At 41.7% G+C, this 72,089-nt stretch overlaps 3 protein-coding genes across 3 annotated transcripts; 1 reads left to right on the plus strand and 2 right to left on the minus strand.

Moving 5' to 3' along the window:
• Nucleotides 1-1,560: 1,560 nt before the first annotated feature.
• LOC139474267 (sialate O-acetylesterase-like) lies at nucleotides 1,561-18,785 on the plus strand. Its single transcript, XM_071257205.1, has 9 exons — nucleotides 1,561-1,883; nucleotides 5,631-6,004; nucleotides 6,694-6,832; nucleotides 8,857-9,040; nucleotides 9,937-10,076; nucleotides 11,581-11,714; nucleotides 12,046-12,200; nucleotides 13,256-13,439; nucleotides 15,508-18,785. The coding sequence occupies exons 1-9, from the start codon at nucleotides 1,775-1,777 to the stop codon at nucleotides 15,796-15,798; spliced, it is 1,710 nt and encodes a 569-aa protein (XP_071113306.1). The 5' UTR covers nucleotides 1,561-1,774; the 3' UTR covers nucleotides 15,799-18,785.
• A 2,719-nt stretch (nucleotides 18,786-21,504) lies between these two features.
• Nucleotides 21,505-42,883, minus strand: LOC139474852 (uncharacterized). Its single transcript, XM_071258003.1, has 6 exons — nucleotides 42,501-42,883; nucleotides 32,893-32,938; nucleotides 31,304-32,544; nucleotides 30,464-30,752; nucleotides 23,434-27,441; nucleotides 21,505-22,142 (listed from the first exon to the last, which is right to left on the minus strand). The coding sequence occupies exons 1-6, from the start codon at nucleotides 42,531-42,533 to the stop codon at nucleotides 22,009-22,011; spliced, it is 5,751 nt and encodes a 1,916-aa protein (XP_071114104.1). The 5' UTR covers nucleotides 42,534-42,883; the 3' UTR covers nucleotides 21,505-22,008.
• Nucleotides 42,884-58,021: 15,138 nt separating this feature from the next.
• Nucleotides 58,022-71,650, minus strand: LOC139474128 (quinone oxidoreductase PIG3-like). The gene is made up of 8 exons (XM_071257004.1): nucleotides 71,479-71,650; nucleotides 65,810-65,947; nucleotides 64,019-64,154; nucleotides 63,364-63,495; nucleotides 63,006-63,218; nucleotides 61,892-61,996; nucleotides 60,711-60,802; nucleotides 58,022-58,575 (listed from the first exon to the last, which is right to left on the minus strand). Exons 1-8 carry the CDS (start codon nucleotides 71,560-71,562, stop codon nucleotides 58,378-58,380), a joined length of 1,098 nt encoding a protein of 365 aa, XP_071113105.1. The 5' UTR covers nucleotides 71,563-71,650; the 3' UTR covers nucleotides 58,022-58,377.
• Nucleotides 71,651-72,089: the final 439 nt, after the last annotated feature.

The raw sequence follows: 72,089 nt of genomic DNA on the forward strand, positions 1-72,089 counted from the left end.
TGAAAATCCCCGGGACTCTCAAATACATGTGCCTAATTAAACCCTTCAGTTTTGTGTGGATCCATTATATTCCAAACTTTTCAGCCATATTCTTTACATTGCATTGGGCCATGTTTTTCAAGGGGACATTTTCTCTATTACCCGATTTGACTACCCGGAAACTGTTCAATCCAAAGTGGTTTATTTAGCCTCACCATTTGTACATAGAGACGATACGTGTCAGAAGAACATGATACATTAATACACATGTGCAAACGCCAAATGAGACACAGTAATACGCCACAGTAAAATCAAGAAAAAATCCTGGTAAAAACAATTAAATAAACATAATCACTCTGAGAAGCAAGTATACGGCACTTACACATGTATATAACTTGCTGACACTACTTAGTAAACATATACATTTATCCCGACACACACGCACGCACTCACGCACTCACGCACACATATATGTATAACGTAGCGTAAAACATGTATTCACCATAGGGTAGGAACAAGTATAACCATATAAATAAAATATATAAAATAAGTAAATGCAATGTACCTCGTTACACAACTACCCTGAAACTACAAAGGGGTAACTTGGTGCAGTTATTCAAATTGATAATTTGACAGGGCATGAGAGCTTGACCAAAGCTTTTAAAAGTAATCTCTATTACAATTAACAACGGAAGTATACTCTGATAACTCTGATAACATAAAATTCAGTGAGCTCCTTCTGTTTAAATTGGAATGATGGTGGATAGTTATTATTTCTAAGTTGAAAATGATTCGTTTTGACAAACTAATGATGAGGTTTAAAAGATTGTTATTTTCGATAAATAACCGGGTTTAACGTTTTGTGCGATATCAAAATGTCCATGTTTCGCCAGATGGAGCTGACTTTGTTACATTCCCAAAATATATGTGTAATAACATCATCAGAACATTACAACTTGTACAGTATACGTATCCCATTTTATTAAGAAGACATGTCATATAAAATTTGATATAGGAACCACTGTAGTTTAGTGAGTAGGCGAGTGAGTATGTTTTACGCCGCTTTTAGCAATATTCCAGCAATATCACGGCGGGGGACACCAGAAATGGGCTTCACACATTGTACCCATGTCGGGAATCGAACCCGGGTCTTAGGCGCCACGAGCGAACGCTTTAACCACTAGGCTACCAGGCCGCCCCCTGTAGTTTAGTCACGTTCGTGCAACTGAAAGGCCCTGGGTGGAAATCAAGGGCGGCTCCAGCATTTTAGAAAGTTTTTAAGTGAGCGAATTAAAATATTTAACGTCGCATTTTATTAAGGGGTTTCGGGAGCGTCAATCATGCTTTATTAGCCAATATTATTTGCTTCATTCCAATTTGTTGCTATTGCGTGTGCGTCTTCGACAAAACACTATGATGTGGGTATCACTACCCCAAGAGACATCTTAATTCCTGTCTGGCTTCTGAGAACAGGCTCATAACAGAAGAACATGTGTTTTCAAACACGATATATCGACGAAATACACCCGATGAAAAAGGGAGGTTACTCAAATTACATTCATCGTCTATTGGCGTGACGAGATGTAAATAATGTGAACATGTGACACTGTCATTGTACCAGGCACAGTGAAATTGATCTGGTTAGACAGCCTACTTAACAGGGTTGCAGCCTGCATATGTTCTGAAAAGTAAACCCGTGTGTACTGTGAGGTGGTTCCAGAAAGACTGACTGACAGCTGCACGAGCGCCGACTATCCTTGCGTCTCGACTAAAGTAAATCAGTTCAAACCTCACAATGTCGTTCCTTAAAACCTTTTTTCTGGTTGCGTTTTTTATTTTGACATCTTGGCCAGCCTCAGGACAGTATATAGAGCGGATGTCAAAACATATGGGAGAAATCACGTGTAAGTTGTTTTTGTTATGTTTTATTGCATATATTGACAATGACATTCTCTCTATTTTTATTATAGGGGCCTAATATTATTAATAAGTGCATGTACACACAGAATTTTGTTTGGCCCAAGTAGATCTACTTGTTCTTTAAAATTTTCTCAGATTGTGTAATGGTTAGTAATTAGATTTTGCCTGGCTGCTTCATACAGGCCTAAATCTTATTCAGTTGCCACATTATTAAAGATAGAAATCAGAAAAATCTGTGTATCTGATCTTGTATTCTTAAAATAAAAAGCGTATAGTTGTCAAAGTCATCTATATCCCCCGCCCATTTTAACACGTAATGGTCCCAAACCAGGTAACTGACCCAACATTTCTCTTAGCCCATGTCAAAATAGCTACAATGGAAATTCTAAAATAAACATTTCTAAAACTCCTTAATATCAAATGGCACTAGTTCAGTATGCGCTTTATATATAGACATGCAATGTTTGGCAAGGAAATATTTAACAGTTTATTTGTTATACTACTTAAGCATGTTAAGTAAACCAATCCTATATTAAAACTTAAATCTAACTTGTTGTCATGGAAACATAAACAATAAAAATTTATAAATTTATAAAATTTATATATCAAAAGGCACCAGTTCAGTATGTGCCTGGTAGACATGCAAAGTTTTGTAAGAAAGTATTTAACGGTTTTTGAGTTACACTCTGGAAACGAACACCACCACTGTAGAACCTAAGTCCAACTTATTCCCATGGAAACGTGAAAAATAAAAATTTATAAAATTCCTAAATAGCAAGAGGCACCAGTCCAGTATGTGTCTGGTAAACATGCACAGTTTTTGTTGGAAAGTACTGAATGGGTTTTGAGTTATGCTCCGGAAACAAACTCTACCCTATAGAACCTAAGTCCAACTTGTTGCAATGGAAACGTAAAAAATAAAAATTTATAAAATTCCTTAATAGCAAAAGGCACCTGTTCAGTTTGTGCCTAGTAGAAATGCAAAGTTTTGTAAGAAATTGGTTTTTGAGTTACGCTCCGGAAATGAACACCACACTTCTAGAACCTAAGTCCAACTTGTTGCCATTGAAACGTAAAAAATTTTTAAAATAAAATTCCTAAATAGCAAAAGGCACCAGTTCAGCATGAGTCTGATAGACATGCAAAGTTTCGTAGAGAAATATTTAATGGTTTCTGAGTTATGCTCTGGAAACGATTTCGGGACGCACGCACACACACATGCACGCACACACATGCACGCACACACGCACACACACACACACACACACACACGAATGCACACATGAATGCACACACACACGGACGGAACCCATTTCTATATCCCCCGCCAACTTCGTTGGGGTGGGGGATAACAATAGTTGCACAGGCAGGGAAACGGGGAGGTGTGTCACTAGAGCGATTGTTGCTTCGCTTGGGTCCAAAATCAACGGAAAAAATGGTCGTTCTGATGAGACTGGAAGTTGTTTTGACGAATGTTTTCTTAGAGGGAACGATATGCCGGGAGAATTTGAACAATAAAACAGAGTCAAGCTTTGGGCGAATGGTATAAATTTGAAGACATAAAAGTTTTATTCTGAATGGATTGGATACAGCAAAGTCTCATCAGCAATCTCTGTTGTTTTAGAGGTCACGCTGGTGAGATGCCCCCAGGGAAACCCATTTCTTTCATCTGTTTTGATTCACAATTAAAAATTAGGCCACACTTTTTTAATTTTATGTTTCATGGATTTATTCCAGCTTTTCCATACATGAATAAAAATAAATAAAGTATTTTTTAATTCATATGACAGTCATTCTGCTGTTTAGTTACAACTGCAGGTAGCCTCTTGATAGTGATGCTAACTTTGAATTTATACTTAATATTCTATATGGTATAAGAGAGTTTACATTACTAGCAGGAGAGATCATAAAAATATTCATTTTTATGTTTAATTTATTTCTTACAACGGCTGCTTTTCAGTAGAGGTGATGGGCCTGTGAAATGAAAAATACTAAATGTGTGGCCTTAACAAAGCAGACCACTTAGAGTTCAGCTTTAATAAACGACCCCATATTGCAGCTGTCAGCAATCTCTTGTCTGTGTGAGTCTGAAATCTGTTAGCCATGCTTGAGAACAAAGTTTAAGATCATGTAATTCTTTTTACAGACATTCTTTACTTCAAGACATACGCTTTTATTTTCAAAGGAGAAGCCAAAATGTATTTGTGAGTGAACATTATCATGCCAAATTACTTAATTCTTTCAAAGGAGCAGCCAAATGATTGTTTTTTTCACAACATTTTTTTCCAGGTTAGTCTGAGTCATTTGTGGATTAATGAGCACCCATTATATAATAAGTTGATCCTTTTTCCTGCCATTTAAGTCAAGAATAAAGAGTATGGAATGACTGGAATCTCTAGCATTTGTCTAGTTGAGACTGATTCGAAGACCCAAATGAGCTGACTGCATTGGTTATATCTGTCTTTCATCCAGTGATATCTTCTTTTAACAAACTATTATAAGGGATAAATGTGAAAGTTTAGGACAATGTCACCATGCCAGGACTCAGAGTATTATGGGAATCTATTATCACAGTGATGAAGCTGAATCTTTATGTAGTCAAGTCAAGTTTATTTGCTTTTAAGGCCATACAACCCATAAAGTATTTACTGGGAATGTACATATATGTGACGTGTAAGGTATTGTAGATATCTTACAGCATAACAATATCATTATTTAAGAAATATTTGACGAGTGGTATGTCGATTACCTTTTCTCCTAATACCGATTGTCATGTCGCCACCGCGTTTTTCTGCATTGCCCAGCTGCATCTATGGGGAACAACTCACTAGACACTCCCCTCTCAAATAACATCGTCCAATAAACAACATCATAAAGTTGCGAACGCATGTTTGATTCTCCAGAAATGTCATAATAGAACTATGATTTATCGTGAAATAAACCATGCTTCATTCATTATTGTCCTTTGCGATTTATCGCATAGCTATCTTATACATGTATTAAAAATTGATACAGCTTTCATATGTCTCCCCTAGAATGGAATATAGTATGCAAACATTTTAATATTTCAAACATGATTTCCTTATTATCAGATTCAGATAAACACTGATAGTTATGCAAGTAACTTACTCTGTTCTATTTCACACACAGAGCAGTTAACATGGTATTCCACTTCAGATACATGCCATACTGGACTCATGACTTCAACATCATTATAGCACAAAGGCCTCCACAACATTTCTGGGTTTGGAGCGAAATAAAGCAAAAGCGAAAGTAACGATTAAAAAGAAGAATTTGACTCAAATGTTTTTGATGTAACAAGTGTACCATAGCAATCTTGTAAAAAATCAATGATTCAGCATTTGTTTGAGTACATCTGAGAATAATCATTCATCTCCCATCTCTTGTGACAACCCTACTATTCCAAATCCCTGTACATCAAAGAGCAAACCTTCAACATGTTGCCCATTTGCATGTGTCCTTTAATGTTAAACAACACTGATGAGGATATCTTATTTTCAAATGTTCAGAGGATGTTCAAAGATCTTTCTTTGTAGTAAAGTTAAATTTCCATTTTCAAATGTTATTTTAGTGATAGTTACTTCCCAATTGATCTCTATATGACGTCAGTCTGTCAGAAGTATGTAGAGGGTTTAAAGGACTTTTTTGCAAGGATAGAGAAGGAAATATCAAGTTGAATTTTAGAACATGTATCAGTAATTAATTTTCAGCATCCCAAGCACAGCAGAGAGCAGCATCCACACTTCCTGGCCTTACCAAGCCCTTTGCCTTCGCCTCCTACTACTCCAGTCACATGGTTCTCCAGAAGGCACCGAAGAGAGCCACAATCTGGGGCTACGCTGCCAACATCGGTGAGAGGATCATCATCAAGGTGAGCGAGAGAGGGACGTACACAACCAAGGTGTACCTTGACCCGCTCTACAACTATGGGGTGTGGAAGCTGAAGCTGCCCGCAGAGTCGAGTGCCGGGCCCTTCACCATCACTGCCATATCAAGCGAGAAGACAATCACACTGACGGACGTGATGTTTGGAGATGTGTGGGTGTGCTCAGGGCAGTCCAACATGCAGTTTACCATCACACAGGTATGTTTGGGAGAAGATCACAATCTCATTAAAATCTAATCTTTTACACTGATTTGTTATCTCAATGACAATCTGACAAACCTCAATAGCCAGTCATGTGAGGTGAATGCTAAGTGAACGTGACTGTCGAATCTGAATGAAATATATGTGGAGTTTTGTGCCAATCAGATGTCAGCTTTCTATAATGATCCGTCTTCATCATATTTGTATTTCTTCACCATCATCAATCGGCAATCGTCAGTTGGCAATTTCTGTGACTTTCTGTCCCTGATTCAGGTTTCAACAAAAGAACACCCAACACACATATACAATATTTGCAAAAACTTTTTAGAAAATCATGCTTTTTAGACGTGTGTGTTATTTAGAGACCACTTCGTCAGATGACCAGAGTGATGGGTTACATAGGAATATGATCCAGTGAACATGTTAGTCACTGGCAGTGTGTATGCAGATGATTAAAAATAGTTTATAAACAGATACTTAGTGATACAGAATGAAGTGTATCGTATATGGAATTGTTGAGTTTACATAGTGATGCACTGGAACGTTTCCCATTTGTTTCTGCCCATAATGTTGTCACTGAAATATTGTTGGCTTAACACATAGCCCAGTATTTTTAATAGTATTTTCCTGTCATCAATTTGAACACACTATATACAGTATATATACATACTACTGTCTTGATTCAGGGGTTCAATGCAAGTGAGGAACTGGCCGATGCCAACAACTACCCTAACGTCCGTTTGTTCACCGTTGGCGATGTCCCTGCATCCTTCCCCATCCCCGACCTCCATGGCATCTGGGAGCAGTGGGCTGTCGCTGACAAATGTTTGTATAGATATTTATCCATCCTCATTCACCAAGGGTAATGTGTGCGCAACATTCCTTTTTTAAGCCCTGAATGTCATGAATCATGTAAACTTGATGTACGTCTTCAAGTATATGGCTCCTTGCAGGTACAGTGAATCATTACCTAGCATTGGAACGATGCGTAGAGCTTGAGGAAAGATGGCAGTTGGCAACTACAGAAGAAAACTGTGTTTGTCACTGTACATAAACTAAAGAAATTACAAATCACAAGCGGCAATTGCATGAAAAAATTGTTTCCATTGATGTATTTCAGTCAGAGTTTAATTGATTCTTACTGACTTGCCTGTACTTCTAATAACAGAGGCTGTCAACCATATTATGCTATGAATTGCCACATCCGAATGTTGTATAATATGATAATAAAGTTATAATGTCGTTCCCCACCGACACTCAGCCTCATACAGACATAATTTCATTGAATGGTTATCATTAGATGTGAATCAAAATTAACATATATTGAAGGTTTGTGTTTGTTAATATAAAAGCTATTTTGGAACAATGTTTATGGAGACATCTCTTTTGACACTTTTGCAAGTTTTCATGGCAGCTAGCAGCATTAATAATATCTATCTTGGTTCCCATGCCCTGAGTAACCTAAGAATAGCCTGAGTAATGTCGCTGATTGTACCACAGTGCTAGGCTCCTGAATATGAAACGTTTATGATACTTGGAACGTAGATATGTATGGTATACATTACCTGTTGGATGAGAACATTTAGCAAATGCTTGCTTTACAATAAAGTCATGGTTTTATATATCTGGATTTAATTAGTCCTTACCTATTAATTATGTGTTTTTCAGTCTTTGTCCCCAAGAGGCAAGTAATGAAAATAACAAACTCTAAAGTCAATGTTCATGTCTACCTTTTGTGGTTCATACATTTTTAGGGAGAGTGCTACCCTTCTGTATTCAGTGAAGTTTGTGCTTGAGTGGTCTGAAGAGAACAAACAATCAAATTGTCAATGTAACTAAAATATTTGACATAAGGTTACCGTAGGTTTCGGATTTCTTTTCTCTGGAGACCTAAACAGTGGCAGATGAATCTGTACAAGTTATTGTTACTACTCATGCTGAATGTGTAACATGTGGTGATCAGCGGTGAATTAATTGGAACTTTATACAAGTATTTCTATACCCTGACAACTGTAGTAGATTGTACATTGTTTGATTTGTTAATGCATCATCAAGTATCACTCAGTCTATCAGGAATAATCTGCTCAATACCGAGGCAAGAGCATCCACTAGAATTTTTATCAAAGTCTTGTTTCCACCCTTGCCACATCAAGCCCACTTTCCTGTGCTAAATATGATTAGACTATCACACATATCCACAGTCCAATCCGAGAACGTTTCACAAAATCAACATACACGACTGGTACACCATATGAAGGTGATTTACCACTGCCAGTCTTTGTTGACATGAATACGACATTTTCATCTTTTAAACCACCCGCCGATTGCCCAATTTTTTATGTCAGAGATGAAATCATGAATGTTTTCGTTATCTGATTGACTAGGTCATCATACACCTATGGTAGTCGCCATGTTTGTGAAGCTATACGAGATAAAAACAGCGATTTGATTTGATTATAGCACACTATTAATCTTGTCCTACTTTTTGAACAGCATGAGTTGGTGGAAAGCCATGGCGGTACTTCTCTGCTTTGCTGTGATATCTATAGCACACTATAAATCTTGTCCTACTTTTTGAACAGCATGAGCTGGTGGAAAGCCATGGCGGTACTTCTCTGCTTTGCTGTGATATCTATAGCACACTATAAATCTTGTCCTACTTTTTGAACAGCATGAGCTGGTGGAAAGCCATGGCGGTACTTCTCTGCTTTGCTGTGATATCTATAGCACACTATAAATCTTGTCCTGCTATTTGAACAGCATCAGTTGGTGGAAAGCCGTGGCAGTACTTCTCTGCTTTGCTGTGATATCTATACCACACTATAAATCTTGTCCTGCTATTTGAACAGCATCAGTTGGTGGAAAGCCGTGGCAGTACTTCTCTGCTGTGTGCTGGCTGTTTGGTAAGACCCTGAACAAGAAGCTTGGCTACCCCATCGGCCTGATCGACACAACCTGGGGAGGGACACCAGTTGAGGCGTGGTCATCTACAGATGCTCTGGCCAAGTGCGGACTGGACAAACAAACTTCTGAGTAAGTAACTTTAGCCTTTGGTAGGCTTTATATTTGCTGGTCACAGCAACTGTCAGTACAGAATAAAACCTAATATTACATAATATTGCCATCAGTTTTGAGTATTTCTATCTTTATCAAATAGAGTAATGTTTTTTCTGAAAAGAAATTTTGTCAGCATCGGTCGGTTGCCCCCTACTCATTTGTCTGACTATGTTTATTTATTAGATGGAAAACCCTGTCTGTTTTGTAGTTGTTGGTGCCTGAGAACTATCTCTATATTTTACACTAACATTTTTGAATCTCTAATATCACAACATCAACTTATTAAGCATGGCCAGTTATCTGGACATTGTTGTTATAACAACAATGTTTGAGAGCTGCAGATGTGAGAACTAGGTACCATTCCAGGTACAATTCCAGGGTTTTAAGCGACGCTAAGGGTACAGGGGACCTCATCACACCATATGCCCCAAGGGATCAGTTAACAACAAATTTATCTCACTGAAGTTCATTCATACAGGCCAGGAATATATGTCGGAAGTTTCACAGAGAAAAATGCTTTGATTCAGCCATTTTGACGACTAGTAGACGATGTAAACGAACCGAAATACTTCCCTTTGCCCAATGCATTTGGACAAATGAAACTTATGCAATGTAAGCAAGATACTAAGAAATGTTACGATTAATTTCTCAGCAGGCTACATGGAAAATAATTGGCTGCTCCTTAACCAATCAGAAGCTAGTATTTTAATGTAGGGTGAGGTAAAATTTGTTATCAAGATCATGTGTTGTGAAGCTTTTCAAATTTATTAGATTATGACAACACGATTTAACTAAAATATTGTTCAGAGCTAGGTTAAGCCAGATTCCTTGCCATTTCAGTGATGTTTTCATTTCAATATATATTTTCACAGTGTGAAGGCGTTCAATGAGCATCAACTAGGATTTGATCCAATAACAGGCATTGGAGGACCTAGTGCTTCCTCTATTCTGTGGAATGGAATGGTCTTCCCTCTCCTCAATATGACCATATATGGAGCTATCTGGTATCAAGGTAGATCATTCAATGTAAAGATTTAGGTTTAAGAAAGTTTCTGCGAAAGATATTTAAAATGCCACCTACATTTATCTGCTTTCAGAATAATGATATGGTAGTCACTTGTATTTCTATATTCAGCACTGATGTAGGCCACAGGCCCTTGTACATTATAGTATAGTACAGCTTGGAACATAAAGAAATGCTTTCTCAAGGTTTTTGATTTTCGTTTAACATGACATCTTAGGCTGAGCTACGTTTCTTAAGACCGTTACATTCGAAGAAGACATAAATATATAAAAAAAATATGATTGATGGATGGACATGGCATTTCTATGATAAGTATATTTTGCGAAGCTCTTCCTAGACTTTACATACAAACAGAAAATGATAGTCTTTAAATAGCTCAAAATTACAGACTTTGACTAATCTCTATTCGTGGGGTTCATGGGCATATCTACCTGTCTGTACCCAGATCTATACTGAACAGAAGAAGTTTGGGATCAAGAATGATGTTTGGGATATATTTTTGTTGTGTATAACTAAACATTTAAGGGCTGTTAATCAATTCAGGATGCCACTCCTATTCATTATTAAATTTTAATTTAAAACAAATTCAAAAGCTTCTTGACTGTCAACTGATTTTCTCAAATGAATCCAAAAAACACTTTCATGAAAAAGACATTTAATCAACTCTACCATTATGACATGCCTGAAATACACTCGAGGGGATTCCAGGCTAGACTTGTTCCCTAGCAACCTATGCTGGTTGTAAGATGCCACCGAGTGGAACTTAGACTTGGTTGATGGCACATAAATGTATGCCGACGATGTGGATAGTTGCTCATAATATCAATCACTGGATTGATTTACAAGCCACCATCATACAATGGATATACTGCTGAGTTTGACATTAAACAGCACTCACTCGCTCACTTTTATCCTTACTCACACACTCACATCGTAAATCACTCGCTCACTTTGAGGGAAAATTTGATATAATATCATGGCATGGCATTACATTACATTACATAACATTTAGTATTAATTTTCTTTTTGTGTACTTCAAGTTCTTTCAATATATGCGATGGCTGCTTTGTTCATCAAACAGGCCCTGTTTTTCTAGCAGTTTTATGTTTTGTATGCACATTTTGGGGGCAAGTTTGCATTTGAAAGAATGAAAATAATAGTGCTTTCCCAGAATATTTCTTTTCCACTTTTCATGTTTACCGGGGTCCAGTATTTATGTTTCCTAATTATGGATTGACTCTGGGAAAATAAATGTCAGGATCAACTGACTTACGGTCAACAAAAATACTTTTTCGCCTTTGGGTAGTCAGTGTTTGATGTTGGATGAATGACTGAGGACATACATGTTGACCCTAATGACACAAAACTACTGACAAACAATGATTATGATTAAAATCAGCAGCCAGGCCTAAGGCCACAGTGTCACAAAGTCCCACTTCCATGCATGCCTGCCCATAACATATTAGAAATTATCCTTCTAATCCTTCTCTAGGAGAATCAAACGAGGTAAAAAACGTCCACAAATACAACTGTACGTTCCCAGCCATGATAGATGACTGGAGACAGAAGTTCCACAACGCATCCGACGGAGAAACTGATTCTGTATTTCCGTTTGGCTTTGTGCAGGTACACTTGCACTCTCACACTTGAACTCACAACCATTTGTTTGATAAATGCTACCATTATGCTATAGTGTCCTTATCAAAAGAAGTAATTTGTTGAAAAAAGAATTTTCTGATTTAACTCCGGTTTACACAGTAATATTTTCTTGAAGACTCTTGATGTTCACATGCATGATCTGTCCCGACAACCTCTGCCCAGCATCCCACTGGACCAGGTACAGAACTCGGAGGATATGAAAGCTGTGTCCAAATCCTGATGTGTTTTGCCTTTTTCATCAAAACTTGCTTCAATTTATTTTCTATACTGCTGTGTACCAACCAGTGCTTGGTTCCAGTTGGCTGCCTACCGTCCTGACAGTGCTGACCCTGGGTTCCCAGAGATCCGGTGGCACCAGACAGCTGACTACGGCTATGTGCCCAACCCCAGGATGAAGAATGTCTTCATGTCTGTTGCCATGGATCTCCCAGACTTTACCTCTCCCTATGGAAGGTCAGGAGAATAAGGCATTGGAATTTCTTGTTACAGTCAAACCTCGTTATCTCGACCGTGTTATCTGTATTTCGAACCTATACTCCTGTCCCAAAAGCATCACTATAAAAATACATATAAATTTACCTGTTTATCTAGAATCGAGATAAAGTACATAGCACTATCTAGAAGCTTGGACTCGGTCCCAACCAACTTTACTATAGAATTTGGTATCTTTATCTCGAAGTTGGCATTGCCACATTAACAGTTTTTAGAAGCGCAAGTATATCTAGTACCTTTCCTCACAGTGCAATGTAGACCAATTGTTCAACCAATTATGCAATTATCAATTACTACAATTGTAATGGAAAATCTCTGACAAATAAAACATCGCGACTAGACATGAGTAAAAACAGGCTGGAATTTAGTTGGAATTTCCTAATTTAGTGCTAATCAAAGTCGGATTATAGGAATCAAAGCCACATAACCTGACTCACAATATCCATGCTGTGAATTAACAAGTTTGAGGCGAGAGTGGCATGTTTTGTCAGGTGGACAGACTAGTGATTGTTACCTAATAAGGTACGTGCACAATGTACATAATTTGTTGCAATTGTTATTAATCATTGCTGGTAAAATACATTTAAATTTGTCATTGCATATACGTGTTATGCTCTTATTTTCTTGGTCATGCAATCATATTGCTATGTATTTATGATACTGTGTCACTTGATCTGTATGGATGTTCATGCCTCATTTTCTCGAATTTCTGGACATCTTGGGAGTTACAAGACGGTCACGCTAGGTTCCAGATAACGGAGTTCAACTGGAGTTGGTTTACAACGATTTACTCTAAGATTCAATGAAGATGGTCCAAAAATATATAAGGCTTAATCTGACAGTATTGTTCCCGAGGCTTATGTCAACAAAGCTTCACTTTAATGGTTGGATGTTTTACAAGAACAGCACTCTAAACCTGTGCATGAAATGTGGATGCTATGCCATCTTTTAATGATACTGTTTTCGCTTGAAGAGCTGTGAGTATTTAATGCTGATGTGTTTTGTGTTTGTTCCAGCATCCACCCCAGAGACAAGCAGGATGTTATAGCCAGGCTGGCTGTCAGTGGGATGAGTGTTGCCTACAACCAACAAGGGGAGGTAACTCAGGGGCCTCTACCAGCACACGTACAGGAAGGGACAACAAACCTCACCCTGGTGTACACAGAGAAGATCAAGTACAACAACCTGGTCGGATTTGAAGTAAGTGTCATGATCATATTCTAATTTTCATTTTAAGAGTTGAGGTGAAATGGGGTTTAACGTCGCATCCAAGATTATTGCACTTATATAGTGAAGTGCATGCAAGTGTGTGTGTGGCTGCTTGTACTAGTCCGGACTGATGCCGATTTATAGTGCTAGCTCACTGAGATACCAGGCAGCAGTTTAACATGAATACCCCACTCAGACACAGTGTACTGACTCCGAGCCAACCAGTCCTTGATTCAGTTAGACCCTTAATGCCATGCGCCAGACAGGGTACAACAAGTACCATTTTTTAACGACTTTTGGTATGACGCAGCCGGAGATCGAACTCCGGCCTTCCGCTCTCCGGGCAGACTCTCTACCACTAGATCACAGAGGCGGTCAAACATTCTAAGAGAACTTAATAGTTCTTAAGTATGGACAAATTCAACAAAAAACCAAAGGTTATTCTCGATTTTGAGACTTGTCTTAAGCCATATTCCTAACATTTATTAGGACTTATTGTAGCAGGGCGTGGAGTCATCCCACAGATGACATCCTTACATTGTCAGCTTGCTGACGGGGTTAACCTCTTTAGTCATGTGGACAAGGCGTCCGGCCTCGGATCAGAAGGTCCGTGGTTCGAATCCCATCACGGGACTCGGAAGTTTTATGGCCGCTACATTATTTTTATTCTTTTTTTACCTTTAAACCTTAAAATATAAAACAGCATGTTACATCCAATCATTGTACAATAGATATATACAAAGGAACCGAATTATGACATTAAAATACTCTCAAAATGTCACGGCTACACACTATTAGGTTACACTTAGAACTGGCAAATCGTTATTTCTCTGGAAGACTTTAAACCACCATTCGCTGGTGGAATATGCCTGGTGGGAACTTGTGGGAACTATATGATGGTGTTCAAAGTAAATAAAGTGATTGCAAAATAATTATTCATTTCCATACATTCACTATACTGTGCCCTGATGGCACAGGTTGTTGTCCATGCATGGTTTCAGTCACTGATTTGGCTGGTCCGGACTGAATTGTTTACAGCCTGCCATGCTGGAATAGTGCTGACTGAAGCGTTATCGCTCAGCTGATGAAACTCACATAAATTAGGCTGCTCTATTCTTAGTATGACTGACAAGTATTCAGACAAGCATATCTGACTTTTGTATCTCGTAAACGAACTCAACTGACCATTTCCGAATATAGAAGATTTAGGCTACACCTTTGTATTGCTGTGGATATTGATACACTCCCATGGCATCTACTCCCAAAAGAGGGTGGGTGGGTGAGTGAGTGAGTGAGTATGGTTTTATGTCACTGTCAGCAATATTCCATCAATATCATGGTGGAGTGCACCAGAAATGGGCATCACACATTATACCCATCTGAGGATTCAAACCTGGGTGTGAAAAGGAAATACCTTATTCGACGTAATAAGCGCCCACTGCGATATTTGCTAATATATTGGCTAGTGAACAATCCCAATTGGCACCCTTCCCATTAATCAATGTACACTAGACTTATTTTTTCGCGTAATACATACTCATGTGTTACATGCATCCTTAATTATGGGCAATCAAATTCTGGAAAAATATATCTGTCGTACATAAACATTTCAGGCTGTCAGCATAAACAACGAAAATTATCTTTCAAATAATATTCTAATAAGAGCCCCCTGTTTCTAATTTTGAGAGCGCCCTGGGCGCTTATTACGTCAAATACGGTACTTTAACCACTAGGCTATTCAAACGCCCCTTATCCAAAGGGGAGTACAATCAATGGAAGGGTGTACGTACCATCAAGGGAATATTTTTAGTTGTGTGTGGGGTCTCTTTTGTACAGATCCGATAGGCTAAAAAATCCTTGCTTCCTTCATTTAGACTGGGTTGTCAAAGCTCACTGATGGTTTACCTGACATGGTTTTCTGTGGAAGTGTCCTCACATCTTGATGTGATGTTTGGGAGTAAAATACCTGATTTTAATGGGATTGTCAACTATTGTTTGTAATAGTTTTCTACAAAAGGTGAAAACACATGCTAAAGCTTGTTTCACATGACTATTTCAGGCTCTGTGCACTGTAGAAAACTCCAGCAAGACATTCTGGACCCCCACCCCCATCCTGTCTGCCCTCCCCACCAGCATCACATTGTACTCCCTGGTGTGTGGGGAGGGGCAGACTGTCCTGGGGCTCAGATACAGCTGGAGGGAGTCCCCCTGTGCCTTCAAGACCTGCACGGTGTACTCGGCGGACAACCCTCTCCTCCCTGGACCTCCCTTCCTGGTGTACTGGAAGATGACCGGGGTAGCCGGGACCGTTCACACTATAGACTGGAACACACCGACTACCATTCATTAAAATGACCTCCCTTCCTGGTGTACCGGAAGATGACCGGGGAGCAGGAACCGTTCACACTGTAGACTGGAACACACCGACTACCATTCACAATTAATACATTACAGAGGCAGACACACATATAGACTTTATACAGTATTTCATAGACTGGACCACACCGACTGCCATTCATTAAAATGACCTCCCTTCCTGGTGTATGGGAAGATGACCGGAATGGATGGAACAGTTCACACCATAGACTAGAACACACCTAATGTCATTCAAAATTAATACATTATAGAGAAAGACACAGAAATAGACTTTATACAGTATTTCATAGACTGGAACACACCGACTGCCATTCATTAAAATGACCTCAGTTTTGCTACAAACAATATGGCAGCGTCCAGTCAAGACAACAGCCATGAGCTGTATTGTAATAAAACAGGTCTAACTTTGTATGAAGTGCATCAAATCTTGTAAGCAGCTTGATTACAACCATGAACAATTTGGAAAATATATGTTGACGCTAAGTTGACAGTACACTTTCTTTGCAAATCCTGCAATCGTCTGAAATCTACACGGCAGTTTACGAACCTCATTTTGATTTGTTATGAGATTTTGATTTTACTATGCATAGACTCGTTTGTCCAGCCAAAATATAACTCCATAATTCCAGCCTTGTTCGGCAAGAGTGGAAACTGGACTGTAAAAGTCAGTTAACTCCCTTGCCTCGGGAAGATGACTTTAAACAGACAGACACACAGATACACTTTATAAAGTATTTCATACACTGGAACACACCAACTGCCATTCGAAATTAATACATTATACAGACACACAGACTGTATCTATACATTTCATAGGTGTAAGGATATCTTGTATAAAGTGTGACTGTGTCAAGTTCTCATGTCGATGAGGCTATTGTTTCCTCCAGGATATCTTCAGATACCTGTACTTACTTAATATTGTGGCTGTATGCAGCTTTTACCTGGAGCACTCCATTACATCACATTCCAGTCATAGTCGTGTTGTAGATGTTCGGTCATATGGATTGTGATTGACCATTATGCCACTTCTTGTCATTATTCTGTTTGGCACATTATATCATTATTAAATGCACATTATGTTATGTTCGTTCTGGTAACATTTACTTCGGGCAGCACACTATTTACTCAGTAGCACATTCTACTCAATATTTCAGTGGCCCTCCATGTGCCATGTCATGTTATCAGTCTGACAGCTTCACACTGTTCCAAGTGCAGACACAAAAGAGACGTGTCCTACAATCTAATGATGTTTAACAGAAGTCCTCTTACTAAGCCTCATCAGAATGCGAAGCGGACATTTAATAGTCCATGTTATGGCAACATTTGACCGAGAGGTTAGTGAGTAAGTACAGGTTTTAAAACCTTCCAACCGCATTCTTTACATATGTAACCAATGTATCACCTTACTTCAATATTGTACAAGTTCATAGTTCCAGGAACATACCAGTACTGTTGGGGAAATAGGTTTGTTGGACAGTAGACCCATCTTGTGACTGCAAGGAGGTAACTCAAAGTTAATTGTGATGTGACATCCTATCAAACTCAATGCCAGTCAGCCAACTGTTGTGGGTTTTCACAAGTTAGTGACTAGCAAATTAATGTTTGGATTGTATGATGAATGAAGACAAGTTGTGTTACTGTATGCCATTGCTTGTGATGTCAAAAATAGATGTGATACATTGCTGATGGAAGCATTCAGGAAAAATAGCGAATGAGTTTTACATTATGCATCGACAAGCTTGCCTAATATTTTCTATGTGGTACAATCAGCACCTGTGATATTTGATACATTTAGAATCTGCTTGATATACTCAACATGTTCGGGTTAGATATTTAACAGTCCCATATCCCATATCAACAGGATGAAGTCATTGGATTCCACTGACACATAGGTTGGTGGGATTCAGTTCTTTACTCAGTATAGAGCAATATATTAAATCATTTTTTCAAACTTTTACTGATGATTCTTTTATCTATGATATTGATCACTATGTTTTCAGTACCTAAACTGACTATAGATGCATATATATTGTGACTTTTTAAAACCATAATATTTCACTAAGTATTTAGGTATCTGTGTGCTTGCATCCACAAAGCCTGTAACACTGTTACTCCAGCACGTGGTGATTGGTTTCAGAACAAATTTAATGTTTCAATATTTAGTCACACAACTCTGCATACATATGCTATTGAGGGAGCAGTGCCTTTATAGCTGTCTGGGGATTTTTTCATATGAAATTTGTTGTTAGTCATTTTTTCCCATTTACTCATTGTATCTGTTGTGAAATTTGATTTGCAGCAAATATATGGTATGAGAATAACATAAGTTTTTTTACAAAGTGTAATGTTTGACTCTGTTATGGCCTTAAATCTTCAAATGACCAAGTTAATCTACATTTAGTGTATTTTCAACACCTTTAATTGATGCATTTGCAACACCTGGCACTGTTGCTTCGATTTTTTGAAAAGCTGAAATGTTTTTAATGTGATCCAAGCCATGGTGGCTCCACAGTATTGTGTTGGTTGTTGTTTTACACCGCACTGAGCAATATTCCAGCTATATGACGGCGGTCCACAGTATTGTGATCTGATTTGGAACATGTGCATCAGGGCAGCCATATTGAAATCTTCTTTTGTGCACATTACCAAGTTATTTTTTTATGGATGTATAGTACTGAAATATTCCTACTTTTTTGCACATTCTTTATCTTTTTACCCTTTTCTTTTGACCTCTATTTTTAATGAAAAATCTTTTACAACATATTTTGGAAAACAGTGCTTTGTTCCCCATGAACTTTCGGAATATTCGTATGCAATATCCTTACCTGGATTATAGGATATGTGTGAAGTTAGCATTGTTACCATGACAACTGGAAAGAGCAATGACAATGTTGCTGTCAAACTGGGGGATTTTGCTATATATGTACATCCTTGGTGGGATGTGTATAATATTATAAAGTATTTTGGTAAATAAAATGTCAGTGTTTGTTATGTTTCTGTATCTTCAGTATGTTGAGTGACCGTTTGAATTTGTAAATTCACATATTTGTTGTCATGGTTGTTTGTTGTTTAAAGTCCAGCTACATAACGGTTGTCTACAAATAATCAAGTCCGGACCAGACAATCCAGTGATTAACATGAGGTGAGGTGAAATGGGGTTTAATGTCGTGTCAAAGATTAATGCACTTATATAGCGATGTGCATGCACGTGTGTGCGAGTGTGTGGCTGCTTGTACTAGTCCTGACTGATGCCGATAAATAGTGTTAGCACACTGAGATACCATGCCGCAGTTAAACATGAATTCCCCATTCAGACACTGTATACTGACTCCCGAGCCGACCAGTCTTTGTTTTAGCCCCTAAATGTCGAGGGTCAGACAGGGTAACAACAAGTACCATCTTTGATCATCTTTTGGTATGAGGCGGTCAGGGATCGAACCCTGGACCTTCCTCTTTCTGGGGTGGATGCTCTACCACTAGACCACGGAGGCAGTCCTGATTAACATGAGCATTGATCCATGTAATATGGATATGACATGCAGCAACCAAGTCAGCAAGTCTGACCACCCAATGATGTTAGTCACTTCTTATGACAAGCATAGTTACCTTTAATGCAAGCTTGGGTTTTTGAAGATCACTCGGGGTGGTGGAGTAGTCCAGTGGTTAAAGTTTTTGCCACCGTGATATTGCCCCCCATGCCCCGTGGCATGGTATCTCAATGGGCTAGCACCATAGAATCGGCATTAGTCCACACTGGTACAAGCAGCCATACACATATGCATGCATGCCTGCCTCTATACAAGGGCAATAATCCTGGATGTGTTTAAAATCCATTTCACCTCACCTCAGCTCAGCTGTGAGCTGGAATGACAAATGTGGACCACTGCTCACCTCCATATTCCAACTTTGGCTTAGTGTTTATTGCTTAGAGTTTATTGCTTTATTTGGCAAAATTCCAGCTGTATGACAATGGCCTGTACACAATCGAGTCTGGACCTGACAATCCAGTGATTAGTACGAACAATTACCAGGGTGTTGGGCTATCAACTAAGTCACCAAAAGTTGCCTTGTGGGACAAGCATAGATTGCCTTGGATCAATTCTAACCCGGAATCCCCACAGGCCTTCATAAATCACCGTTTCCTCAGGATGATCTATAGCTCTGATAGTGCTGATTACAGCGACAGCACACACTCACACATATTTCACTGACAGCGCATTGCCTGTGGTAAGCCATGGCTGGACCATTGATCATTGATTTGTTATAGATTTACCTACATGTGATGTAGCTGTGATATTACTGAATCAGCCCAAACAAGAATATTTCACTGTTTGTAAAAAAGATTAAAAGGCACACATCTGAAGAAATGGTTGGTAATTTATCATAAAAAATCAACAATATCAAAGACATTACAAACATTAAAACTCGGTGATATGACAAGTGTAGGGCATACAGAAGCGTAAATATCAAACTTTTTTCATTGAAACTCATCCATCACTGTTTTCTCACTTCCGTGTTTTCTGTATCTGTGTTTTGAAGCACAGCTAAAGGATCTTGTCCAACACGAAAACGTAATTTGATCACATGCAGTGCAGCGATACAAATGCATGTATCCTGAGAAGTGCCCTGCAGACGATACACGTCACAGGTTCGTGGTGCACGTGTGATCAATGCTATACGTGATCATTGCCTTGGCTTCAGTAACACCAGAGCCGATACGGGGTATGTGTTCTCTGAGTGCACTGTCGACGCAACGACATTGACCCACTTTCAGGAGCAGTTCAACAGTTTGATGTTCGATCAGAAATCCTTAAGTTTACCTCCGCACACTTAAATTTAAGAGTAAATATGTTACTATCATCAGAAATAAATAAATAATATTATCACGACATGCAAGGAAGGTTGTGAACTTGCTCTACCTTCCTTGTATGCCTGTTGCCATCTCATTGGTCTTCGGTTGTAAGAGTAGAAATGTGACGTTTACAGTTGATATTTATTGCCTTGAACTTTAATAAACCTTAAAAGTTGTTTTCGTCAAATGGAACGCATACAGGCCAGTTTACTTCCATTTCCTCCAAAGAGGTATCCGACATTGAACTTTGAACTGCTTCTTAATGCCCGGTAATAGCTTCGAACCGTACACGTTTAGAACACACGTTACAGTCACAAATGACAAAGGTTTGTCCTGGACGTATAGATCCAAGGACAGCAATAGAATACTGTCTCTTCTATCCCACCAAATATATTCCTTTAAAATAAATTGATATATTGTTACTAAGTTTGTCCAGTATATTAATTTACATACAAATGTACACCAATAAACACAAATGTTTGTAAATTATCTCTCTGAAATTATTTTGCTCTAGACCTTTCGATAAATTTGTTTCCGCTGCGTTTGTCAAACCTTTGAATTAAATGTTTTCTACGGTAATAGATGAAGACTGACTTTCGAGGCGTGTCTAGAACTTCGTTAGAGACCAAGACATACCGGCATGACTCTTTGGAATAACCCCCACACGGAAGAAATATACTTTTCTTTGTGTCTATACTCACATGAACCATACATCTATATAACATAAAATAAGTAAAAAATAAAAATATGTTTTTTTTTTTTTTAGAATACAACATGTTTAAAAAAAAGAGTATCAGATATGCAAAGCCGGGGGAAGAATAGCAAAACTACACAGAACTTTTTATTTAGAAGGTCAAACACATAGAAAAAAGAACAGTTCATTGCGGAAGATGTGTAGCGAATTTAAGTACCCTTCATAAAATGGTTGAGGACACATGTATGGCAATACAGTCAGACAGATAACCTCGATGAGTCTAGGGAAAGTATACATGTTATATGTAGTAATTGTACGTCCAATTCATGCGTTCGAGGGTATACATAAACATATTTTCACCGCCTGCCAAACATATAAATCTATTAGGAAGTAATATGTAATTCCGAGTATACAACGGTAACCTTCCATCAGGTGAATTTTAATGACATACGTAAAAGTGACGTGATCAGGGCGGAATTATCTACAACGGGAAAATGATATTTGAACAATAATTGAACCCAAAATGCAGCTTTTACAATTCCGCTGTAGAAATAATACTGCGATTTCAAGGAGAAAATGTCTCTTGTTCTTGACCGGATGCGGCGTAATGATGACGTTTATTGCAAAATCTCTGACGATCAGCACACTCTCTTGCTCTTCTGTGCGGGGCACTTCCAGGCACCCCCGTCGTAGCAGATACACATGTAGCGGATACACTTCTCTGTATACGCGAACAATCGGCTGAAGAACGTCCGGTTTCCAACAGTGCAACCTAAAAATGAAATAGAGTGAGTGAGTGAGTTTGTTTTAACGCCGCTATGAACAGTATTCCAGTTGTATTACGGCGTGTCAGCGTGATGTCAAAATCCCATAGTGATGCAGGTCTTTGACGTTTACCACTTCGGTAAAACCAACGAACGAACGAACGTGCTGACAAACCTAGAATCAGGACAAAACGACCATAGTGTTCTGGTACCCCTAAGGGACGCAACTCTGCACAGCGAACTGCGGCGCTTTGACGACCAGGCCACAGTTGGCCCATGAGTATATAACACACGTTCATGTAACGTAACTAGAATACCTGTGACACACTCGTAGACAGTGCAAACTCGTTAATCTTGAGTCTGGTACCAATATCGGAGACGAATAGGTTTTCGCATCTACGAAATTTGAGTGTTTGTCTTACAAACGTCAAAGATATTGGGAACACACGACATAATCAAAGGGCACGCGTCACTCAAAACTGGAAGGCGGTACTTACACGCATATAAAACCTCAGTAGAAAAAAAACATGCAAAATATATTCAAAGGTCAATTAATAAAGACAACTTTTGTAATAGGAAATTGTAACAGCGTTATGTGTTGCAATATCACATCAGTTTCATCAGTACATGTTGTCCAGTGGTGACATCCATCACATCACCTTTGGTTGTTTTTTTGTTGTTTAACGCCGCACTCAGCAATATGCTTACAACATGGAAGCGGTCTTGTAAATAACCAAGACCGGCTATGATGACAAACAAACACACAACCAAGTCATTGAGCCTAACCACCCCATCCATTTGGTCGCATCTTACGACCAGAATTGGTTGCTGGGGACGTATTCTTACCCCGAATCCTGAAGCGAGTGAGTGAGTATGGTTTTACGCCGCTTTTAGCAATATTCCAGCAAAATCACGGCGGGGGACACCAGAAATGTGCTTCACACATTGTACCCATGTCGGGAATCGAACATGGGTCTTAGGCGTGACGAGCGAACGTTTAACCACAAGGCTACCCGAGCGCCCCCCGAATCCTCAAGGGGAATATTATATATGTTGTACATTCCTGCTCTTCCATCCCTGCAACACCCTATATATATCACTACACTAGGAAAAAGTGATGTGATTTCAAATGCGAATTCGTGAAATTAAGAAAAGCCTGTACATTGATTATGATCTAATTAGAATCGACACGCCCCTTTCCTCTACAAATTTCTTGTTTTCAGTGGTACTATATTTAGCTGCTTCATCTGTCCATCTTGCCAAAACTGGCATGCAAACGTTAACGAATCTATGTCTTACCTTTCAATTTGTAATGTGGGCTAGGTGTTTTCCCTTCTCCTTCACAGATGTTGAGAGACCGGTCTTTGGGGCAGGTCCAGCTCCCGTCACAGTTACACTCACAGAGGAACTCGAAGCAGCCTCGCCTCATGTTGAAGTTGCTCTTTGACCCGACCACCTTGCCGTCTATCATGCAAGGTTTACACCTGGAGGAGATAGCAGACCCCGAGTGCTTGCACGTGTCAGTAGTACGGTTAGCTGGGCAACTCCATTCCCCATTACAGCCACAGAAGCAGCTGAACTCCCAGCACCCCTCCCTATAGCGGAATGGACTGCCCCCAGGGTAAGTTTCATTCTTTACTTCACATTGTTTGCATCCGTCGACTCTGTAATCAGGGGAGCGACATAGGTTGATGGTGTCCTGTGGTGGGCATTCCCATGTACCATTGCAGAAGCATTGACATTTGTATTGGGTGCATCCTTCGCGGAATTTGAACTCGTTCTCAGGTATGTAAGTCTTGCTCTTGACAACACAGCTCTGGCAGGAGGTCTGTTTGTAAGCGATTCCGTTCCTAGTGTTGGAGTATCTGGTCTTGGGTGCCTGGCCTACCGGAACCTTAGTGGTGAAAACGGTTCCCCAACTCTGAGGAAGCCTGGTGGTGTATTTCTGGTTTTGGGTTGCCTGTTCACGTTCTCTTCTTTCCTTCTCCCTGTCCTCTTGACACACATCCACAGCATTTGCAGGTGGACAAACCCAGGTACCGTCACAGTTGCATGTGCATTTGTACTGCAAACAGCCTTCCTTTAACAAGAACTCTGAGTGAGGCGGATAATCCGTTCCCCTGACATCGCAAAGCTGACAAGAAGCTGTCCTCTGTCTCAGTTCGCCTCGGGGCCTGCCACAAATCTGTCTTGGGCTCTGTACTGGACAGTACCACTTCCCCGAGCACGTGCACGTACATGTGTATTCTGAGCAGTCTTGAACCAGTTGGAAAGTAGAGTCACCGGGATATGTACTGCCCTTAAGAGAACACTTCTTGCAAGTCCCGGCATCATCTCCTTGTGGTTTTCTGCTAGGCTCCGTTGTATTGCAACCGGTGGAGAATTCCCCTGAACAGGTCCAGGACCCACTGCACTCGCAGCTACAATTGAACTGAACACAGTCCTTGGTGATTTGAAACGTGGAGCCCCCACGGTGTTTTCGTCCTTCGACAGAACATTCGTTGCAACCGGGTTTGGGGTTCACAGCTACCTGTCCTACATGTCTGGTACGTTTACCAGGAGCGTATGGAGCCTTGACTTGGAACACTGCCGATCCATAAGCCATTCTACCAGGAGCGCCACCTTGGTTGCCATTAGTTCTAGCAGTGTGTACAGTCCTGGAACCCCCTGTGGCACCAGATGTTCTTACATTGTATGTTGGTACACCGCCATGAAGACTACCAGCAACGTCAGGACTCGACCTTGTTTGGCTGTATTGGGCGTATGAATACTGACTATTGACACCCCTTTGCGGAGTACCCATTCCTGGTTTTCCTTGTCCCTCTAATGCAGGATTTATAATCTGTTGATAAAAGTTCCTTTGCGCAGGATATGGTATAGCTCCTCCGGGTCTAAACTGACCTCCACCTGGTACCAAAAACTGTCTCATACCTCTAAGGACGTATTGCTGACCTCCACGCGTGACGATCTGACCAGGAGAAATGGGTCCCCCTAATGGTATGCTTCCTCTTAAGACATAGGGCCTTCCTCCTTGTGGGAACATGGGTCCGCCTGGAATCTGGAACTGGGTTCCATGAGACCGGATATGTTGTCCAGATCGTCCAACTTGTCCGACTTGACCGACGCGACCAGGTTGTCCACCTCTAAACTGATTTCTTCTTGTTACAGTATACTGCTCACTTCCTTGATTAAAGACTTGAGTACCACTTCCAAACGTTTCACCAAGGTTTCCAGTGCTTGTGAATGTACCATCCCTCAGTAACCGTGACGCCTGTTTATTCCGACAAATGTCAACTCTATTTTCTTCAGGACAACTGAATGAACCATTGCAGTAACAGTTGCACTCCTTCTGCACACAGCCCTCTCTGACAACGAAACCCATGTTGCCCGGGTAGATATATCCATTGATTTCACAGTTACCACAATTAGCAGGGCGTTCTCCAGCAGTACAAGCACTATCTTGTGTGACGTGGCAGCCATAGGATCCATCACATCTGCACTTGCACTTGTATCGGACACAACCTCGTCTCATATCAAAGTTACTGTCTACAGTGTAGCTTTGCCCATCCACTTCACACTGCTTGCACCCGACAGTTGGTTCCCTTGATCCTGGACAGAAATTTGATGCCTTGTCGGCAGGACATTCCCAACGTCCATCACAGGCACATTTACACTTATACGAGATACAGCCTCTACGAAGGCGGAAGTCAGTGTCACCTGGATAGTTTCTGCCTTGCACAATACATCTCTGACAGCTGCTTTGCCCTATGCGTGACCCTCTCTGAGCTGCAGATTTTGCAGCACAGACATCGGAAGCATCATCTCTGTTGCAGCCCCATCTCCCATTACAACTGCATTGACAAGGGTAGACGTAACACCCCCTCTTCAGTTTGAAATTGGAGTTTGGCTCATAATCATTACCCTCCACCATACATTTCTGACAGTTATCTAAGTTTTGTCTGGGTCTGGGTGTCCTCTGTCGCGTGGGGGGCGGGGTCGAACAGACGTTGACAGCAGTTTCTTCATCACACACAACTGTACCGTTACATGAACATTTGCAGTCCTTAACAACACAACCATTCGTGTGACGGAACTTAGCTCTCCCTGGATATGTTCTCCCATCTGATAATTGACAGCTTCTGCATCCACCAGGAATCTCACCACGGCAGACGTTTCTAGCATCAGCTCCCGGACAGTTCCAGCTTCCATCACAGTTGCAGTGGCAGCTGTAGTGAATACAGTCCCTCCTCATCTGAAAGTCAGATTCACCTCTGTAGAATTCCGTTTCAGACAGTTTGCAACTTTTGCATCCACCGGGAACTTCTCCTTTACAAACATCCCTAGCTTTCTCCCCTGGGCAGCTCCAACTTCCATCACAGTTGCAACGGCATTTGTAATGAATACACTCTTTTCTCATATCAAAGACTGAATCTCCTGGGTAGAATTCTTCATCAGAAACCTGGCAGCTCTTGCAGCCTCCTGGTCGTTCCCCCCTGCAGATGTTCCTCGCGAGCACCCCAGGGCAGTCCCAGCTTCCATCACACTTACATGAACACTCGTAACTGATGCATTTCTTCCTTAACTGGAAGGTAGAATTACCAGGGTAAGTGTCCGTCTCTGATACCTGACACTGACTGCATTTGTCAGGCTGCTCAGTCGGGTCACAGATATTCTTTACTCTATCCCCAGAGCAGTTCCACGATCCGTTACAATTACAGAAGCAGGTGTACTCAAGACACGCTTTTTCATGGGTGAAATAAGTGTTACCTTCGAAGAATTCGCCTCGTATTTCACACTCTCCACACCCCTTCTGACAGATGTCCCTTGTTCTGTCAGGAGGACAGGACCAGGACCCATTGCAGTTGCAGTCACAGTTATACTCAAAGCATCCTTCTTCATACTTAAACCTAGAGTTCCCTGGATGGAAACTCCCGTACACCTCACACTCTCCGCAACTGCCCTCTCCGATCTTCTTGACGCAGGTGTTCTCAGTTCTGTTGGCCGAACACTCCCACCTTCCGTCACAGAAGCACTTACAGTTTTTGTGGAGGATGCAGCCATCCTGAAGATCAAAGTAGTTGTTGCCCTGGACAATTTTTCCCTTGGCGTCACAACTCTTGCAGCTGGATTCTTGCCGCCTCCTCTCCTTGTCCTCCTCCTGGTCACAGACGTTAATGGTGTAGTGAGATGGGCAGTCGTGGGAGCCATCGCAGTGGCAGATGCACCGGTACTTCTGGCAATTCTCTGTGTACTCAAACCTGGAATGACCACGGAACGTCTCGTTTCCAACCTGACAATCAGTGCAACCTGAAAAACAAAGAAACAACTCAACGTCTGGACTGAAATGCCGTGACTGTGTGAATCTAATGGTGTAGTCCAGCAACATCACGACGGCCTGTAAATAATCGCAACTTTCCACACCATCGGGGTACGATGATACGTAATCAGCCAAGTTACAGATCCTGACCATCCAATACCCATATGCTGACGTACCACAAGTATATTATTCGCGACCAATCCTGCCTCTAAATCCGCCCATGTTACAGCACAAGGGTATAACAGATTTAGTTTGGAACAGCCCTTAAACGTTAAAATCACATCAGTGACTTGGAATGAAATCAGATGAACGTCTACATCTACAGAAGACAAGTCACATGTAAATGAAGGACCATTTTTTTTTATCTGCAAATTTAACGTGGAACACATTAAATGACAGGATAGAGAGTCGAACTTAGCATTCAATTTGTCTAAACAATTTCAAGAATAATCTAAAGTGTCATATTCGCATGGGAATCCATGGTCACTCTGGCCTCGGACCGCTTCTTCATACATCGAGCTGCGGTAGGCATGGTCAGAATACGTAATGTGGTACATGAGAATCAGGTCTTCTATCATAGATTTGTAACCTAGTAAAGAATTTTTTTTAAAAACCTACCCAGGCACCGTTGGATAAAGTTATGAGTGAGTGAGTGAGTTGGATTTAACGCCACCTTTAACATTATTCCAGTTATATCACGGCGTGTCAGCTTAATGTGGGAGGAAAGCTCGAAGTGATGCAGGTCTCGGAAGTTTACCACTTCGGTGAAATCCACGAGCACGGGACGCATTTCTGCACAGCGTATCGCGGCGCCTTAGACGACTGGGCCAGCCGTGTCCCAGCCGTGCCCCCGATACATTTATGAGAAACAATAATGATTCATGAACTGGTCTAAGCAAAACGCCGAGCTTTTGTTGACAAGGTCTTCGTGCAAGCATCTTCCCGAGGCAAGTTCACTGACTTTAAAAGTCCAGTTGTCATCCTTGCCGAACTAGGCTGGTATTATGGAGTTTGGCTGGACTAACGAAAGTATGCATAGTCTAATCAAAATCGCGTAACGAAATCGAAATCCGATTTGTAAACTGTCGTGCAGATTTCGGTTGATTGCAAGATTTGCAAATGGATGTGCACCGCCAACTTGGCGTCAGCAGATATTTTCAAAATGTTTTCATGTTTTTAATCAAGGTGCTCACGAGATTTGATGCGCTTTGCGATGTAAGACCCGTTTATCACAATATAGATCTTGATTATTCAATAGATTATCTTGTCTGGGCGACGCCATTTTGTTTGAAGCTAATGGAAGTCATACAAGAGACGGAATCTGATTGGCCATTAGGAGAGACATAGAAGGGACACAACTCGTAATAAACACTGACGCTACGATCGAGCCCAGAACTTCCAGTCTAGTTCGGCAAGGGTGGAAACTTGAAATTTATAGTCAAGCGGTGTCATGTACGTCCTGAAACACCCACCATGCTGATATACAAACATGATCACGACACGAGCAGGTGCTATTGCATGTATATAACCGGGATCTGTCCGCGTATGGCTGACGAATGAATCATCTCTCAACGAATTTCAAACAAAAGACTGAGAGGTAAAGGCTGCAATTGAATCGTTTCCAGTATTTTCTTCAGTAAATCAAATAAACAAATAGGAATTCCAAAGAAGCAAAAACAACCCTGTAAAGTTTACTTCCAAAGCAATACTGAAATGCACCTGTGCACAAGTGAGAACCATCTGTTCAAACTGTGAAGCGCATTTCTCTTGGCTGATAGGCTATGACGCAACTTTAAACTGCGACTGCGCATCTGCTAGTGTGTGTGTTTGTGTGTGTTTGTGTGTGTGTGTGTGTGTGTGTGAGTGGACAAATTTAGGGATATATGAACCTTGTTATACTATTATTCGGTAGAATCCCTAACCAAGTTTGGTATCCATACCTTTAATTTCAAATGGAGGTAATTATTGTATATCTGCATTGTTCCCAAATTAAGAAATACTGTCGGCAGTGGTACTACAGTCGGAGTGAGGCACACTTAGATTAAATGTGTTCTACCGTTTTATCAAACCCATCATTAGTGTTTCTTGTTCGACTGTTTGTTTCTAAAAAGTTTATGTTTACTGGTCTTACATGTCATTCTGATGTATTGTTATTCTAACAGTTTATAACATATTCCTTCCTACAAACTTAATTAATGCTGAGCAGAACTCGAACCCCAAACTGAATACACCTAAATGTTTGTTTGTTGTTTGCCGCAGTCGGCAGTGTTATAGCTGCATCACGGCTGCCTGTCACAGTCAAGTCTCGACAAGACAAACCAGTGGTTGATATGATGGGCAACGTCCTACGCTGAACGATTAAACCAATCAACCAGCGTTTAACCACTAGATCTATTTGGTCGCCCAATTCGACGAGCACGGGTTACGTGGGGCCACGATTATTTACATATCGCTGTCATATAGTTGGAATATTGCTGAGTGCGGCGTTAAACAACAAACAAACAAATAACATGTGGGGGACCTATCGGAAGGAATTTCAATAATGCTCACTTCACCAAACACAGTAGTTTTTAACAGTCGTGTGATGAAAAGATATGACAGCATCCGTGTAGGAACATATCCCAGCATGTCAACTATGTGCAAGTCGAAGTTTGCATACTTCCATAATTAGCGTCTTGGTAACATATATAGGAAAAACTAACAGTGCTAACAAGTAAACTATTTGCACAGTCACAATGCTGGGAAAGGTCCATTGTTTTTTTAATTCCGCTCGTCAGTTTTCGGCCTGCATGGTAGGTCTAGATCTACTACGATAGGAACTTCTCACACAACAAGGGCGGGTAATCTTAAATATGTCTCAAGAGAATGTCATAGGGCATGTACGCATGTATGCATCTCCACGAGGCAAGGGCGTTAACTGACTACAAAAGTCCAGTTTCCACCCTTGCCGAATTAGGCATGGATTTCACACATCAAATGGATCTAGCAATTGAGGAGTGAAGAATTACTTACGATTGCTGACTACATTGCCACGTCTTGCCCCAGATGATCTTGCGGCAGGCGTTGACCTTGGGCTCTGGGTCACGGTAGTTTGACGTCTTGTTTCACCCGAAACCTGTCGCGCCTCGATTTCTCGCTGTCTCTGAACTCTTTCTTCCTCAATCCTCTCCTGCCTCTCTCTAGCAGCAATCGTCCTCCGTTCTTCAGCTCTAAGTCTCTCTTGCATGAGACGTCTCTCCTCCTCCTCCCGTCGCTCCTCCGCACCATCTTGGCGGTCCACCAGTTGCCGCCTAGCTTGCACCTGTATGATAACATTACCTCCGGCATGTTAGAAAGAAGGGCACAAGAACAATAAAGGCAGCTACATTTGTCAGGATTAGACCACACTAATCCCCTACCCCACTTACATACACAACCCACCCAACTCCAATAATCCTTCTTGGGTGGGAGTACGCAGACTAGGATGGGTGGTCATATAGCCCAAGAACATTTGTGAACTAGATGTGGAGAAAGTGGGGACGTCAGAGCAGTACAGGTTACCGTCACAACCGATAGTTATGCCAGACGAAACAAATAAGGATCAGGAGGTTACAGTATGGGTTTCTGACCGCGGGGTAACACAGCATGCAATCACTCATTAATTAAGTTCAATAATAAAGTAGCTCAGAATATTTTTAGCCGAAGAGAATTATAAATACTACATGCGTCACAAAACCATACTCACTACGATTAACAGCGAGGGGAGGGATGTTCAATACATTAACGTTGAATGGACGGTGCTTCCCACCTTAATGCTTTCATAAGTGAATCTAAGAGTCATGTTCCTGTTGAGAGTTGTTTTAGCATCCTTACCCTAGCTTCTTCCCTCCTTCTCTCCTCTTCCAAACGCATTCTTTCCTCTTCCTCTCTTTCCCTTCTAAGCTCTTCTCCCTCCCGTCTACGCTCTTCCACAAGCCTTCTTCTCTCTTCCTCAACTTGTCTTCTTCTCTCTTCCTCAGTTTGTCTTCTTCTTTCTTCTTCAGCCTGCCTCCTGTCTTCTTCAGCTTGTCTTCTCTCTTCCTCTGTTTGTCTTCTCTCTTCCCCACCCTTTATCCTTTCTTCATCAACTTGTCTTCTTCTCTCTTCCTCAGTTTGTCTTCTTCTCTCTTCTTCAGCCTGCCTCCTTTCTTCCTCAGCTTGTCTTCTCTCTTCCTCTGCCTGTCTTCTCCTCTCTTCCTCCACCTGCCGTCTAGCTGCTGCCAGAGTACCACCGGCCCCTACACTGTACCCCCCTCCAGTTCTCCTCCCTGCTTCACGCTGGCTGTTGAGATGCTGAATTCTCTGCTCATCTGTGTACTCCAACTTAAACAACAAGGACTTTCCATCACTCTTTTTGATCAGTTGTGACCCAGCACGGGTACCTCCTTGAACCCCACTTCCAGAGCTGTAGGATTGACTTCTGGAAGCGCCTTGACCTTGGCCCCCAGTTCTGTCGGATGGATTTCTGGTACCACCTTGAACTTGAGAGCTGTAAGATTTGCCCATAGAACCGCCTTGATCTTGGCCCCTAAAACTGTAAGATTTCCCCATGGAACCGCCTTGAGTTTGGCCTTCAGAACTGTATGATTGGTTTCTTGAACTACCTTGACTCCCTGAGTTGTAGGGTAGACCCATTGAACCACCTTGACCACCAGATCTGTGTTTCATTGATCCAGAAGAGCTATAGGATTGACTTCTGAAACCTCCTTGACCGTCTTCGCTATTAGCCTTAAGGCCCATGGAACGTCCAGGGACTTGGCCTTCCCCGGTGTAACTGGACTTTCTAGAAGAGCTGTGGGATCTGCTGCTGGAACTGCCTCCACTGCTGTATGATGAATAGGAATGACTGGACTGCTTCATCCCATGCCGGGACTGGGACCGGGACTGGGACTTCAGACCCAAACCAGGCTGTGATTGGCGACTCATACTGGCATGTGTCTGCACACCCGTACCATTTGTTTGGCTAGGATCCTGAATCTGAACACTGGCAGCATCATAGACTTTGCCTGTTTCCTGTATCTGGACATAGCCATCATGACCCTTACTGGCGCCCCGGGTGCGGTAACTTGCACTACCTGAAACCACACAGTGATCTTGATCTACTGGAAATAACTAAAACAATAGACGTTATCTTTGATACCGAACTCATAGGGCCTTCAATAATGAAACATAAAATTATTCATTTGTCAATTTAAAGGAGTAAATAATGATTAATTTTCAAATATGAGCATGAGCATGACCCCTATAAACCTTCTTGCAAACGTGTTCTCTCTCAAATGTCACCAAAATACCATGCGTCATGTTACCATGATGCTTTTAAGTGACAGCAAGGTACTCCGGAGGGGATTTTCCATCCTTGGTACATATACAATGCATTCTGACTAACCATAATGCTTAAGTTTAATAAGCAAATATAAGTGTACCTCCAGTCTGGTCGACGATACAAGCAACAGCCAGGACAGCCAGAAGCTGAAAGAAATAAGATATTGAAAATATAAACGTAACATATCGGATATAATTGTGACGTCGTCCAATTGTTCTTTCATTATTTGATAGTAACAATGATAAATAAAAGAAAACACGCGTGATTCTTAGTGATTGAAGAAGGACACAACACTGAATCATAAGATTTATGCACTTGAACTGACCTCGGAATATACGAGATGGCTCGCTACATGAATAGAATACGTTCTAAAACTTCTCTCCAGTTGCATTTTGTTTCAGTGGTCGTTGTGTGCAAATAGAAGGGTGACGTCATCGGACAGCTTGTTCTAGTGGTTTGTAGAGTAAGAAACGCCAATAACATGCCTGTATTATTCCCAACGGACCACGTGCTCCTTGACAATTCAGAAGTAATTAAATGTGATTGTGCAAGAAAACAAAATATGCTACAAAAAAGAGGTTACGAAAATAGATTGAATACGAGAGCAATGTTGGGCTTTCGAGCTTTCATTTTATCATTATCAGCTGCTAATTAACGAAATATAATTAAAAATACGTTCTTAAAATAATATTTGCAATAGTCTCGCCGACTTGGTTGATGCATTTCATCGTATCCCAATTACGTAGATCAGTGCTCATGATGTCAATAACTGGATACCTGTTCCAGACTCGATTATTTACAGACCGCCGTCATATATCGGGAATATTGCTGAATGCGGTGATAAACAACAACAACAATAACAAAAAAATCATGATGTCAATCATTGGATTGTCTTGTCCAGACTCAATTATTTACAGACCGCCGTCATATAACTGGAATATTGCTGATACAACAAACAAAGAAAAACATGATTATAGTTACTTTCGCCTTTGGTATATATCCTGTGATGCTTTCTCGAGGTACTTTACCTTTAGTTTCAAACATTAGTGTCGTTTTTTTTTTAGAGTAAATTGTTATGCATAACATGCCGGACACACAGCATCTTCCCGAGGCGACCCGTGAAGATCCGGGGTAGAAAAGATCTTTAGCAACCTATGCTTGCTGTAAAAGGCGACTGTTTCCCAATTGGGTGTATCGATGCTCATGATGTTTATCTCTGGATTGTCTGGTCCATACTCGAATATTTACGGACTGCCATCATATAGCTGGAATATTGCAGAATGCGGCGTTAAACAACAAACAAACAAACAAATCTTCCCGAGGCAAGGGAGTTAACTGACTACAAAAGTCCAATTTCCACCTTTGCCGAACTAGAATGGAGTTTCTGGCCTCGATCGTAGCGCCACCAGTAGCTATAACAAGTTATGTCCCTTCTATGCCTCTCCTATTGACCAGATTCCATCTCTTATATCACTTGCATTTGCTTCCAACAAAATGGCGGCGCCCAGTCAAGACGATCTGATCAAAATCTATATTGTTATAAAACGGGTGTTACTTCGTGAAGTGCATCAAATAAAGTGAGCACCATAATAAAAAAAACATGAAAAGATTTGGAAAATATCTGTTGACGTTTTGCAAATCCTGCAATCAACCGAAATATACACGTCAATTAACGAACCGGATGTCGATTTCGTTACGCGATTTTTGATGGACTATATATAGACTCGTTAGTCCAGCCAAGGTACAACTCAAAATTCCAGCCTAGTTCCTATATGAAATATAGGTTTGAACACAGCAATTATGGGAGACATTCAAACGCTCATGCACGTGCCATGCGATATGACGTCATTGATGGGGGCCTATGGACGTGCAATGTGTTACTGCGCGTGTATCCTGTGCAGCTGTACACAGCATGTGCAACTCAAACTTCGCTGTCACTTTGGAAAGCATGATCTGTGGTCATTCAAAAATTCAAAACTTCTCAGGCGCAGACACAAGCATATCACAAGCAAATCATGCCAAGATTGACAGCTGCACAGCGTCATGAAGCCATTGGAATGATCCGAGCGGGAATGAGGCCACAACAGGTGGCAGCACATTTCCAATGCCATCGTAACACGATATCGGCATTGGTGAGGCGTTATCAGAACACAAATGACGTTGCCGACCACCAACGTTCAGGACGTCCCCGAGTAACGACGCCAAGACAGGACAGATGGATTCGAGTGACACATCACCGACACAGGTTCCAAACGGCAGTAACGACGTCCCAGACAATTCCTGGACTGCGCCGTATCCATCCCCACACTGTCAGGAATCGTTTACGTCAGTACGGGATTCGACCACGACGCCCTGCCATACGTCCCATCCTGACACACCGTCATCGAGTCAACCGTCTAAGATGGTGTCGAAATCATGTTCGCCAACCCCGAATATGGTGGAGAAATGTTGTCTTTACAGATGAATCGGGGTTCAACATTTCCCACAGTGACGGGCGCCAACGTGTCTACCGGCGTTTGGGAGAACGTTATGCACGCAACTGTATTGTGGAGAGGAATCGTTTTGGAGGTGACTCTGTGATGATTTGGGCTGGGATAACAGCACGGCACCGAACCCCTTTGGTGCTTATTCAGGGCAATCTCACCGATGTTGGCTACAGAGATCAGATTCTGAGGCCTGTGGTCATTCCCTTCCTGCAACGTCATGACCCGGGATTGACATTTCAACAGGACAACGCTCGTCCTCACACGGCTAGGATCGCAATGGATTTCCTTCACCATAACAATGTCATGTTACTGCCATGGCCTGCAATTTCTCCAGATCTCTCCCCAATAGAGCATGTGTGGGATGAAATGGAGCGCCGTCTGCGTCGTCTTCCACATCTCTCCAGATAACGTCCGTGACTTGGCACAGGATTTGAGGAGGATATGGCAGGCCATTCCCCAGGCCTTCTAGGCCCATTTGGTGGACTCCATGCGTCGCCGATGCACAGCTGTGATTCACGCACAGGGTGGTCATTGACTTTGTGACTTTGTCGTTTGACCCCCTACTCCATTTTGATCTTCTGACGTCATCGTCATGTTGTTCATGTCCCGTTGACATTTTCTTATGGTCCGATCATTCAGCTGCTACAGCGTCTGCATCATTTTGTTCTTGCTGTGTTGTATTTCAATCCAGAATATATTTTCTCCGTGCACAGTTTATTTATGTGGCTAGTATATATAGTGACGCAGTACGGGATTCAGATAACGTTGTCTATGGTGCACATACCCAAGTTACACTCGGCTTATCATACAGGATATTTCCGCTGTCCGTGTACGGGGCAGTTCCATCTGGCCCGCTCTCGGGTCTGAGTAGTCTCCTTGCAATTGTTCACTTCAGGATAGCGGCACTTTCCGTTGAGAGAGGTCATTGAACTGAGAGTACTTACATATGAAGCCTAAATGTGTGTCCCGATACACACAAGGCACACGTGTAGGCGATAATAAGGAGGGAACAACTAAGGCACTACCCTGTATGTATACTCTACCAGTGGGACTCGTGAAGATTCGGGTTAGAATAGGTCTTCAGCTAATCCCATGTTAGTAATAAGAGGCAACTATGCTTGTCGTAAGAGACGATTAACGAGATCGGGTGGTCAGACTCGCTGACTTTGTTGATGCATGTCATCCTGTCTCAATTGCGTAGTTCGACGCTCATGATGTCAATCTGGTCGAGGCTAGATTATTTACAGACCAACGTCATAGAGATGGAATATCGCGGCGTTAATAAACAAAGAAACAAACTAACAGCGGGATTCGTTATCCTTTCCAATATTGAGAATAGAACAAGGACCGCCTTGCCGCAAAGCAACACATCTCCCTCTAGGCCACCTATCCATTTACTCTCAAGGTGTAGGTGCTTGGCAACGCTTATATGTTTAAGGATCCGACCAACCGAAGCCATGAACAATAAAATAAAGTCATATAAAAAATATAATTTCTCCTTTTTAAAAAATCTTCGGTGGCCTAGAAAACTAATAAGTTGCAAGAAAATATCGAACACAAATACATATTTACTCATTTAGTAAAGGATAACAAGTCTCTGACCATTGAAAAACCCTAAAATGTGAATAAAGACTTCACTAAAATAAAGTAAATACATTACGTTCCTGCAAACTTACACTACATACGGCGCTTTAAACATTTTTGTTTACCATAAACTGACCTATCCAGAATACCCAGCTGTTCCTGTAGAAATTTATAGATCTTTACTTTTATTTCGATATACAGAGCAATTAGTTGGTAAACACTCCGATACAAAGTGTAACCATACTTGACTTTACATACTTGATAAAGAGCGAAACCATACGACCATATATTCTGACCGATTTAATCACAAATGAATATTAATTAAAGTATAGGCACAGGACTAGAAAATCGACTATGTGAACAAATGTGAGACAATAACAAGCCAATTAATACAGCATTAATTACATTTACCATATACATGTATAAAACCCCCAACCTATTTTGTCTGCAGAATATGTGGTCTCTTACTATAATGGATCCATTTCATTCACTGAGGATCACAGTCAATTTGAGAAAGTTTCGATAGCTATGAAAAAACAATTCTTCTTAACAGAAGCAGTCATTGAAGATATTGTGTAATTTGAACGTCAGATAAAAGAAATGATTGTGGAGACCTCACATCTAGCATCACTAGAGCCAAGCCAGCATCCCCGGCGGCTCAACTCGCCTCCAGCATGTGGCCAACATACAGAACGCATAACAACCATATGCTCAACCTTTGCTCGGAAGTGGCAACATTGTATCTCGTTTTGCGTTTGTTTATTTTTATTTGAGGCAAAATAAATAGCCTATTGCTGGAGATTAGCTAATGATTAAAAACATAAGTGTTTCAACGACACACCTAAAATAAAAAAAACTACCAGATGTAATGTACAAGTGGTATTGAGTTTTTATCTGAAACTATTCGTGCAATGCAGCCCGTTGAACTGATAGTATACCTGGCAGATTGTAGATCCTAACGTATGCGTTAGATAGTTGCAAATACCTACTTACTGAGCTTATTCCAACTATAATTATTTGCAGCGGTAATTCCCGGCAGAATACCAGTGGTATATTCGGGCACATTCAGGGATCGGTATGACGAGGTGGCCAAGCATGCATAGTTCTAAACAAGTACGATAGTACTTAAGGGAAATACTATGTGCCATGTCGATGTGGGGTCGTTTGGATTCGAACTCCGAGATATAACTGGAATAATGTTAAAAGTTGTGTTAAACCCAACTCACTCCTCACTTGGTACAGACTCAATAAGTCGCGTTTCCGTTGTTGCTTGGGTTGGGTTTGTTGTTTAATGCCGCAATCAACAATATTCCGGTCTATAAATAATCGAGTCTGGACAATCCAGTGATTGACATCATGATCATCGATCCACGCAATTGGGATACGATGACATGCATCAACCAAGTCAGCGCGCCTGACCACCCGATCCCGTTAGTCGCCTCTTACGTATCAATTGCTGTCGAATGGCAAGGCATTGCGCCCCCCCCTACAGCTTCACTAGGCGACCACTAGTCTGGCTACCCCATTGCCTGTCTGTAGACAACAGTCTTGATATATTCATATAATTTAATTTCTTTTCCATTATGCCTGTTCGCGGATTCAACTGAGGCTGTGGACATCTTTAGGCAGATCCGTGAAGATCCGGGGTAGAAAAGGTCTTCAGTTACCCATGCCTGTCGTAAAAGGCGACTAACAGGATCGGGTGGTCAGGCACGCTGACTTGGTTGACACATGCCATCGTATCCCAATTGGTAGATCGATGCTCAAGATGTCACTGATCATCACTGGATTGTCTGCTCCAGACACAATTATTTACAGACTGCCCTCATATAGCTGAGTGCGGCGTGAAACAACAAACAAACGATCACTCTTCCGTCTATTACGTTCACTGTACACCGAAAACGAATGTGAGACCTATACCCCTGGGTTCCGAGGATGGTCGTCGCTCGACTTACATCGACAAAAAATCACATCCTGAAAAGTCGTGCACAGAATGTAAAGTATGCAGATGTTGACATGTTGACTGTTTTCAAGTGGTCCCGTGGCCAGCTTTCAGAACGACGCAGTTCTCTCCAAGTATTACCACAATGTCTACACGGAGCAGCTGTACAACATGTTAGGAATAGAAACCAATATTTGCATATCGTTAAGGTACGCATGCGAGAACAATTATGTTTGTACTTATAAAAAATAAGTGTTTATTCCTCCTATTTCAAGCTTTAGCCTAAACGTTAACATTCGAACGAACTTTTTAGGTAGAGTTTCTCGAAATACTCACTATCGAATGGCTATGTTTGTTTGCATTTGTTCTTGTGATTAACCTCAAAGCAAATATGTTTTGTCACGAAATCCGTTTGGGGTAATCACAAGCTTGACTTAACATGCAACGCGATAGCCCTCATGGTAGAGGCAAGCCGGAACAATTTGTTAATTCTTCGTGCTTTGACAATTGCCTCTACCATACCAGCGAGTGCAGACCTAGGGTTTAGGTCAGAGAGGTTTTTTTCAGCTCTGTTGAAGAACAAAGCAACCTTGGCGTTGAATCTGTGACGTTGTTAAGGTCAATCTTAATATTGCTTTCCTTAAAGAACCACGTAATATATGAACAATATGTCCATAGACACACATTGCAGACACGTGAGCAAAGACGACGCAATTTGCTGAGCAGAGCAACTGACCTGTTGCGTCCCTTAGCCGACTCAGGATCCGCTGTTCGCGGTTTCGAATCCCAGATTTGCCTTGATAATGAACCTTGTTGTGCTACCTGGAAACATAATCAGGGCAAATCTGGGATTCGAACTCGCGATAATCGGTTTCAGTGAGGCCAAATGACGCAACTCTGCACAAACGATTGCAGAGCTCAAGACTTCAATCATCTTGGCGAATACGTATGTGTGGTGTGGCGTCTTTCTGATACCCGTATTCTACCCACCCTCATCCCTCAGACCATATTTATCCTGCAGGTCAGGTTACTGTAACTGACTGCCCGTATCATGCTGTCATAACGACACCAATATGACAGCACTGGCAGTCAGATTCACTTCTTCACGGGCCCCCAGATTTCTCCATAACGGTTCTGATTTTGTTTGTTTGTTGTTTAGTGCCACACTTAGCAATATTCCAGCTATATGACAGCGGTATGTAAATAATCGATTCTGGACCATTCAGTCCAGTGATTAACATCATGCGCATCGATCTACGCAAATGGGATACGATGACATGGGTTGCTGAAGATCTATTCTAACCTGGATCATCAAGGGTTAGAGCCTTCCGCCTATTGGAGCATCCTTTTGATTTCGGGGGAATAAATGAATAGTTTGTTAAGAAATATGCCCAAAATGAATAGTTTGTTGGAAGTGGTGTTTTATGGAAACTACTCAAACGTCATTTTTTTGGTGTCAATATAGAAAATGATTGCATGCTGCTAACGCACATGTAACTAGTTATCACCTTTAAATCCCCAACCAAGAGTATTGTAGAGGATAATGGGGTAATCCGGCTGGAAACATAACTGCTTCTAGATTTCAATTGACATCGCTGTAGGTTTTCCTGTCCGAGGAATGATAATCATTCATTTATCGCCAATTGAAGTATGGGCGCCTTTCTTCCGAACTACAGTTATAAGCCTCTCCCAATAATTCCAAAGCATCACGTATGTTTTGTTACTCCTTAATACGTAGAAAATTAATTGTATTTAGTAAGGGATTACTTTGATAAATAACTGAGAATATGCTGAAATTCTCAACGACGCTTTTGGCCGCTGGCATTTCAATAGCTTCTAAAGTTATGCTACGTTGTGCTTTCTCTGAGAAAGATATTTAGCATTCGCCAACTTTAAGAACTTTCACAGAAAATGAAACATTTATTCATTTTTCTTCAACAAGAATTATGGATTTATTTCACCAACAGAAACGAGCACTGTCCTCATTTTCAGTATATAAGTACAACTTGGCCTCATGAAAACATAAAAAAAACTAAATAGAAATCCCAAATCATCAAAAGGCACCAGCTCAGCACTTTGCTAATGAATACAGCAAGTTTCAACAAGACATATTCAACTGTTTGGGAGTTAGTTTTGCTCCGGATTCGGAATACGGTCGTAGGACAGAAGGACGGACAAACCGGGGTATAATACGTGATAATACATATGGGGTGAACGAGGTTTCCAGTCGAAATGTACAACTATAAACATACAAATAATTCCTTCGCGAAATGATGAAGATTGAAATACCCAAGTCCAGCTTAACGAATAGATTTACAGTAGCAAATAGCGGCAAAAGCCTCCAAGTTGTCTGGAGAGAACACTTTAGTGATTTGTAGAATTATACAACACCACGATTTTATGTTTCGATATTTTTAACTCCTGTTACACTCCCTGACAGCGTGCATGTAATACAATTACGTTCAGACGGAGGAAGCAAAGCATTTAAAACGTGGCTAAAACACTAACCACGTTCCCTGCTGTCAAAATGACAAAAGAAATAAACGAAATAGTTGATATTTCAGCTTGTCAGCACTCATAATAACAATCGGTTGTTGTTTCTACTGCCTGCGTGGCGAGTGTTATATTCTACCCAAGTGCTGGTTACAGGCGCCTGACACCTGTAGCCATGATCTATCAGCAGAGTGAAAAAAATCCCCCTTTATTTCTGTCCTTGAACGTAATTTGTACAGCTTGAGAGCAGTGGCGGTTGTACGCGTGGAAACCGATAACATAAATGAAGTTAGCATATTGTCGCTTTGTTGTATATACTTCGACTGGGTTTGTTGAACGTTTGTGGAGCTCCCGGATTACAAGGCTATAGCATTCACAGTTACGTCAGGTGTAGCGTATGAGTCATTAGATCTTGATCATGAATTGGGTGTATCATTGTGTTGTTGTTGTTGTTGTTGTTGTTTAACGCCACTCTCAGCAATATTCCAGCTATGTGACGGCGGTCTGTAAGTTAACGAGTCTGGACCAGACAATCCAGTGATTGACAACATGAACATCGATCCATGCAAATGGGATCAATGACATGCATCAACCAAGTCAGCGAGCCTGACCACCCGAGCCCGTTAGTCGCCTCTTACGACAAGCATAGTCGCCTTTTACGGCAAGCATGGGTTGCTGAAGACCTATTCTATCCCAAAGCTTCACGGGCCATTGGGTGTATGAGGCACAATGTATAACTACATAATAATGCATGTACAAGTTACTGTATCCGTGCATATTCAGCAAGCTCTAAATTGTCAATGTTTCAAATAATAACTGTTGAAACAAACTTAATATTTACATAAGAAATATAAGCATACACAGCTTTGAAAAACAAAATATAATTCAATGTATGTTATCCATTTTACCAAATACTATGCAGCAAATGTCAATTAATTATATTTGATATAAATATTTGAAATAATCATTTATCATGTTTGGTTACAAATTTCTTTCAATTCTTTGTTTTTATTGCGTAAATTGATTTCATCAAAAATCGTTTGGTTGTTTTTGAAATATGTATATTTTGCATTCATTCGCATTTACTGATATGAATATATATGTGCAAAACACGACAGCAATAATGTCAATTCATAAAAGTGCATTCATAAAAAAACATATGGTTTACAAAATAAAAAAAACAAGCATAGAAAATACGTGTACCTGCCGGAGGGCTTTCATCTGTCCAGCCATCATGTGGACAGTCCAGTTCCAAGATGTCACCACTGTCCACCACAACAACTGACTGAAGGCGACAGATATGTCCAATGTAAGTTGGCGATCTCGCGGTTTCCGAACCACAATCCCAACTTCTGTCTGTAGGTTTGGCGATAACCCGCAGACTTCCGAAGATACTTCTGATAGTTCCGGAACCACTAGGAAATCACGGCCCAAATGTCTCACGCACTGCTTATAGTGAACGGCTGGGGCCGGGGCAAGCTGCAATAGTTACATACATCCAACATGGGCTTTCTCTAAACTGCCACGATGTATCATGGCATATAAAATGTTAAAGATGTTGCTCGTGTGCTTTCTTGTCTCGAGAGAAATAACTAAGCGGTCACTTATTTCGGATGTAGAACTGCACAGAATTTTCGGATGGAACACTTGTACTACAGACTCGTTCATTCAGTGAACAAGTACAACATTGCTATTTGCCACACTGTGAACAATTCTAATTATTAATTCAGCAATGAACAAATAATTAAATCGTTTGCAATATTTTTTTAAGATAAGGACAGATACTCATGATACTTATGAAATAATAATCTTTAAATGAGTGTCGACAAAATTATTAAAATCAAAGCTGCCAGAGCACCACCGGTCGCTCCAATCTGAGCCAATCTAAGGGGTCTCCCTTTCGTCAATTCACAAAGTTTGATTCTTTATCTCATACAGTTAAATGAGCTAAAATTAACTACTTTTGTTTTTCTCCCACAACGAACAAACCAAACAGAATCTGATAACCTTTCAAGGATGTAATTGAGGATACTGTTACATCAGTCACAACATTTACCGACGGTAATCAACAATCTGTGGAGGGAAGTCGGCCAACCTCACCACTATAGGAACTGCACCCAGTTCCCCTGGTGAATCTGTAGTATCTGTATTACCTCGGATATATTCTCTCACGTTCCGCAGCGTAACTGCACAGCTTGCGCTTCCTCAGAAGAAACACAAGACCGTTTTTATAGCTCTCCTCCTAGACTTGGTCCTGTTCTCATATCACGGCGTTTAATATTGGAGCGTGTATATGCGCACTTTGCTGAGTGGAACATGAGTGGGTTTAAAATGTACGCCCCCTTTAGTAATTTGCATACTTCACACAAAGCCCCATTAAAATATCTTGAAAACAATGATGTGAAGAAGTTCCTGATTTGCAAAACTACCAGACGGGTTGAATCCAAACGTGCAAGATCGGAAATGAACATCACTTAGAAGGCGGAACCGGAACTGATTTGGTATGCTAAGGAATTTGTTAAAAGCAAGGGACGGTGATGAGAAATTATATATATAATGTGGCCTTATGTAAGCATGTGTGGACCTTTATGCGACGGGAAACTGCTTAATCAATACATGAAACTGTGTTGTTGAACTTCTTTAAACCGGAGTAAGTTTATATTACTGCTTCAAATTACAGTTTTATTGGAATATTGTGAGTGGGGGAGTTGATGTTTAACGCGGCAGTTAACAACATTCCTGGTATATTACAGCGACCTGAAATAATCTAGTCTTGGCAAAAACAGAGGCTGATATTATGAGTAACGTAAAGCACTCAATCTCGTCATCTAGAGAGATCCAATTTAGTCACCGCATGCGACGAGTTTAAGCTAATTGACACCAATTCTATCCCAGAATCTGCGCGGGGTTTACTGGAATAAAGACACGCGAAATATTTGTTTCCGCTAAGTGTTCCAAAAATAGTCGGGGACAAGCTGGTGTTTCGGATTTATGTGGATGAAAGCCCACATGGAAATAAGCCCCAAACATTCCATACGTTTCATAAGCGCCTACTAATGAGGATTAGGTGGTTAGACTGTCTGCCCTGGCTGATTATGTCATCGTCCCCAGAAGCTGTGGATCGTTGCTGTGGTCGGCCTGTTCTCGAGAGTGAGTGAGTTTTGTTAAACGCCGCTTTTAACATTATTCCAGTTATATCACGGCGCGTCAGCTTAATGTGGGAGGAAAGCCCTAAGTGATGCAGGTCTCGGACGTTTACCACGAACACGGTGCTGACAAACCTAGAAACATAATCGGGGCGAACCGGGATTCGAACCCACAGTCATAGGTTTCTGGCGTGCCCAAGAGACGCAACTCTGCACAGCGAATCGCGGCGCCTTAGACGACTGGGCCACCCGTGCTCCCGACCAGGCTTATGAACGAACGGCTCCATGTGTTTCACCACAATCAGCAGTATGAAAACTATATCATGGTTGCGTGTAAATATTCGCCTCCAGACCAGATAAACCACTAACCGATAGCGTGAGCAAACATCAATCGGCTAAGACACACCAACAACCACGCAACACATTTACCGAGTCCCGACCTTAAAGTACGAACATCTGATCGAGTAGACTTTACGCCGCTGTAAATAAGAGTGGGCAAGTGACATCGTGAGCCATGCTGTACGATGACACTCCCACAACGTTAACACAAGGACACCGTGGGCTTATTCTGACGCAGATTACACATGCGGGTTCTACGAATTAGGATATGGCTAACTCGACTGGAATGCCCTTGCAGTGGAAATCAACATCATTGTCCACGTGTATAGAGACTTTCCGTTCTTAAAATGTTTATTTCAAGTTATATCCGGTGTTGAATGCAGGGGCAAAATGTGTCTCTACGTGGGCGACAGCCTTGTCCCCGTGTCATCACTGAATCTCGATCAGCAGCTGAATCTTTGGGTCACACTGTGAATTCCGACATTCCGTTCCGTTGACGTCTCACTTCAATTGCGAGACAGCGATGGTGTGATGTGTTCCGATGAGGACCTATAACTGCATGTAGTGCGTTCAATCTCTTTTCAGCTGTTCCCCGTGAATATGTACAGGTAAACTAACTTCTGAAGACGGCTCTTCTCTGCCCTGTCATGGACTTAGCCCAACATGTGTTTCGCATTGCACGAATATTTGTTTAGTGCACGTGCATATCATGCGCCTTGGCGTATTCTCCCGATGCCAACATAATGAATTGCTCGATAAACACAGGATTAACGCCCTTTAACCGCGAGTTCAGCGAAGGTGCCTATGGAGCGGGTTCAGTGGTAGAATGAGTGACGATATATGTACGAGCCTGTGCTGTGCTGAGCTCCAAATATAAGATATTATCCAATTAAAGGATAAGTTCCATTTTGTGTTTAAGCCTGCATCTAAGCCTGGGAAAGACTTCCGCCCGTATTCCCCCTCCAAAAGTCATATCTCCTACGCATTGCAGCTCAATCATTCCTATTATATACTGAACCGCAAAAGAAACGTCACCCCAAGTAACATTGCATGAAAGTTGTCATTTAAATATCTGGGTAATTTTTGTCAAAGTTTAAAAAAAAATAGCATTACCTTGTTCGGACAAAATTAAATTTGATGATGAAAAAAACAAAGCAGATGACAATAAAACCAATCGCCCAAACGCATCACGGCAATGGCCATGGTAACCCGATGCACGTGAGTTCTGTGCAAATTGAAATGCACATACGTTCCCCCATTTCTTGCCCTATAAAAATCCATTCATTCGTTATTGAACTGCTACCATATGCCAAGATTAACAAGACATCAGCGACACCAAGCCCTCTGGTGATTGCAAGCTGGACAAAGTAGCCAATGCATTTAAAGTCCACGTAAGGACCATATACATGCTCCAGCAACGGTACCAGACCACCAACATTACAGATGACCGACCACGTAGTGGAAGACCAAGGGTCACCACCCGACGTCAGGATCGTCAGATTGTACAACAGCATCTTCAAGATCGCTTTGTTACTGCTGCGGAAACTGCTCGACAGACTATGGGGACACACAAGCGACACATTAGTGTGGACACCGTGCGTCGACGACTGACGAGCAGACACCTCCACTGTCACAGGCCACACAGAGGACCCATTCTGACACCACGTCTTCAGTGGGCAACACAGCACCAGCATTGACGCCACCAGCAATGGAGAAGAGTCCTCTTCTCAGACGAGAGCCGTTACTGTATCTCAACAGCAGATGGCGGAGGGAGAGTCTGGCGACGCCGTTGGGAACGTTGTTCGGATACTTGTGTTGTTGAGAGAGACTCGTGGGGTGGTCCGAGCATCATGGTGTGGGGTGGAATTTGTCTTTCAAAGAGGGTCGGCCCTGTGGTCTGCCAGAACATCGGTCCATTTACAAGTCTTGAGACCACACGCCATAGCTCATTTGGCACGTCGCCGCTACCACGAGTTTCAGCATGACAACGCCCGTGCCCACACTGCGAGAGCAACAAGAGACTTCCTCAAGCAGAATGGCAACAGAACCATGCAGCGGCCTGCCCTCAGTCCCGATTTAAATCCCATTGAGCAGCTGTGGGGCGAGATTCAAAGACAGCTGAATGACGGCCGACAATGGCCGACAACTGCAGCTGATCTGCGTTAGGCGTTCCTCAGAGTGTGGGCTCAAGTGCCTATGGCCTTCATCAATCGCCTAAGATGTGCAACAACGCGCTGATTGTGCATTTAAGTAATATATATATTAATATTCTTGGTCTATTAGATATATACTTTTTGTTTCTTGTTTAACGCCGCACTCAGCAATATTCCATCTATATGACGGCGGTCTGTAAATACTGGAGTCTGGACCAGACAATCCAGTGATGGACATCATGAGCATCGATCCACGGGATACGATGACATGCAGCGACCACTCGATCCCGTTAGTCGCCTCTTGCAATATTTGTACTGAGTTTGGGGGATTGTTTTGGGAAGCGCAGACAAGATGCCGCGTCACGGTGGCTGCTTTAGGCTCGTATAAATCTAACACAAATTCAAGGTGAAGACGAAATGTTTTTTAATGAAGGAAAAATAACATGTGGCATTGAATAAACATAATTTCTAACTCTTCCACCTGCAATACTGAAGAGGGTGGTATAACTGTGATTAGTTCATGTTCAGTAAAGTTTGTTTGTTGTTACGCCGCACTCAGCAATATTCCAGCTATATGACGGCGGTCTAATCGAGTGACATCATGAACATCGATCGATGTAATTGGGATACGATAAAGTGCATCAATCAAGTCAGCGAGCCTGACCACCAGATCCCGTTAGTCGCCTCTCAGCTATTAATATTCTACCCGACTCAAATTAAGTAAATATATTTGGTTCTTGTCTCTATATCTATTCGTTTTGATGTTGGAATCTCATTTCTGGTTTCCCCCGCCCTGATATTGCTGGATATTGCTAATGCGGCGTAACACCCAAGTCACTCACTCACTACTCTATAAAGAATATGTTTTATCGCGAAGACATGCTTTTTTACATCCCTGAAACATACTCATTGCAAACGCCAAATTAGTAGTAACTCATACATAATACGCATGCCGGCTCAAAATAGTCTCCAAACCACAGCAAAAAAAGTGTAGGTTTCCGTCTTCCGGAAACCTTCCGGAAACCTTCCAGATGCCTTCAACAACCTTCAAATTGCTTGGTATTTTCAAGTTAATTTTTTTATGTGTTTCACACTTACGTGAACAAAATGCACCCCCCAAATTTTGACATTTTTTTGGAAGGTTTCCGGAAGGTTTCCGGAAGGTTTCCGGAAGGTATCCGGGCCGGATCCAAAATGGGAAGGTATCCGGAAGGTTTCCGGAAGACGGAAACCTACACTTTTTTTGCTGTGAACTTTTACTCCGAGCAATTTCTAACACTCAGTTTCTCAGGGAAATATTCTCCATCGTCGGCGAGGAGAACCATTAACTCACAGAAAACATACGTAAAGAAATGTGTAGCAGCTGCCAACTCTTTCGCTTGTGAAATGCCTTTACACCGTAATGGTTGTAGCATGAACGAGCTCTTGAAACCTGAATGAGTCCTACGTTTGGAGATGTCTTGATTAACACTCAAACTATCGGTGAGGTGAGGGTGAAATGCCAAGCCGCAGTTTTACATGAATATCCCACTCAGACACAGACTCCAAGCTGACCAGTCCTTGTTTTATCCCCTTTATGCCGAACGACAGGCAGATTAACAACACGTACCATCTTTTAAAGTCTTTTGGTTTGACGCTCCAGGGTATCGAACTCCGGATATTTCGCTCTCCAGGCGGACACTCATCGTAAACTCCAGGATATAATATTATTGTGTAGCCAAATGGTTAAAACATTAGTTCTTGTCGTTAAAAACCAAGTTCGATTCTATTTATCGGAAAAATAGGCAAAGCATCATAAATGTTGGCTTCCCACAAGCATGACAGCCTCATTAAGATCAGATCTGAGACCTTACTACAAAGATTTGTGGACATCTCATTATGAGTCATGTCAGAATTCTTTTCCTCCGTCCAATCAGAGCGTCGCTTACCAGATCAGGAAAGTGAGAGTCGGAATGTGTTTTCTAATCATGGAACCTCCTAAAGGTTAACTCGGGGTATTCCGAACGACAGTTACAGGTTGTACGAGTGATTCCGTAAATTCATTGTCTGTCTGTAGCTCCAACAACATAAACATTCAAAGAGGACGAGGGTTTCCACGGTCCGTACTGTCATACAATTTCGAACATCTATTCCAGACATTCCAGAATTGTCTTTAGCCAATGCCGTGAAAATCGAGAAAGCTGTTTTCTGATTGATTGGCAAACTTTCTGTTAGTATTTTTGTGTTTTAGCGCCGCCTTCAGGAAAAATCCTGCAATATGACGGGGATCCTTAAATAATCGAGTCTGGACCAGACGATCCAGTGGTTGACATCATGAGCATTGATCTACGCAATTGGGATACGATGACATCAACCAAGGCAAGCGAGTCTTACCACCATGATCCCGTTAGTCGCCTCTTACGACAAGCATAGTGGCCTTATATGACAAGCATAGGTTGCTGAAGACCAATGCTAACGCGGTTCTTCACGGGTATCCTGTCAGTCATTTCATTGGTCGGTCAAAAGGTTGTTCTTACGTTACCTGCAATTGGGTGTTCTCAGATCTTTGTGAAGCAGTAGCGAGCACTAAGATCTGATTTTAAAGAGATTGCAAGCATTATAACATGCATTCTTGTGTCCGGCGGTGCTTGTAGCAAGCCGATAAAAGTGGATCGGGTTGTCACAACGGCGTCTGAGGATGAAAGGTATTTGACGGGTGACGTGTCTACGCCCCAGTGTGTCGTGTTGCCACAACCCGACGGACCACGGATTTGTCTGGCCTGGATTTTATCGATTACAGGTCGCTTTGATATGCCTGAAATAGTATTCACTGCGGCGTAACACAACACTCACATTTTTTACGCTTTTTGACTAAATCAATATCCGGCCAATCGATAAAGCAACTTTTGTACAATTAACATACCTGGCCGTAATTATCATGTAGTTTGATAGTATGTCGTTTATGATAACTTTGAAAGGACTCATTCGACCACCATTACAGGGAGAAGTAGATATCAGGCAAGTCTAAGGCTCACTAGCGCAAAATAAAACGTACTACAAACAGAACATGATATACCTCCGTTTTTCTCCTGCTCTTAGTAGAGCTATCCATCGGATGTTATCCATTACTTTCTTACAAGTGTTTACTTATCTTTAGCGCCTATCAAGTATGAAGCTACAGGTCTAGACCCGTGTGAATAGGCACAAGGGAAGCAGTGTGTTTTCTATCAGGCGCGTAGGAGATGACAACTGCTATCACCGTACCACAAATTAGCGCAACTAGGTAACTAGTTTCCATGCCAACACGCATACTGTAATAGTATAAAAAGTTGATTTTTAGACAAGACTGGCATTGATTTACGATCACTTTCTGTCTGCATTTGCACATGGACAAATTTCGCGCGGCTTGCGCATGCAAACACTTTCACACTTTGAGTGGGGCATATTCCACAAACTGATCTTTCGTGGAACGTCTACACAAACCGGAGTTGTCAACTGCAGGCGGCGACAAAAGTACTGGCGCTGTGACGAATTACGCCGCTGCCACAAACTAATTTGCAAATCACGCGACCGGACCTTTCTCCTGTTTGTAAAGACATACGATGTATTCTGAACTTATAGCATCCCGGCTTCTTGGAAGCCTTTCAGTGCGATTTATTATTTTGCATTATTATCAAGATAAATTACAACTGTTTCATGTTTGAGGATACTTTCTCAATGAAAGTTGACATATAAACTGACGTCCAAAAGAAACTTCACCATAATTTTAAATCACTCCAGTTACAAACCACAGAATAAAGATGCATGAAGTCAAATGTAATTGAAAAGGTCACATATAGAGCGTGTATCACCAACCCCTGCTACAAGAAACGCCAAACCTATTCGGCATACAGAAAACGTCAGTCGCCATTCTTCTTGGAGGGCCTAGGTCAGGTCTTGTCGGTTGGCTGGAGGATGTGGTCTCTGCTGAACACGACGATGCATGCCATCCCAGAGGTGTTCTTAGGGATACACGGAAACACATTGACGTTGTTGACTGCAAAGAAGTTGGGGCTCTTTTGGGTCTGGCGTTGACATGCTATTAAAGGATACCCACGTGGCATCTGTTGTAGTAATTGTCCAACAATCGGACGAAGAATGTCATCCATGTAACGCTGAGCTGTCAAATCTCCGTCAACGATGACTAGTGTCCTTTCTACAAATACTTCCCCAGACCATAACATCCATACGACACGACCCCCTGCACTTAATATGCCACCGTTCCTTCTCCCCTTCGGCGATAAACACGCTGTCTTCCATCAGCTCTGAACAGACAGAAACAGCTTTCATCAGTGAAGACGACCCTCCGCCAGTCACGTCACTGTCAACGACGTCCAGTCCGGACACATCTTAATCTCTGACAACGATGTTGCGCTGTCAATAACTGTCCTCTGTACATCATGCCCTAATTCCTCGAGGCCTGAGTCGCCTGGCTACCGTCTGTCGACTAACCATATTCCCGAAGTCATTTGTCACTATCAGGAATGGATTCCAGAGATGAGAAGTACGCAAGTACCGGTCTTCTTTGGGTGTAGTTACCCTGGGTCTGCCTGTTCTTGGCCTGTCTGATGGCTGCTCGGTCTGTCTGTAACGGTGGATCAGGTTGGTTACAGCACCACGGGAGCAACCAAAAGTCATAGCAATGTGGGCATGGGTTGCTCCCATCTGTATCATACCCAGGGCTTGCTCGCGTTGTTCTTGTTTTCGTGGTGTTATTTTTATCAGTGTGAGTGTCTGACATGACGTTCAAATCATTCATAGATCCTTATTGCAGGTGGAGTTGCGGATGCTCAAGCGGCACGTGTTTTTCCCCTTTTCCGCATTTTTTTAGCATTGATTTAGTTCGAACTTGGGTTTTAATATTTTTGCAATTTCATGTTTAAAGTGGTAAAGTTTCGTTTGGTTTTCAGTTTATTTGTCTAATTTGGTATTACTATACTTTTCAAAAATGATAAAAATGATAAACATGTGTAATTTGTTGAATGATTACAATGATTATAAATATACATGAAAGATGGCTTTGCTTGTCAAATAACATTGTCATCTTATGGTGACTTTAAGAGTGAAACTGATACTGTCAATGTTCTGTTTATTATGTATTTTAAGTTATCCTACTCCGAAAGTAAGTGTTACTTTACGAGTGTGAAATTTTCTTTTTTTATTATTTATTAAATATTGATACCTATGTTTATCTGCTAATCTTTTTCAGTAGAATATATGTTAAGGTCCTGCTCCTATCTATTCCATCAGACCTGTGAAGATCCGGAGCAGAATATGTCTTCAGCAACTCATGCCTGTCATAAGAGGCAACCAACGGGATCGGGTGGTTGGGTTCGTTGACTTGGTTGATGCATGTCATCGTATCCCAATTGCGTAGTTCAATACTCATAATATCGATCACTGGATGGTCTGGTCCAGACCGCCGTCACGTAGCTGGAATACTGCCGAGTGCGGCGTGAAACAAACAAACCATTCCATCAGCCAGATTGTGGCAAGGTAGTTACAATTTCCGAAATAGTAAAAGTGTTAATGGTAAGATGGCGGTCTGTAAATAATCGAGTCTGGAACAGACAATCCAGTGATGGACATAGGCATCGATCAGTGGAATTGGGATACGATGTTATCAAACAAGTCACCGAGCCTGAACCTCAAATCTATTTTGTCGCCTCTTGCGACCTGCATAATGTTCGTAGGGACCTAAACTGACCTGGAATCACCTCGAGAGGCATGTACGAGGTAAGCCCGAAGTGATGCAGGAAGTGATGCTTGTTTGAGGAAAGCCCGAAGTGATGCAGCAAGTGATGCTTGTACGAGGTAAGCCCGAAGTGATGCTTGTTTGAGGAAAGCCCGAAGTGATGCAGGAAGTGATGCTTCTTTGATGAAAACCCGAATTGATGCAGGAAGTGATGCTGGTATGAGGAAAGCCCGAAATGATGCAGCAATTGACGCTTGTACGATGAAAGCCCGAAGTGAGGCAGCAAGTGATGCCAATTTGATGAAAACCCGAAGTGATTCAGGAAGTGATGCTTGTTTGAGGAAAGCCCGAAGTGATGCAGGAAGTGATGCTTGTTTGAGGAAAGCCCGAAGTGATGCAGGAAGTGATGCTGGTATGAGGAAAGCCCGAAGTGATGCAGGAAGTGATGCTTGTTTGAGGAAAGCTTGAAGTGATGCAGGAAGTGATGCTTGTTTGAGGAAAGCCCGAAGTGATGCAGGAAGTGATGCTTGTTTGATGAAAACCCGAAGTGATGCAGGAAGTGATGCTGGTATGAGGAAAGCCCGAAATGATGCAGCAATTGACGCTTGTACGATGAAAGCCCGAAGTGAGGCAGCAAGTGATGCCAATTTGATGAAAACCCGAAGTGATTCAGGAAGTGATGCTTGTTTGAGGAAAGCCCGAAGTGATGCTTGTTTGAGGAAAGCCCGAAGTGATGCAGGAAGTGATGCTGGTATGAGGAAAGCCCGAAGTGATGCAGGAAGTGATGCTTGTTTGAGGAAAGCTTGAAGTGATGCAGGAAGTGATGCTTGTTTGAGGAAAGCCCGAAGTGATGCAGGAAGTGATGCTTGTTTGATGAAAACCCGAAGTGATGCAGGAAGTGATGCTTGTTTGTGGAAAGCCCGAAGTGATGCAGGAAGTGACGCCTGTTTGAGGAAAGCCCGAAGTGATGCAGGAAGTGATGCTTGTTTGAGGAAAGCCCGAAGTGATGCAGGAAATGATACTTGTTCGAGGAAAGCCCGAAGTGATGCAGGAAGTGATGCTTGTTTGAGGAAAGCTTGAAGTAATGCAGGAAGTAATGCTTGTTTGAGGAAAGCCCGAAGTGATGCAGGAAATGATGCTTGTTTGAGGTAAGCCCGAAGTGATGCTGGAAGTGATGCTTGTTTGATGAAAACCCGAAATGATGCAGGAAGTGATGCTGGTATGAGGAAAGCCCGAAATGATGCAGCAAGTGATGCTTGTATAAGGAAAGCCCCAAGTGATGCAGGAAGCGATGCTTGTTTGAGGAAAACCCAAGGTGATGCTGGAAGTGATGCTGGTATGAGGAAAGCCCGAAATGATGCAGCAAGTAATGCTTGTATGAAGAAAGCCCGAAGTGATGCAGGAAGAGAGAATTGTTTGAGGAAAGCCCGAAGTGATGCAGGAAGTAATGCTTGTTTGATGACAACCCGAAGTGATGCAGGAAGTGATGCTTGTATGAGGAAAGCCCGAAATGATGCAGGAAGAGAGAATTGTTTGAGGAAAGCCCGAAGTGATGCAGGAAGTAATGCTTGTTTGATGACAACCCGAAGTGAGGCAGGAAGTGATGCTTGTATGAGGAAAGCCCGAAATGATGCAAGTGATGCCTGTTTGAGTAAAGCCCGAAGTGATGCAGGAAGTGATGCTTGTTTGAGGAATGCCCGAAGTGATGCAGCAAGTGATGCTTGTTTGAGGAAAGCCCGAAGTGATGCAAGAAGTGATGCTTGTATGAGGAAAGCCCGAAGTGATGTAGGTCTTAGACGTTCGGCACTTTGGTAGAAATCCACAAGACCGCGTGTGGTCCTGACAAACGTAGAAACATAAAGTTATGCTTGTGTGTTGAAAGCCCGAAATGATGCAAGTGATGTCTGTTTGAGGAAAGCCCGAAGTGATGCAGCAAGTGATGCTTGTTTGAGGAAAACCCGAAGTGATGCAGCAAGTGATGTTTGAAGTGATGCTTGTTTGAGGAAAGCCCGAAGTGATGCAGCAAGTGATGCTTGTTTGAGGAAAACCCGAAGTGATGCAGCAAGTGATGTTTGAAGTGATGCTTCTTTGATGAAAACCCGAATTGATGCAGGAAGTGATGCTGGTATGAGGAAAGCCCGAAATGATGCAGCAATTGACGCTTGTACGATGAAAGCCCGAAGTGAGGCAGCAAGTGATGCCAATTTGATGAAAACCCGAAGTGATTCAGGAAGTGATGCTTGTTTGAGGAAAGCCCGAAGTGATGCAGGAAGTGATGCTTGTTTGAGGAAAGCCCGAAGTGATGCAGGAAGTGATGCTGGTATGAGGAAAGCCCGAAGTGATGCAGGAAGTGATGCTTGTTTGAGGAAAGCTTGAAGTGATGCAGGAAGTGATGCTGGTATGATGAAAACCCGAAGTGATGCAGGAAGTGATGCTTGTTTGAGGAAAGCTTGAAGTGATGCAGCAAGTGATGTTTGTTTGAGGAAAGCCCGAAGTGATGCAGCAAGTGATGCTTGTTAGAGGAAAGCCTGAAGTGATGCAGGAAGTGATGCTTGTTTGAGGAAAGCTTGAAGTGATGCAGCAAGTGATGCTTGTTTGAGGAAAGCCCGAAGTGATGCAGGAAGTGATGCTTGTTTGGGGAAAGCCCGAAGTGATGCAGCAAGTGATGCTTGTTTGATGAAAACCCGAAATGATGCAGCAAGTGATGCTTGTTTGAGGAAAGCCCGAAGTGATGCAGGAAGCGATGCTGGTATGAGGAAAGCCCGAAGTGATGTAGGATGTGATGCTTGTTTGAGGAAAGCTTGGAAGTGATGCTTGTTTGAGGAAAGCCTGAAGTGATGCAGGAAGTGATGCTTGTTTGAGGAAAGCTTGAAGTGATGCAGGAAGTGATGCTTGTTTGAGGAAAGCTTGAAGTGATGCAGGAAGTGATGCTTGTTTGAGGAAAGCCCTAAGTGATGCAGGAAGTGATACTTGTTTGAGGAAAGCTTGAAGTGATGCAGGAAGTGATGCTTGTTTAAGGAAAGCCCGAAGTGATGCAGGAAGTGATGCTTGTTTGAGGAAAGCCTGAAGTGATGCTGGAAGTGATGCTTGTTTGAGGAAAGCTTGAAGTGATGCAGCAAGTGATGCTTGTTTGAGGAAAACCCGAAGTGATGCAGGAAGTGGTGCTTGTTTGAGGAAAGCTTGAAGTGATGCAGGAAGTGATGCTTGTTTGAGGAAAGCCTGAAGTGATGCAGGAAGTGATGCTTGTTTGAGGAAAGCTTGAAGTGATGCAGAAAGTGATGCTTGCTTGAGGAAAGCCCGAAGTGATGCAGGAAGTGATGCTTGTTTGAGGAAAGCTTGAAGTGATGCAGCAAGTGATGCTTGTTTGACGAAAGCCCGAAGTGATTCAGGAAGTGATGCTTGTTTGATGAAAACCCGAAGTGATGCAGGAAGTGATGCTGGTATGATGAAAACCCGAAGTGATGCAGGAAGTGATGCTGGTATGATGAAAACCCGAAGTGATGTAGCAAGTGACGCTTGTTTGAGGAAAGTCCGAAGTGATGCTGGAAGTGATGCTTGTATGAGGAAAGCCCGAAGTGATGTAGGTCTTAGACGTTCGGCACATTGTGTACAGCGAATTGTAGGGGTGCCCCCTGACTGAACACACGGAAGGAAGGAAATATAACATTGATGTTTTATCAACACAAAGGAAAAAGCCAGGAGCGGATATAGAGGGGTGTGTGCGTGTGTTAAAATAAAAAAAATGGAATTAAAAACAAAATTATTTGTTTGAGTATTGTTTCATAATTCCTATATTAATGAACTACATTATCACATGAACTCGTTATTAGTCTATTTTTATAATATACTGCCCCGGGACAGTGTAGATGAAGAGACGTCCCTATGATACTGTACCGGGGCCTTGTATCACTCTAACTGACTAAACACGAGTTCCTGTGCATTCACCATACGTTTTCAGCTTGTGCTTTCAAAACTGTCAGTGAAAAGATGACATACAAAGATACTATGGGACAATTATATCAATATGCAGGAGCAGCTATTCGGGACAGGGCGTGGCGAAGAGGTTATCAAGCGCGCCAAAGGCGCAAAACACTTTTGGAGGTTGAATTGTTTTTGAAAAAGAATCTGCCCCCCCTATTTCTCTCTGCCCCCCATATATTGAGAGGGTACATGAAATAGATGAAAGTCAGGAACTCAGCTCGTCCAGTAACCGACTGCCCCAGAAGTGTGATCTTTATCATAGTATTACTTTTAACGATGGAGTCGGTTTCCCTTGAACTTTTACTTCAGATCCGACACACCCCGCAGCACCATTCAGTGTGCAAGATTTACATTTAGCTTCACTGTGCGTTGAAATCTCAAACAAGCAAATTATCCTGTGACGAAAAACTCGGCGTGTGTTGTCGTATCCTCCGCGTAGTTTTCTAACTCGGCATTTATCAACAACTCAAACAATTTGGCAGCTGATCAAAACTTTGTTCCTCTGTTTCCCAGCGAGGCTTCCTTGTTTACAACAGAGCGGGATCAGCTGTGTATTGGAGCTCACCCGCACCCCATGCTTCATCCAAGCAGTGTATTATCATTATCTGACGGAGTCAATACTTCTCTTCTTTTACCTATTGGGGGGCACGGGTAGCCCAGTCGTCTAAGGCGCCGCGATTCGCTGTGCAGTTGCGTCCCTTGGGCACGCCAGAAACCTATGATTGTGGGTTCGAATCCCGGTTCGCCCCGATTATGTTTCTAGGTTTGTCAGCACCATACCCGTGCTCGTGGGTTTCACCGAAGTGGTAAACGTCTGAGACCTGCATCACTTCGGGCTTTCCTCCCACATTAAGCTGACACGCCGCGATATAACTGGAATACTGTTAAACGCGGCGTTAAACCCAACTCACTCACTCACTCTTTTACCCATTCCTGCAGAGGACACTGTTGCTAAGGATATAAAGAATTAGAATTTCCTGTTGGGATAAAATTCAGGATTTGAGTGAGATTCTCTATCTCCCTACCGTAAAACTGTCCTCTTATAAATGTCAACACTCAACTATTAAAATAATAGTAATACAAGTAAGGCGCCCAGCTCAGTTTTCCAACGTACATACCTTACCTCAGTGAGCATTTTCACGTATGCACTCCTTATACTAGTCACGGAGCCATTGTGTTCAGTCTCGGTAACGTTTTCGGTCGCATGTCACGTATATCCGATGGCGTGGGTCGAAGCTGACAATATCAATCACTGGATTGCCTGGTCCAGATTTAATTGTTTAAGGCCGCCGTCACACAGCTTTAATATTGGCGAATGACACATAATTCATCTCGTGTATAGCCAATTAATCGAGTTAACAAATATAATTTATTCATGTACTTATACACATGCACAATGAAAAAATATATATGTCTTCCTGAATATATTCCTTGCAATATCGATCATAACATTGCAACAAATCAAAGAGCATGATATGTAACAGATTCATGACCTTCAAGTAGCATATGGCATATTACTTCCACTCAACAATGTTTACTTTTCTGATTATTGTCGACAGAATACCATGCCAATATATTGGTAGACAATTCCAATACCATATATGGCGTACATATCTGTTCTAAGAACTTGCTCTAATACTTTATCCTGCTACAGAGGTCGGCCGAGATCAATCACAGTTCATCTTTCTTATGCGAATATTGAATTTGCTCCAATACTTTATCCTGCTACAGCGGTCGGCCGAGATCAATCAAAGTTCATCTTTCTTATCTGTATCTTGAACGACCTCAATGACAATCTTCCCTGTATTTTTATTTTCCTCCATCATTTTGTGGGCATCCCCGATCTTCTCCAGTGGGAATGTTGTGAATACAATAGGCTTCACACTGCCCGACTTGAAGTGTGGAAGCACCTTCTCTGTGAAGTTTCCAACCAGCTTAGTTTTGTACTGAAAAAAGGAATACGAGTAGGTGAGTGAATTTCCCTTTACATAACACTTTGCTGTATGGCTGAAATAATGCCGATGCGACGATAAATTTTAACTCACTCACTCTCTACTCAACACTTAGCAATAATTCAGCTATATCTCGGCGGTCTGCATGTTCCCGCACTAAGCTGGAATTATGGAGTTGTAGTTTGGCTAGACTAATGAGTCTATGCCATCAAAATCGCATAACGAAATCGACATCTGGTTCGTAAACTGCTTGCAGTTTTCGGTCGATTGCAGGATTTGCAAAGCATGTGTACCGCCAGCTCAGAGTCAACAGATATTTTCCAAAGCTTTTCATGTTTCTAATCAAGGTGCTCACGTGATTTGATGCACATCGCGAAGTAAGACCCGTTTCATTACAACATCGATCTTGAATATCATTCTGATCGTCTTGACTGGGCGCCGCCATTTTGTTTGGAGCAAATGCAAGTGATATGAGAGGTGGAATCTGATTGGTCAATAGGAAGGACATAGAAGGCATATAACTAGTAATAACCACTGATGGCGAAATTACAACCTGAAGGACATATAAGGGATATAACTAGTAATAACCACTGACGGCGAAATTTCAGCACTATAAATTTGGCATTAGTCGGGACTAGTACAAGTTGCTGTATAACTGCAATAATCTTGAATGCGACATTAAACCCAAACTCATCTCACCTGGACCAATTCTTTATCAGAATCCCCACAGGCAGACAAAGCACTAACAGCAAGAGCAAAGAGACGTGTCGACAATGACACACTTTCAGCCAAGTTAAACATTTGACAACCCGAACCTCACAAGTCTGCTCTTACAGTAAGCACAGGGTACTCGGTATTTGGGGATTCAAACCCCTATTCAGCAGGTCTTGGCATCACTAAAGCAGGCAACTACGAGTATACTCATCAAATTTTGGAGCCTTAGACCACACGTCCGCTTGTGCCACCCTTAATAATAATCTGCAAATACATTAGCATGTTAATAACACGAGACATGCAAGGATGGCAAGTAGAATGTCAGTGATTTACTGTCAGAAGAGAGGGCTATCAGTGTTTGACTATCAGAGAAAAGGACTGTCGGTGTTTGACGGAGGAGAGGCCAGTTAGTATTTGACTGCCAGAGGAAAGGACTGTGAGAGAAGAGGGTTGTCAGTGTTTGACTGTCAGAGGAGAGGCCAGTCAGTGTTTGACTGTCAGAGGAGAGGTCAGTCAGTGTTTGACTGTCAGAGGAAAGGACTGTGAGAGAAGAGGGCTGTCATTGTTTGACTGTCAGAGGAGAGGCCAGTCAGTGTTTGACTGTCAGAGGAAAGGACTTTGAGAGAAAAGGGCTGTCAGTGTTTGACTGTCAGAGGAAAGGACTGCGAGAGAAGAGGGCTGTCATTGTTCGACTGTCAGAGGAGAGGCCAGTCAGTGTTTGACTGTCCGAGGAAAGGACTGTGAGAGAAGAGGCCAGTCAGTGTTTGACTGTCAGAGGAAAGGACTTTGAGAGAAGAGGGCTGTCAGTGTTTGACTGTCAGAGGAGAGGCCAGTAAGTGTTTGAATGTCAGAGGAAAGGACTGTGAGAGAAGAGGGCTGTCATTGTTTGACTGTCAGAGGAGAGGCCAGTCAGTGTTTGACTGTTAGAGGAAAGGACTGTGAGAGAAGAGGGCTGTCAGTGTTTGACTGTCAGAGGTGAGGCCAGTCAGTGTTTGAATGTCAGAGGAAAGGACTGTGAGAGAAGAGGGCTGTCATTGTTTGACTGTCAGAGGAGAGGCCAGTCAGTGTTTGACTGTTAGAGGAAAGGACTGTGAGAGAAGAGGGCTTTCAGTGTTTGACTGTCAGAGGAGAGGCCAGTCAGTGTTTGACTGTCAGAGGAAAGGACTTTGAGAGAAGAGGGCTGTCAGTGTTTGACTGCCAGAGGAAAGGACTGTGAGAGAAGAGGGCTGTCATTGTTTGACTGTCAGAGGAGAGGCCAGTCAGTGTTTGACTGTCAGAGGAAAGGACTTTGAGAGAAGAGGGCTGTCAGTGTTCAACTGTTAGAGGTGAGAAGAGGTATGTCAGTGTTTGACTGTGGAGGAAAGAACTTCAGGATACTTGATTCACACAAACCTACACATCCTGTCATTTCCTACCTCTAGAGATCGAGCACGGAGTGTGGTTCCTGTAATGGACACTCGCTTACGCAACAGTTTCGCCAACACGTCACCGCTGATCTGGCCACCACCTGAAAAAATATCCTTTATAAGTACTGATACCCGTAGGAGGGAGCTATAATAACAGCACTATTTACCTCAACTCAATTGCCTCAACTGAGATCGGGAAAATCTTTTGAAATCTTCCAAGTTATCAGGAGTGTCCAATGGCTGTGTTTTTTCTTAGTTTTACACTTGGAAAAAGTGGACCTAGTGACTACACCAAATGTTTGATGGGTGTCAAAAGGGCTGTCTTAGATAAATGCATTGAACTTCATTCTTGAAGTCTTTGACCAAAGCTAATTTCAATAAGACATGCGGTCAGAGACAAGTGTTACATAATAGTTACATTTTTCATTAATTGTAGCTATAGGTTTGTATTTGATCACGTTACTACCAAACCTGCACATAAAATGCAAAGCCAAAAGCTAAGTTGTCAGACCTTTCATCAAGGTTTCAAAAACATTTCCTTCAGTTCAAGATCTGTCCTTTTCAGTATGCCAAAATATCCTTGGGTCAGTTGAGCATATTGTCACATAAATTATTCTCATACACAGGTGTTTAATTGTAAAAGTATTGAAAATGAAGAAATATGTACAGGTACAGATACACTATGCCATTAGCTCACTTTTGGTAAATACATTTCACAGACAGAATGTATTTTGAATAACTGATGCATAGATCTATACTACAACATAATAAGAAAGAGAATTTATGGACGTCAACTTCTTTATAATGAGGAACACAACGTTACGGAGTATATGCTAAATCCTTCATCAGAATGAAGGAGTTAGTATATACTCCGAAACGTTGTGTTCCATATAATAAAGAAGTTGACATCCATAAATTCTCTTCCTTATTGTATCACTTCTAAATGCCTTTCAAAAACCTGTAACATTATAGAAGCCATATTCATACACAATAGTGACCTTCAACAATATCATGTTCTTTAGATCGACTATTTGAAATTATTTGTTGGCGTGTTATATGAGTTTCCGTCTTGATGCAGTGATGCCGCCTGTATATTCACAGGAACTGTTATCTGTATTTGTAGATGAACACATTTTACTGCCTCCGCATCTTGATAACATTAGGGTTACTCCGTATTTCTCCATCCATACCCATCAGTCCGTACAGCACCCATCGTCCATCAGTTGCGATGACATTCATGTTCTGTTCATAGTAGGACCCGCCCACACAGTCCAGGATGACGTCAACTCCCTTGCCTGTGGAAGAGGAACACATGCTAAAAATGATGCTGGAGTTGTAATTGACATGTAATATGTTATCGATCAATTACCTTCGTGTGATCTTTCTCACAGCACAGACGGATGGATATAAGTCGGTGAGTCAAAGATTAGATAGAAAAGCTAATTTAACAGTGGGTGACTGAATATTGACTAACAGCCCTGTCAGTTGAATACTCCCCAGGAAGCTGAGAATGAAAATCTAGTGCACACTAATTCACTGACTGGGGAAATAATAATGGTTTTTTTTATGTTTGCATATTATTTCTGGATTCTGTAACGTATGTATCAGAAACTCGTCACATGTCTCACCTGGCCATTTCTTTTGTTTGTTTGTCTATCTGTTGTTAAATGCAGCACTCAGCAATATTCAGCTACATGATGGCAGTCTGCAAATAATCTGTCTGGACCTGATAATCCAGTGATTGATATCATGTGCATCGATCCATGCAATTGGGATACAATGACATGCATCAACAACGTCAGTGAGCCTGACCACCCGATCATGTTCGTCGCTTCTTAAGACAAGCACAGTCATCTTTTACAGCAAGCATGGGTTTCTGAAGACCAATTCTAGCCCGATTTTCACGAATTTCTAATAATGTAGCACTATGAGCATCCACTTGTAGAATGAAATGTGTTAGTAGTAGTAGTAGTAGTAGTAGTAGTAGTAGTAGTAGTAGTAGTAGTAGAATCCTATAATCCCTGCCAGGTGACATGTCAATAAATAGATTGGCTACCAGTGACATCTATCACATCTGATTGTCTGCTCTGACATCCCTCTCATTGTAGTTAGGAATTAAAAATTTGAACAGCCCACCTACATGTCATTCACCCCTTTAAACAATCCTTGATCCACCTCTGTGGTAGCATCAGTCGACAGGTTCTAAGTGATTTAGGTGCTACTAGTTTTCTAAAAGTTGAGCCAGAGATAGATCACTTATAATTACACATTCTCCATACAAGACTGTAATGCACATAGTCCTACCGTTTGTTGCATCCAGAACCTTCTGGCTGAAGTCCCCCTCCTTGTAGTTGAAACCTTTTGAGGCCCCAAGGGACGTGGCAGTGGCGATCTTGTTTTCCGATCCTGCTGTTACTATTGACTTGGCACCGGCCAGGGATACCAACTGAATGGCAGCTGTCCCTACACCGCTTGCTCCTCCGTGAATCAGCACAGTCTCCCCCGTCTGGACCTTGCCTGTTGGAGAAAGATGTGCTAGCTTACATCACATATTAGTATGTTGTCATACACAAAGGTACTTCTACATCAGAACTAACTACCAATACAGTGAAGGAACTGGTGTGTTGTCACCAACATGTGCATCTACATCAGAACCTCTTACCGACAAAGTGCAGCAGCTGGTATGCGGTCAGCCACACCTCGGGTATAGCTGCAGCGTTGATGTAGTCCATCCCTTCTGGTATTGGCATGAGGAGTTTCTCTGGACTGGCCACATACTCCGAGTTACCTCCCCCTGAATACAGGACTTGTATTGTGTATTGTTATGGATTGTTCTCATGGTGCTGTTTTTTATTTAAAATATCAAATGGCATTTAAGTGTATATGTAACTATTGTGAGCTTGGCGTCTGGAAAGCTCTACCCGACCTGACAGACAGAAATCTTCTATATTCTTTATTCTTATTGGGGCGGTCGGGTAGCCTAGTGGTTAAAGCGTTCGCTCGTCACGCCGAAGACCCGGGTTCGATTCCCGACATGGGTACAATGTGTGAAGCCCATTTCTGGTGACCCCCGCCGTGATATTGCTGGAATATTGCTAAAAGTGGCGTAAAACCATACTCACTCACTCACTCACTTTATTCTTATTAGACAGGGACAGCTGTCACAATTTTCAATGAAATGAAGGCATAATAGACAAAGATGATTGAAAATTAATGGAGATCAATAATTGATTTAGTGTTCAACAATTAGGAAATGTAGTTTTCTATCCACACAAATGAGTACCATCATACAGATTGAATTACCAGCAAGACCCTACCTGCCAAAAGGGACATAACTCTATCGCCAATCTTCCATTTCCCTGAACATCCAGGTCCAAGACTTTCCACCACGCCTGCGGCCTCTAGACCCAAAATGTCACTCTCTCCTGGAGGGGGTGGGTACAAACCCTTCCTCTGAAGCACCATGTATGTCATATAAACATTCTTAAATGAAAATATTCCAATGAAAATTTAAATTTGGTTTACTTCTTCCTCAAAGCATATTCCCTTATGACCCAGGACAACCACGCAAAAAACTTATTAAAAAAATCAACAAGGTTGATTGATACGTTCTTTGACTCACATAAAAGAAAAGTGAAAGTTTTTGCTGTGGACATTACATGTTGTCATAGAGGTATATCCACAAGACAATTTGAGTCAATTTGGAAAAAAATTGTTTCGCTGCGACAAGTCAGTAAAATAAGCAGGAGTTTATGACAAACTTGTCGAACGTGCATTGATCAAGATCTTGCAGAAAAAGGATTAATAACGCCAAAAGCCACAAAAAGTGTACAACACAACGGAAGTAAGACCCTTTCTGTGCCACTGTACAGAAGTGGGCAGCAGAGTTTAAGCTTGGCAAGGAGAGCCTTGAAGATGACCCCAGTCCTAGAAGACACACCAGAAATGATCCAGAGTGAGTGAGTGAGTGAGTTGGGATTAACGCCGCCTTTCACAGTATTCTAGTTATATCACAGCGGGTCAGCTTTACGTTGGAGGAAAGCCCGAAGTGATGCAGGTCTCAGACGTTTACCACTTCGGTGAAATCCACGAGCATGGGTATGGTGCTGACAAACCTAGAAACATAATCGGGGCGAACCGGGATTCGAACCCACAATCGTAGGTTTCTGGCGTGCCCAAGGGACGCAACTCTGCACATCGAATCGTGGCGCCTTAGACGACGGGGCCACCCGTGCCCCCAAATGATCCAAATGTTGGGTTCAAAAGCCTCTGATATCTGATCAGGCACAACATGACTCGTGTTAATCCAACTTTGTTTGAAGCTGACCCAGAACGGTCAGACACAACAGACTTGTGACTGTGGATGAAACCTGGGTTCACCACTTACAGGGTGAGTCCAAAACAACAATCAAAACAGCAGAAGCATTTGACATTACCACCACCAAAGATGGCAAAGAAAGTATCATCAACAGCAATGGGTATAGCATCCTTCATGTCGTATGGCTTATAAGGGTGACATCATGGTGGACTACCTTGAAAAGGTCAGACAAAGACAGAGCATATAATGTTGCATTTTTTAGGTAATTAACGGGATAAAACAAAGATTAAGAGACGTGTGAAGCTGAGAAAAAGAGAGCTCTTTCATCAGAACAAAGCGCCTTTCCATCGGGACAACGCTCCAGTTCACACAAGTCATTGCCAGGGTTACAATCCACGAGTGTTGCTTTGAACGCCTTCAGCACCTACCGTATTCTCCTCATCAGGCTTTGTCAGACTTCCATCTTTTCCAAGATATGAAAACAACGCATGACGGAACTCTGTTCTACTAGAACATAGCATAGTAGCAGTGGAGGGAAGGACTTCTACGAAACTGGTGTAAAACCCATCCAACATCATTTGAAAATATATCATTTTGATGTCCTTAGGTCAAGTATGTTAAAATGAGACTCAGTCAACCCTCTTATTTAAAGGTAGCCCTTGTGCCTCCACGACGAGGACCTAAAATCGATATTTATATGATTTAGGCCATTTATGGAACACATATACAAGTTTGGAGTTGCTACAGGGTAATTCGAGATAACCCCATACCAGCCATTGCTGCCACTTACCTGCAAGGTGTCGGCCCTGTTGATGGCGGTAGCATGCACCCTGATAAGCACCTGACGCTCCCCAAGAACAGGCCTGGCTACCTCTGCTACATACAGATTCTCGGGACCTCCCTTTTCAAACTGAGCTGCTCGCATCATCTGAAATAATACATCTTATTGACAACTTGATTCCTACCCGAGAACTTTGGTTTCCGGTTATTCTTAATCATCGGCTTTGGTACCCGATTCCAGCAACGTTTCGTCCCTGGACTTAGATACCTTTGGACACCGGCTCTGGTTACCATTGGTCTTCTTTCTTATAAACATTTGGGGTCCGATACTAACTACTGTTGGTCTCCATTTTCATTTGTCCTTGGTCTCCTGTTTTAACTACTCGTTCCTCGTTTGTTTCGGGTCAAGATGGTGTCTCAAGTGTCTCACACTTGTGGTGAGAGACGCCAATGCTCTAAGTGGTATGCTGTATTTACAATTAGTGAGGTAAATTCTACACAACAAAATGGCGGACGTCACAATGGAAACTATGTTAGCAGGATGCAATCACCAGTGAAGTTTGAGTAGGTCGGGTAATGGTATACACTGTTAACCTCTGTGTTAATGTGTGTTAAACATACACGGAAAGAGATATGAATACATTTTTTTAATTTGAAGTTTATGCGATATACAGCTTTTCCATTGGACAAGGTGCCGGTCTAATGACCGCGAAACATTCTGACTTCCATACATTTTCACGTTTTTTCTTGACGGACTGACGGACTACTTCCACAATCCTGGGGATACCCCTGAAAATCCCCTAGCATTCTGATTAAATGCAGAAGATAATTTAGACACCTTAATCTTGAACTTAGCCTTTTAGCATACATAGGGAAAAGTAAGGGAGTTTCACAGCATGCCCATTCACAAATACCCTGTTACGACCCATCCATGTGAACGAAACGAAGAAATACACAGTCAAACTATCGACTCGACCCGTGCCTCGACTGACCGTGACTGTCTACAACAATCGGGGTATTTATCTTGATCTATTTCACACATGATTATAATCACCTTTACATAATCGGCTAATTGATAAATGATGACTAGCACTTGTAATCGCCACAGGTTCATTCTACCATGAATTTGGAACTTACTCGAATCAGAGGCTATGAAATCACAATGAACCCCCTCTGATTGAAACAGCTGGATTGACGGCCGCATCATCAACTAATATCCATAGAATAGAATTCCTTTTTTCAGCCACTTTCAGTACGCATATTTAAATATTTATATCAATAATTACAGGTTACAAAACGCAAAGTTGCGGTTACTACGATATTCAAAGGATGTGTGGTATTTCAGTTCTTGCATAAAACACGATAGAAATCTACAAAGAGAAAGTTTTTGGACGTTCTGTAAAAAAAACAGTCCCGGTCTGGACCAGATAATCTTGTGACTGACATCATGACCATCGATTTACGCAAATGGATCTTTACAGGTAAATAGAGGTTATCACGCGAGTGTGTTTGGCCATGGTAAATATCCTGCATTAGGAATAAACATTGTATTTAGCGAACCTTGGCGAGCTAAATACATAGTGTTTATTCCTAATACAGGATATTTACCATCCCTAAACACACAAGCGTGATAACCTCCTTATCATATGTCATTCTATAATTCTGTGCTTGAAAATCGCTTTCCCTCTCTCACAAACATTTTCCTGGAATGCGCGCATTAATATTTATTACGTCACAGGGTAAGTGATCTGTCAGTCGGACAGTGACAGTAGCCAATATAGTTCCAACTGCAATCTGTTTCTTGTACAGTGGCGAAGCAACATATACGCAAAACAACAATTGTTTTTCCTTGCATTTCGCGGCAATCCATCGGTCTGTCCGCTAGAGTAACTGCCCTTTGTCAAAGGGAACATGTACCGGGTGAACTTCAAACACCTTTATAACATCAGCATGTATATATTTTGGTTGAATATTGTCTTACGCTGCAGTCAGTAATAATCCAGCTTTAACACAACGTTGTGTAAATAATCGAGTATTGAACAGAAAAATAAAGTTATTGATGTTATGAGTACGATAACATGCAATACACCAAGTCACCGAGCCCGACCATCTTGTTTAGTCGCCTCTTTCATGTACAAGAAGCGATAGTGTCGGGAACTATTTAACCAGGGTCCCCAAGTTCTTATAGAGCAACACTTGTACGAAAACTTGGGGTAAGACTAGAAATATATACGCAATTCTATGAAGGTTTCTCTGAGGAGGCCTATTACAGGAAAAACGGTAAACGTACATTTATCCTATACCGTATTGCGCAATGTTGAATTTAATAGACCAAAAACTGCAGATGCATTTGACTGCTGGAAAGAAGCACACATGGATGCAACAGCGTGTGGTTCAGAACCTGAGTTTTAGTAAGAACTGATGAAATACACCTCATGGTCATGACTCCATAGAGGCAACATATTTTATCAGTGCAAAGACCGACGACAACATTGCCACTGGCAGAATTCATTACGGACAAATATCACCATCAGAATAAACCAGAGCTCATATATATTGTCTATATCTGTCATCATTTACGAGACATATAATAAATACACCGAGTCCCCTACTCTATCCTTTAGGACGCTTCTTAAGACAAGCATGGGTTGCCGGGGACTTATTTTCCAACCGTAGCATATAATACAAGAAATATTATGCGTTTTGGCCTAATGGCCAAGAAAATATTGTCTTATCATCAGTACACACCTGTCTTACCTGTTTTGCCATGTGTGTGAACAGTGTCCTGCACCGAAGCATTGCAGTGAACCACGGACTGTAAACTCCGACACTATGCACATCAGCTGGCACATGTATCAGTGTGTCATACCGTGCACACCAGGATGGGAATAAAAAGTGGAAGTAGGGAGCGTTTACTTGGAAAATTGCAATTACAGTAAACTACGGTTATAACGAACTCAAAGGGACTACTATTTTTAGTTCGTTATAATCGTAGTTTCGTTTAAGCATATATACAGCATAACTACAGCAAATAGTCGGGACTAAAAAGTTAGTTCGTTATATCCGTCAGTTCGTTATACCCGTAGTTTACTGTATTCAATAATGGAAAGGATGGAGATCACACATGTCCTTTCTCGTTGTTTCTGCTTCAAATGCACATCCTCACATGTTATGGGGAGAATTACGGAGCGACATCAGTGACTGATGTATTACGATGTGGCAAGAAATATTCACACCATGTCCTACATATGTTCGTGAACTGACATTGTTGCACAACCTTCAACTGGTATTGACCCGTGAAGATCCGGGGTAGAATAGGTCTTCAGCAACCCATGCTTGCCGTAAAAGGCGACTATGCTTGTGGTAAGAGGTGACTAACGTGATCGGGTGGTCAGGTTCGCGGACTTGATTGATGTCATCGTATCCAAATTGGGTGGATAGATGCTCATGATGTCAATCACTGGATTGGACACGTGTTTGCATTTGATATATATCCAATGATGCCGGTAGAGAGATAATGCATTGAACACGTGTTTGCATTATATATATCCAATGATGCCGGTAGAGAAATAATGCATTGGACACGTGTTTGCATTATATATATCCAATGATGCCGGTAGAGAGATAATGCATTGGACACGTGTCTGCATTTGATATATATCCAATGATGCCGGTAGAGAAATAATTTACATATACTGTAAATATTGAAATATAAGGGGGCCTCCAACTTAATACGAGTGCTGATGTTTATGCCGGTAGGGGGATTTTTAACAGGTTTATCTCGTGCAGAATTCATTGGGAATTTGACAATATTTGTACGTTGACCAAGATCACCGTCAGTATATTCCACAGTTCATCCAAATGTATGTCTGTCGTTATATTTCTATTCACGCTTTCGATTTTAATAATACAACATTTTAATTTTTGTATTGCAACTATTCCTCATATTAAGAAATGCAACGGGCAAGCACTCAGAAATAAGTATTATATTAAAATAACCTCGTGATTTGTGTTGGCGTGTATTTTATAAAGGGATTTAAAGCCTCTTTTTCGCTGAGGATTGTTGGGTTAAAAAACACCCGAAATGGCGCCAGAACACTGACAAGCGTCTTATTTCTCTCTGCCCCTCCTGCTAACAGTCGACCCCACTCCCAGCTGTTTTGCATCGAATCGGTTTTGTTTTAAACATACTTTTCATGATAGTTATACGGATTGACTGAAGCTGTCCAACTTAACACCTTCTCCATGTTATTTTCAACATTCAAATACGATATGTACAATAGGAAGAATGTGGGGACAGGGACGTAGAATAGAATAAAGTTAAGAGTAATGTAACTTATTACAATTAAAGTATTAAATCTTTTCATATGATAAATATATTTTGTAACAGCATTGACATTATTACGTTTTTAGTCCCTGTCATCGAAAATTATTTCCGGATTCTGTAACATATGTATCAGATGTTCGTCACATATCTCGCATGAGCATTTCTTTTGTTTTTTTGTTTCTTTGTTGTTAAAGCCACAATCAGCAATATTCCAGCTATATGACGGCGGTCTGTAAATAATCGAGCCTGGACCAGACAATTCTGTGATTGGCATCATGAGCATACGAGGTCATGCATCAACCAAAGTCAGCGAACCTGACTACCCGATCCCGTTAATCGCCTTTTTCGGCAAGAATGGGTTGCTGAAGACCTATTCTAACCCATAGCTACCACTTCCTTGTCACCTGCTCCTACTTGGAGAACTTCCCTGACTCGCCAGTAGGCAGCCCAGATTCTACCTATTTGTGCCAAGCTTATCTACCCACATGTTATCAGTAGTAACGTATATATGTGTCGGTAACGTGGATACCTATTTCACTGGTCATAATGTCCTAGAATAGAATTACAATGTTAACATTTATTTCTGAATTTAATTTATAAAGCTATTTTCAACAAAATACAAAAATAAATAATAACTAACAATTTTGTCTCTTTTAGAAAAAAAACATGCAAGGGAATTTCACTGGAAAAGATAGTGTTCTGTGGTCAAATCTTGGTCAATATTCAAAATATCGGAAAAGTCGGAATTTCGATTACATTTTGAAAATTGACGACTGAGTATTGATCATAAAAATGTGTTTTGTTTAATTTGGCTGCCGCATCGCCGTCGTCGGACATATTATACCTTTCACGACATACAGTATTTCCTATATTCGAAGCTGAGTCTCCAGTACACGCCGGGCTCTAATTGACATCCGGGACATGTCCCACAAAACAGACGCCGGGTCTCTAATATACTTATATACATTCATATTTTTTTGGTTATATTTACCGTTTTCTGCATATGCACCCTTTGTGCGACTTGAGAATTTGTGATTCAGTAAGGTAGAGAGTTGCCTGGTGCCAGCATTAAACAGAGTAGACGACGGGCCAAAGACCAGCGCGAAGTTAATAGACGCCCTGGCATCCAATTGAGTAAATACGGTAATATCTGTTCACTTGAAGATGTAATTGTTTTCTATATGTGTAATCAAACCCTGATATGTCCAGTACATTGGTTAATACATAAGGGACCATTTACGTAGTGCTCGCACAGAACACCTGTTCCCAGTCGTAGCTATGCATGCGATAGAATACGACAAATGAAGTCAACTTTGACCCCGTTACAACTCCGATAATTGGTGAATACTGACCATGTTGGTTGCGGTGTTGACAGCGTGCGTAAAGAATAACACACATACAATGAGTCTCTCGGCCGTCACGTGTACTTCCACCATGCGGGTGTCCACTGTTGAAAGACGGTCTATCTGATAATCAATGTTATTCTTCAGAGTCAGTGGGAGTTGAAAACATCAACGTGTTGGGTTTGCTTAAGGAAGGGAGGTAACTCGTCCTTTACTTATCACCGAGTGAACTCGCACTTTATCTTTTCAAACGGACAATGTTTCGAGACGGAACACTTCATATTATTTTTATTATATTGACAGTGGAAATTAGAAGTTTGAAAACAACAATGATTATGTTTTATTACGATAAAAGAAAGCACAAGTTGCAAGCACGTTTATTAATGGAAATAATGTTTCATGTTTGATTCCCACATGCATGTACAAATTGATACACTGTATTATACCAGATTGCATATTGGATACTGCATATACAAGACCAACCAATTGAAATATGAATTCACGTGCTATAAGGGGAATGATTCTGGGCCCTCCTTATAATTATTTTGAAATATTGTACTAATATTAGTTTCATGATTGATTATGAAAGACTTTTGTTTGTGTTTTCCAACAATTCCTTC

Source organism: Haliotis cracherodii, unplaced genomic scaffold (assembly GCF_022045235.1).
Source record: "Haliotis cracherodii isolate W230 unplaced genomic scaffold, xgHalCrac1.p SCAF_3, whole genome shotgun sequence".
Classification (NCBI taxonomy): Eukaryota; Metazoa; Mollusca; class Gastropoda; order Lepetellida; family Haliotidae; genus Haliotis; species Haliotis cracherodii.

Coding starts and splice junctions, on each gene's coding strand:
- LOC139474267 (XM_071257205.1), top strand. CDS start 1,775: ATGTCGTTCCTTAAAACCTTTTTTCTGGTTGCGTTTTTTATTTTGACA. Junction 6,005..6,693: donor TGCAGTTTACCATCACACAG/GTATGTTTGGGA, acceptor GTCTTGATTCAG/GGGTTCAATGCAAGTGAGGA. Junction 12,201..13,255: donor TTTACCTCTCCCTATGGAAG/GTCAGGAGAATA, acceptor TGTTTGTTCCAG/CATCCACCCCAGAGACAAGC.
- LOC139474852 (XM_071258003.1), bottom strand. CDS start 42,533: ATGATGGCTGGACAGATGAAAGCCCTCCGGCAG. Junction 30,753..31,303: donor GAAGGAGGGAAGAAGCTAGG/GTAAGGATGCTA, acceptor GTTATCATACAG/GTGCAAGCTAGGCGGCAACT. Junction 22,143..23,433: donor CCCACATTACAAATTGAAAG/GTAAGACATAGA, acceptor TTTCATTTTTAG/GTTGCACTGTTGGAAACCGG.
- LOC139474128 (XM_071257004.1), bottom strand. CDS start 71,562: ATGGTGGAAGTACACGTGACGGCCGAGAGACTCATTGTATGTGTGTTA. Junction 60,803..61,891: donor GGTGCTGTACGGACTGATGG/GTATGGATGGAG, acceptor ATATTTTTTCAG/GTGGTGGCCAGATCAGCGGT. Junction 58,576..60,710: donor TCCGTGCTCGATCTCTAGAG/GTAGGAAATGAC, acceptor TCCTTTTTTCAG/TACAAAACTAAGCTGGTTGG.